Source organism: Vulpes lagopus, chromosome 21, assembly GCF_018345385.1.
Source record: "Vulpes lagopus strain Blue_001 chromosome 21, ASM1834538v1, whole genome shotgun sequence".
Lineage (NCBI taxonomy): Eukaryota > Metazoa > Chordata > Mammalia > Carnivora > Canidae > Vulpes > Vulpes lagopus.
Window position 1 is genome coordinate 10510528 of NC_054844.1, and position 72089 is coordinate 10582616.

At 39.4% G+C, this 72089-nt stretch overlaps 1 pseudogene; it reads right to left on the reverse strand.

The window, feature by feature from the left end:
• Positions 1-16082: 16082 nt before the first annotated feature.
• Positions 16083-17533, reverse strand: LOC121480119 (annotated as a pseudogene).
• Positions 17534-72089: the final 54556 nt, after the last annotated feature.

Sequence of the window (72089 nt, forward strand, 5' to 3'; positions counted from 1 at the left end):
ACTGTGTCAGCTCTGGGGAAATTCATTTTGGCACTCTGCTGAATCTTTCAGAATTAAGAGAGCATGGACCTGTATGGATGTGGTGATGCTGCCAGTTGCAGGCTGGAAGGTCCCCTCCGTGTGGCTCACCTCTGTGGTTTCCACACTCAAGTGTACTCGTGTGGCTCTCTGGGTAGATCTGTCCTCAGGCTGCCCTCCTCAGAGGGACTCAGCTCTGCTCCATCCTCAGAGGAAGCCCAGCCCCACACAGTGCTGGCGAATCCTACAGATTTCTCTGAAGGATGGAGGAGAGGGTCAGGACAGGCAGGGCCTTGCTGAAATCCCTGCACACAGCCTGTGCACGCAGCACCCCTGTGGGCCTCTCTGGCCACCAGCTGGCCCCTCTTGCCCCCCAAGTCTTCCCCATGTGGTCTCCATCCCCAGCCCCCACGCCTGCCAGTCCTTTCCTGGGAACTTCAAGCTCTTACTCCCTGAAGCAACACACCACCCCACCAGTATAGGGCCCTTCCAGGGCAGACAAACTAGGATGGGCACCGGGTAGAGCTTGTGAAGGGCAGATAAGATTTCCCACTACCAAACCTGTTTTGTAGTACCTCCCTGTCTTTCCCACAGGACAGGAAGCTCTGAGATCCCCGGTCCTGGGACACAACACGCAGAGAATGCATTCATTCATTGTGATTAATTCAGCGAGTATGGATTGAGCACCTGCTGTATGCCAGGTGGTGTTCTAGAACCAGGGACACAGCAGACAGAAATCTCTGTCCCCCTAGCACTCTGTGCTCCTGAGTGAACCATAACTGTACTAAGTTAACGTGACCAGGCTCCTGCACCCATGCTGCTCTTCCCTAGAGTAGGTGATAGTGCTAGGTGGTGGTGAGTGCCATGGAGAACAAAGCAGGAAAAAGGAGTCAGGGTATTGGTTGGGAGGCAGGGTGGAGTCAGGCCCGGGTGGTGGCTATGGAGGTAACACAAATTGGTCTGGTTCTGGATATTTTGAAGATGGAACCAAATCATCCTGCAGCCGGATTTGCTGCAGAAGGCTCTCATCTCAGTGAGTGAAGTGACAAGTGTCAGGTGACAGGAGCAAGGGTGCAGGTGACATGAAAAGTCTGTTGCCTTTGTGCTGTCGGATGAATATTCATGTAAGAGATGCTGTGTTTGTGAGTCTGTAGTCCAGGAGAAACCTCTGGGGCTGGAGATATAAATAGGGGAGTTTCTGGACCCCACCATATATTGATCACCAGGCCAGTGTGCCTAGAGTGGGCTCTGGGCCTCCTCCAGAATACAGACTTCCAGGAGTGAAGAGCAGAGCTGTCTCAGCAGACTGAGAACTGAAGGAAAGTGAGGAGACATGGCCTCCAGCAGGGGAGGCAAGCCCACACTTGGGCCATCTTAGTAGGATCCTAAATTCAGGATGGGTTTTGCACTATAAAAGGCTTCAGGCAAATGAGCAACAACAACAACAACAACAACAACAAAAGCCGAAGAGCATGCAACAGTGACCATGAGGTCCACAAACCCAAAATATTACTATCTGGACCTTCGCAGAAAGTTTGAGACCTCTGATGGAGAGGAATGGGGCATAGAAGAATGTAAGTATCTAAAAACCACAGGTACCTGAAAGCCTCATTTGCTGGGTTTCATCTCTTTCTACTTTGCACAGCAGGGCAGGCAGGCCTCAGTGAGAGGTCTGGGGACTTTCTCCTGAACTCTGAACAGACCCTGAAGATCCTCAAAGGCCTGAGGTGGTATCTGGGCTCTCAGGTGCCCTGAGACTCAGCCAGAGTGGATTCTTCACAGGTGTGTTCTAAGCAACTGCCCTAGAACAGCCCCCCAGATAGATGCTGGGCCTACCCTCAGGTCTGCAGGGGGGAAACTACAACTGAAAGGGGCAGAGCTAGAACTCCACAGTGACCCTGACAGATGTCCATATGGGTGCCCTTTGTTGCAGAAATCCATCTGATGCCAGAGGTATTCATTGTGACTCAAGTGTGCTGGGACTCAGTTCTCATGCTCCCTGCTCCACTGTAATCTGGGCGCCTGGGACCACCAGTGTCCTAGAGTTGGGGTGGATCACAGCGCCACCTGTTGCTGTGCTCACTGCTCCCTCAGTCCGGAAGTTGGGTCCTTGGGCAAGAGTCCAGTGGCTCAGGCTCTGCAAGAAGCCTGCAGAGGAGCTTCCTAGGCTCTGTCTTCACTAGGAAGTCTGCCAGTGTGCACAAGCAGAGCTGATTCTATCTGCAGCTTTCTGGGAGATCACTGATCTGGAACCCTGACCTTAGGAGTTCAGGGAGGTTGTGCAGGCTCATGGAGAAGCTGCTTTCTCTGTGGGTACAGAAAGGCCTGCAACGTGGCTGCTGCTCCAGCAGCAGAGAGGCTGGTTTCCTCCTGCAGCCTCCCAGCAGGAGGCCCTCTGTCCTCTGTCTGCAGCTGGTCTGGTGGGGGCTCCCTGCTGTCTGTGGGGCCTACCCTGCACCCTCCACATAATGAGGCTGGCACTGTTCTCCCTTCCTCAAAGAACCTTCCTGAGGATGTCTTGGAATGTTAGCCTCCTGAAGGCACCTTCTGTCAGCCCTGTCCATCTGCAAACAACTGGAGTTCAACCCCATTGTGGAAGGGTGTCTTCAGCAGGTGCAGGAGGCCAGGGTACTCATTTGCTCTTGTTGTGCCCAAGATTGCGAATCCGAGAAACCACCAAGGAGCTGACACTGATGCAAACATGTGAGGGTTTATTTACAAGCTCGAGCTTGGGTCCAAGTATACCCGACCCAGCGGAGCAGGGACTTGGACCCCGAGGTGGGTTTCAGCTTAGTTTTCAGGGCTGGTCTAGGGGACCTCCAGAAGGGCTGGAGCAATTTCTCAAGTTCTGTTTACATTCTGATATGGGGCTTTCAAGGGCATTGAGCCCTGTTCTTATTCTAATATGGGGCTTTCTAGGATGTTAAGCTGTAAGCTGTTTTTTTTTTTCCTGTAAGTGAAGTAAGGTAAAGTTCAGCTCCTATTCACTGGGGCCTGGGATGGCTGGACGTGTGCTAACGCTGAACTTAATGTGGAATGGCCTTATTTTTCCTGGCCTCCACACTCTCAGACTCACAGGTGATGTGCCACCGGCGCTGGTGTGCAGGGTTGGTGGCTCAGCACCCCTGGGAATGTTCCTATCTATATGCCTCTTCCCTGAGGCTGCTTTCAAGACTTTTCCCTGTTACTGGTTGGGAGCAATTTGAGCATGATGTGCCTCGCTGTGGTTTCTCTCTCCGAATGCTGCTGGAGGTTCATTGAGCTTCATCAAAATATTTAGCCTTTAGTTCCTCAAAAATTGTTTACTCCCCCATCTCTGTCCTCTCCTCCGGGGACTTCAGCCAAGCATACGTGTGTTACAGGCATACCACGCTGGCGGGAGCCCAGTGCTCATGTCCACACCCTTTGCCTTGAATCTTACAAGACTAGCCCCGTCAGTGAGGTGGCTTCACAGGTTTGTAATACAGTGAGAGCCTTGCCACAGTTGGCATTCCTTCCTGGGATCCCCAACATTCTGAGATATGTATTCATCTTTAACTTGCATACATTAAAGCTCTATAGGTTTTGACAAATGCACAGTGCCACATATCTGCAAGGAAAATGTATACAGAACTGTCTCACTGCCCTGATAATCCCCTCTACCTGTTCACACCTGCCCTCTCCCCGACCTCTGGCTGCTGCTGCTCTGTTGCTTGGTCTTTTCACCTGGTAATGTGCTCGTAGGTCCCCCCAGTTTCTGTGTGGCTTTAGAGCTCATTCGTTTTACCACCGAATAGCTTTCTGTTGTTTGGATGCACTGTAGCTTGTTTATCCATTCACCTATTGAAAATACCTGCATTACTTCCAGTTCTTGGCAGTTGTGAGTAAGCTGTTCACATTCAGTGCAGGTTTTGTATGGACATTAAGGTTTCAAATCAATCAGGTAAATGGCTAGGAGCATGATTGCTGGATTATAAGAGGATGTATCATTCTGGAAGAACCTGCCAAACTGAATTCCAGAGTGGCTGCACCACTTTGTGTGCCCAGCAGCAGTGAGTCCCTGTCGCTCCACCTCCCTACCAGCAACCGATGTGGTCGTGCTTTCCCAGTCCCAGCCATTCTGACAGACAGCTGTGTAGAGGCATTGCTCATCGACCCCGGGCGCTGAACAGCTCTTCGCCTGCTTGCCTTCATCCCTACAGCCTCCAGGGGAGAGGTTTGTTCAGATCTTTGCCTGGAAGTCAACTGGGTAGTTTGTTTTCTCATACTTGAGTTTTAAGGGATATTTGTATATTTTTCTGATACATGACTAGCGTATAGGTTTTATATTGTGGCTTTCCGTTCTTTCAATTTTGTCTTTCCCAGAACAATGGTGTTTAATTTTAATGGAATCTGACTTGTAAGTATTTTCTTTCAGGGATTGTGCTTTTGGTGTTGGATCTATACCCAGGGTCACTTTTTACTGTAGAAGTTTTATAGTTTTATACCTATAGTTTTATAGGTAAATTCAAAGTATGTTTTGCATATTACATTTAGGTCTATAATTCATTTTGAATTAAATCTTGTGTAAGGTGTAGGGGCTACATCTATGTTCATTTCTGTACATATGGGGGCTCAGTTGTTCCACAGCTAGATATGTTTGTATCTCCAGAATTTCCCTTCCCTACAATGGGGAGCAATCTAATTTGCTACATTCAATATAGAGAAGATTTCTGGAGATGATATAGGTTTCACTCTCAGTAGAAGTCATTTTGCTTTCTTTTAATAGCATTGCTGTTTATTGAAGAACTCTGTGTCATCCTAAAGAATTAGAAACAGTATTTATTTCCATCAATTAATGAATACTTGATATATAAATTATGGCATATTTGTAGAATATAATTCACTTGTGAAAAATTATTAGTGTATATATTAACATTTCAAATGTTTGATGTTGAGTGAAAAGCACATGCAAAATGATGGGTTTGGTGTGTATGTTCTTATTGAGACAGAATAAACATATAATAGTAGTTCCAGGTATGTGTCCTAACAATTCCATGTTCACATAAGTGATGAAAGGGTCCCCTCAGCAAATCTGTTGAGAACAGACAGTATTCCCAGCATGTTGGGAGGTTTTCCTGGGGACTGTATCCTCTGGTTCTTTTAGATGGTTCTCTCTCCCTCTCTCTCTCTCGGGTAGTTTCTGCACATGTGTGTGCTCACTAGTACTCTACTGGACACTCAAGAGTACCCTTATGGGCTTGGAGTCCTTACTGTGTGCAGACACTTCCTGTCTGGTACTGTACAGATTCTAGCCTCCTTGGCTTCCTAGATGAAGACTATTAAGAGCTATAAACTTCTAGTTATAAAATTAAAAAAAAAGTAATGGAAATTTAAAAAGTACAACATAGGGAATACAGTCAATAATATTGAAATAACTTTGTACAAGGACAGATGGTAACTACACTTCTCATGGGGAGCGCTGAGGAATGCACAAAATTGCCAAATCACTAAGTTGTACTCCTGAAACTGATGTGACATTGTGTGTCAGTTCTACTTCAATATATAGTAAAGAATAAGGGTTTCTAATAGAAATCACCAGGGATCCAGGAAAGGCATTTATACAGCCATTACAAATAACAAAGACACCTCTGCAGAAACGATAAAGATTTTGCAAATGTTCTTAAATGTAATTTTTTTTAAGATATATTATTTGAGACAGAGTGCACATGAGTCAAAGAAGGGGCAGAGGGAGGAGTAGAGGGAGAATCTCAAGCAGGCTCCCTGACTATCACAGAGACTCACCTGGGGCTAAATCTCACAATCCATGAGATCATGACCTAAGCTGAAATCCAGGGTCAAATGGTCAACAGACTGAGCCACCCAGGCTCCCCTCAAATGTTTTTAAGTGCAAAAAGCAAGCTGTAAACCCTTGTGAGTGGAAGGACATCTGTGACACACAGTCTACCGAGAAGGGCAGGAGGCCTAGAGGGCCTGAGCTAAGGATGGTGGGAGGATGCCAATCCTCCCCATCCCACCCTGCATAGTGACAGGACCATCCTCTGGGATGTTTGACCTTCAGGGTGAAGAGCTAAGTGCTGACTGGACCCTGTTGACCTGTGCTGATGACGAGGGACCCCATTGTGGGTGGAACTGTGGCAACCCAGAGTTCCACCACTTCCTGGAGCTCACTCTGCTCTGTGTCTGCAGGCAGTTGGAGGCTCTCATGCTCTCTGTGACTGGCTCTGCCACACTCGCATTGCCCCGCTTGCCCTACAACCCACATGTAAACAGGAGGTACAACTCACACAATAGGTCACAGGGGAGTATGAGCTGCTCCCTGCTCCCTCTGGCCACTCTGGGAAGTGAACAGAGAACACATACTTTTTCCCTTTTGTCGCTAGTGCTGTGGCATCTAAGAGAAAACTTTGACCCCCCCTCAAGCCTGCAGGAACACTTGCTGGCCAGCAGTTCCACTCATCCTCTCAGGGCTAGCACCAGGCTGGCAGGTGCCATATAGAGCATCAGATCAGCAGTTCACAGGAGGCTCCTGGGTCCCCCATGTGCTCCTGGCAACAGCGCAAAGAGAGCTGTCTTCTCACTATGCCAACGTGTCCTGGGAAAGTGGCTGGGAAGGTAGTCTGTAGGTGGGAGTGCTACACAGTGTCAGTGGCCCATGTGATCCGCCAACCCAGCATGTCACCCAGGTTGCTATAGGTTTTCTGCACCCTCTGGTCAGACAGACTAGGGATCTGCCAACAGGAAGCAGATGTATTTGTTCTCTGAAGCTTTTCATGCAGTGTAATATTTGGATGTTTTTGTTTGCAGCACCATGAAAGAGGGTCTGGAGACCCTACTGGCCTTGGAACAGGCAGAAATAGTAGCCAAGTATAATCAAGTGAGGCCCAGAGATAGACCTTAGACACTGGGATCACATACTTCAAAGGTAGAGACCATGACCTGCAGGAGCAAGTGAGGCCCAAGTCGGAGGTCAGAGCCAGGTTTGAGCCAGTTTAGCCCAGACAAGAACCATAGGCATCAGAAACAAGTGAGATCCAGGTGAAGGTCAGAGGCATCAGTACCAAGCAAGGGTCAATCAGTGATCATAGTCATCAAAAGCAAATAAGGCCAGGAATAAGCAGCTATGCCCCGAAGGGAATCATAACCAGCAAGAGCAATCATGTACCAGGTAGGGGGGATCAGAGCCGGAGGCAAGCAGATGAGACCCAAGGGGGTATTACTGCCAGAAGGAGCAGGTGAAGCCAGGGCGGTGGGGAGGGGAAATCATAATCTGCAGGAGCTCTTGATGTCCAGGTGGGTTTTTACCCAGTAGGTATAGAGGAGACCCAATCAGGGATCATAATCTAAGATAAGCAGGTAAGGACCAGGCAGGAATTAAAACAACTGGAGCAGGAGCCTAGGCAGACAGGCATCAGAAGTAAGTGAGACCCAGGTGTGGATCCTGGGTATCAGAACCAGCTGAGGCCCAGGTGGGGATCACACAGCAGGAGCAGGTATGTGCCTGGTAGGATCATGGCCAGGGTGGAGCAGAAAAGGCCCAAGCATTATCGTCATTAGTAAAATCAGGTATATTCCAGGTGAGGGGATCACAACCAAGGAGAAGCACGTGAGCTCAGGCAGGAATCATAGTCCTCAAAGCCAGGTGAGGTGCAGGTGGGGCTGTTAGTCACCAGAACCAGGTGAGGCCCAGGCAGGGCTCGTGGCCAGTAGAAGCACGTGAGGCTGTCAGGCACTCCCACTGGGCAGATAGGTCCTGTGCTCTCATGCTATACCATTTTCAGAGGGTCCTGGGCTCCCTCAGGATTCAGGGGAGCAAGGAGCCATTCTGCTCCCTCTTTTAACCTATGTCCTTGGCTCTGAGGTATCCCTGCTGTGGGGGCCCCCTCTGTTTCAGGCACACCAAGCAGGGTCTCCAGTGGAACCTCAGGAAGATGCTGACCTCTCGCTGTGCAGGGTCACTGACCATCATGGTTTTCTGCAGTGAGTCATCTAGACACCCCTTCATCACATCTCAGGGGGGTGGTCTCCACTTACAGGAATGCCTCTCTGGAGGCAGGACCCATCTCCCCAGGTCAGGCCCTCATCCCCTGGAGCCCGCTGAGGGCCAGAGTCTGTGCTAGCCTAGGGCTGCGAGACCCAGGAGGCAAACCCAGGAGGCAAACCCAGAAGTGGGCAGGAATAGAGCTGGGCCTTGGGCCGGGCACCTCTGCACTCAGAGGTGTGGCCTCAAGGCCTGCTTCAGGGAGGGCCATATGTGTGCCTTCTGTACTCAGAGGGTGGATCCAGTCAGTTCAGCAGGCTCCAGAGGGTGAGGGGCTCTGGGACATGACGTCCTTTCTGTAGGAGGACAGTCTGGTCCGGGGCAAGATGGGACTGATGCTCCCCACTGACACCCTCAAGGCAAGGGCCTCCATAGCTCCAAAGGCTTCTGTGGGACTGCAGGAAGTTGTCAGCTATAAGACAAGGTCAGGGAGGGAGGGTGCAGAGCAGAGGGAAGGGCCAACCAGCATGGACAGGAGGAGGGAAGAAGAGGAGGAGTCTGCCCTGGGGAGGGCACGTGGGAAGGTGGACAGAACAGTGGGAGGGAGGGAAGGTGGCTGCTGGGCTGATGCAACCACAAGAACCTCACAGAGGCTGGAGACTTGATGGAGGCCAACTGGGCTGCTCCCAGAATCCTTGGTCACTGCTCACCACCCAGGGACAAGTGTCCATTTGGATGGGCCAGGGGTGTGTCATGCTCAAGAGTTCTGACAAGACAAGGGGTAACAGAGATGTCCTGACATAAAACAAGGGTGAAGTCAGGACACAGCAGGGATGATGGCAGGTTGCAGGGAGAGGCAGGCTGGACACTAGACACTGAGGCCCTGTGAAGATGTGGGGACATCAGCTGGACGATCATAGGGTGCAACCAGTCTATACTGGCAGCTCTCAGGCTGGCGCACTCTAGGACAGTGACAGGTCACCTCCTGGGGATGGCTGTGGGGGCGCCTCCTACCCCACTTGCCAGCAACAAACTTTCTCAGACTCCCACACAGAATGCTGCCCCTGGATGACCCACAGGCACCTGGAAGCCCCTGCCCTCCCTGGGGTCAGCCCTCTTCTCCCACTTGTCCTGGGCTGACTTGTGGGCCAGGGGGTCAGGGACCTAGTCCTCAGGGCTCTGCTTCTCTTGCCTTCCAGGGAAAGGGAGCTGCCTGGCCCCAGCCCCCATGAGGCAAAGGTAATAGTCTGATCTGCTACAGGGCTGGATGTGGTCGCTGGACATGGGGCTAGGTTTCTGCAGACCCAGTGCCCAAAGCTGTCCCAAGGGGGATTTCACCAAACCCCCCTGTCCCAGGGCTACATGTGCTGCCAGGAACACACCTCGAGACGGGGAGCCAGGGCCAGTGTGAGGTGCTGTGCCTTCCTGGCTCTTCTGAGTTTGTTCACATTAAGGGCCCAAAGGGTGGCTGGACACTACATGGAGCAGCAATCTGAAACAGCTGGCAGCTAATCTACTGCCTCTACTTCTCATTTTGCAGCAAAAAATGGGGTGGTCTCCACTCCAAATCTTGGGGTGGTCTCCACTCCAAATCTTGCCGGGAGACCTGGAGAGCAGACAAGCAGGTGAAGATGCTGTGCAAATGGGACACATACCAGCACAGCAAGAAGGTGGGGCTCTGGGTGCCCACGGAGGGAGGATACTCGGTCCCATTGGGGAGGTGGGGAGGGCAGCCCATAGCTGTCCAACACACCCTCCCTCCACCCCCAGAAGTATCCCCTTGCCTGGGGAGTCTGATGCCAGAGCCAAAGCCACCCCCAGGCCCAAGGGGCACCCCCAGGTCCCCCAGGTCCAGAGGTAGCATCAGGTAAGAGCCACAGTCCCCTCCTCCTTGTGGGAGACAAGGCCCAGTACTAGGTAGACCAGCCTCTCCAGTGATACCATGGAACAGAAGGCCAGAAGTTTCTAGATGCCTCATGCTCCATCGGCTCTCTGGTACCACACTGGGCCTGTCTCACCAGCACTGCCTACTTTCCTATAGATGCATGGAAGCATCTACAAAGGGGTCCCTCTGCAGGTGCGAGGTCAGGTTAAGTCCTGCCTGCTGGACACTGAGAAGGTGAAGTCAGAGAACAAAGGAAAGGAAATATGAGGTAGGGCCCTTCCATGTGTGGGAGAGGCATGACCCTCAGATGAGGCCTTTTCAGGAGCTTAGGGGGAACCCATGAAAGGGGGGTGAAGTCAGGTGCCTCAGAGACCTGGAGGGCCCCAGACCTCTCCTGGTGCCTCTCAGCCCTGACAGCCCCACCCATCTCCCTGCCACACTCCACCTTGGGGGGCTGTAGGACTCAGGTGGGTGTCAGGAACAGAGAACCTAAGAGTTCTCCTCTCCCAGTGCCCTGAGGTGGACCATTGCCCTGAGGACAGATTCCAGGGAGCAGCCTCCCCGAGGGCAAGCTCAGGGAACAGGCTGGTGCCCCGGTCCTAGACAGACCCCTGTGGTGGGGAGAGGCGCTCCTGGCATCACTTTGTGAGCCGAACCACAAAGGGTTATGTAGATCTGGCCACGTGAAGAGCAGAGGGTGGGGGCCATGGGTAGGGGACACTAATGGGAGATGGGGGCCAGGCAACACAGACGAGGCTGGACAAGGATACACATGGACCAAATGAGGGTCAGAAGGGTCAGAATAAGTAACATTCACTCTTGGTGTTTTTATATATATATATCTGATATTTTTTCCATTTTATTTTGGACAGTTTCCATCATTGGTAAAGAGAAATAGTATGATGAACGCCCCAATGCCGTCACCAGGTCCAGCCCAGGGTTCTGTGCTCATCCCATGCTTCCCCAGCCTCAAGGGTGTCACAGCAAACCAGGGACCTCGGGTCTACTTTATCTGTGGACATCTCCATATGCATTTTAGAGAATAGCGATTCCATGTAGGGGCACCTACACTCCAATGTTTATACCAACAATGTCCACTATAGCCAAACCATGAAAAGATCCCATATGTCCATTGATAAATGAAAGGATAAAGAAGATATGATGTGTGTGTGTATATATATATGTGTGTGTGTCTGTGTATGAAAGAAATCTTGCCATTTGCAACAACATGGATGGAACTAAAGTATTATGCTAAGGGATATAAGTCAATCAGAAGGCAATTACCATATAAGTCCACTCATATGTGGCATTTAAGAAACAAAACAGATGAGCAGAGGGGAAGGGAGGTAAAAATAAAACAAGACAGAATCAGAGAGGGATTTAAACCATAAGAGACTCTTAACTATAGGGACCAAGCTGAGGGTTGCTCAAGGGCAAGGGGATGGGGGATGGGATAACTGGGTGATGAGCATTGAAGAGAGCATGTGATGACATGAGCACTGGGTGTTATATATGATGAATCACCGAATTCTACTTCTGAAACTATAATGTACTGTATGTTCATTAATTTAAATTTTAAAAGGGTAAAAAATGGGTATCCCCTTGGTATGCATGCCCATGACATGATCACCACCCTGCAAGGATTTAGTGCACATGCTTAGTTTGCAGCCAGTGATGGCACCTCCTGGAGGCTCTCTAGACAATCTTTTAACATCAGAAACTCAGGTTTCATGTTGAGTCCCCAGGTGCCAGTGGAGACCTTGATGATGCTGGGGCAGAGCGGGAGGGAAAGGAATGCAGTGTGTGTCCAGACAGGTTGGGGTGCAGGTGGACGGACGCAGGGGATGGAACTCTGTGCGGGGTCTGTCACTAGCACATTACCAGCCCACACCTGTCAGAAAGGCTGACGGGCGGCACCTGGTGTTGGCATGCCCGTGGGGCAGCAGGACCTGGGGCTGCAGCGTCATGCAGCCATGCTGGAAGGCAATCTGGTGGCTTCTTGCAAAGCTGAACGGAGCCTCGTGATAGGCCCCAGTAGTGCTCATAGATATTGCCCCAAATGATTTGAAAACATTTATCTGTATAAAACCTGCATGGATGTTCCCTGCTTTATTCACAACGGCTCAAATCTGGAGACAATCAAGATGCTCTTAGATGAACAAACACTGGTAATCCATAAAACAGAATACAATTCAGGAATGAGCTATCCATGCGCTCGATGCCATGGGTGTGATGTGCTTGGTGAAGGAAGCCAGACTCGTGTATGGTTGCGTTCACAGGACATCTGGAACATCTGGACATCTGGAACAAGCCAGATCATGAGGAGGAGAAGCATCAGGGGCTACCAGAAGCGGGTGCAGGCGGGAATGCCTAGCTACAAAGGGGAGGTTCAGGGTGGAGCAGCTGCTGGGGGGCTGGATGGGTAAAAATCCAGGAGCTGCACATCCCACAGTGTGAGCTTTAATGGAGACAAATAGAAAAAAAAAAGAATAAAAATAAACACCCATCACACTGAGTATCTGCATCTCATTGTGTGTAGACCTAATCCCCCCCCAAAAAAAACATTGCACAGTGAGGTGCTCTGAACACTGCAGGCCCTGTGTGGCTGGTTTCTTGGCCTCACTGGCCTCATGATGTCTGGGTTGGCCAAACAAGAGCAAAATCACCTTCCTGTCCCCTTTCCTAGGCAGCAAACCCTGTTCCATGTTCTCTCGGTCTATTCCATGTACAACACTGTGAGTATCCCTGTCACCGGGCAGGTTACCCCTTGGGTATCATTGTCTTGAGCATTTATGACCAAACATGATGTACTAGTTAAGGACACCAGCTCCCAATGTCTCAGAGAGACAAGAGAAGGGCTCTCTAAGACTGAGGAGGAGGGGCTGGGGTGCAGACCTCACTGCTGGGGAGGGACAGCCCCTGAGTCCTTGAGGCCTGAGGCTGCAAGGTGCTCTAGCGTGCATCGCTGTTGTCGTAAAACTTGGGTCTGGATCCTGAAGGACCCTACTACTAATTAGTAACTGGGCAGAGAGGAAAGTTCCCACTACTCCAAACTCCACGACCTTAGATGGCCACCTTCCACGTAAGTGTGGCTCTTGCAGGAGGTGGGCTACTGCCAGGGCATGAACCATAGTGGCCATCCTGCTGATGTTCTTGAGTGAGGAGGATGCCTTCTGGATGTTGGCTCAGCTGATAACCAACGAGAGGCATGCCATGTATGGTAGGGGGCCAGCCAGGCCACTGGACTGGACTGGGAGCTCAGGAGAGTCACCCTGCAAAGCTGCTCCAGGCAGGCAGGGACCCCCACCCAGTCCATCTCTGAACTGGCAAAAGACACTTCCTCCCCAGGTTGCCTTCAAGTTCCTGTACCCATGGCCAACAGTCCCACCATTTGTGGACCATTCTTGTATCCCAGGTGGTCCTTCAGTCTCCTGTCTGGCTGACTGTATGCCCACCCAGGCATTCTGCAAGCTCACAGCCAGACGACGTCCTGGTGGCAGCTCTGGTCTCCCACTCCTGTGTGCCCACAGCCTAACTCCATGCACAGGAGATGGTTGAGCACACATCGGCTGCCCTGCTCTGGAGGCTGTCCCTCAGTGCTGGGGACCCCTTGCTCCCACCACAGCCACTGCAGAAAAGAGGGTGCTGGGTCAGACAGGTCTTGTCCTCAGCACAGGGCACAACCCATCTGGGTCTCTGTGAGGTGGGTCCTCTGCCCCTGCCTCCTCAGGCCTAGAAGAGAGTCCTGCTCTCTGAGGGGGAACATTTCTAGCCCGGGCTCAGGAGGGCATGGGCACACACTTAAGTCAGAGCATGGGAGAGGAGGCAACTGCCAGGATTCACCCCCTACCTAGTGGGGGAGAAGACTGATTGTTGGGGGGCCTGGGCCTTCTCAGGCTTCTTCATTACAGGGTTCCCCAAACTGCTGAGGTTCCAGGCCTATCATAGCCACATTCAAGGCAAAGCACTCCCAAAGCTTAAGAAGCACATGGTAAGTAGAAGCACCCCAGAGGCACTGTTCCCATGGCCCGGGGCAGGGGTAGGAGGTGTGCAGAGCCTTCTGCAGCTGGCAAGAGTCTGTTTTGTTATTTCTTCTGCTGGCCCCAGGGGCACCATCGAAGCAGGGCCATGGGAAGTGTATCCTCTTGGGTCCATGTGGTCCTGGCACACAGAGGTTTTTGGTCACTGGATGGGTCCTCGACACCTCCTCCCATTTGATCAGGATGAGAAACAGATGTGCACTGGCATTTACACTGCCAAGTGGTTCTTTCAGTGTTTCATTGACTGGGTAAGGCCATCCAAGGAGACCTGGTCCCTGACCCACTCCCTGCCTCCTGGAAACAGAGCTTAGTGCCACCCTCCAGAGTCAGGCCAGGCCCTGGACCTCTAAGGCTGAGGCTTGCAGCTGAGACCCATCCTGGTGAAGCTCAGAAGCCTCTTTGAGGGGGTCCTGGGGCCCCTCTGTCTCAGCGTCAGTTCCCCCAGCTTGGCCTAGGGTGTGGACAAGCCCTTGGCCCATTCTGCAACCAGCCTGGGGTCCTCTCAGGGCATGTTACCACTGATTGTGGGGAGAGTCTGATGCAGCCAGGGAGGGTGCCAGGGCCTATGGGCAGATGGGAGTCTTTAGCCTATGCTGAGACCCCATGGGCCCTGCTTAGGGTTCTTCTTCACAGAGCCCAAGGCTGCATACCTGTGTCCGAAAGCCCCAGCGGCTCAGTTTCTGGCCTGTCTGCCATCAACCCAGGACCCCTCACCGGCCTGGCTGCCTCCACAGTGATGGAATTCCCTCCCCACCCTCCCAGTGAACCAGGAGGATACATGTAGGTTGAAGCCAGAATGTTGGGTCCCTTTCCCTTCAGCACCACCTTGGGCCACCCCAGGGTACACACAACAGACCTGGCCCAGGGACTTCCAGGAGGAGCTCCACCCCGCCCACTAAAGATGGAGCTGTAGGGCCCAGGACACCTCTCCTGCCCTGTGGTCACTGCAGCTCATGCCCCTCTCATGAAGCACCCCCCACATAAGCCACAAGTGCTTGAGCCAGAAAGGCCTGGCGTGGCCCCAGGCTCTGCAGGGGCAGAGATGACAGGAGTCCCCTCCCCCCCCAACAAGCAGAATGAAGACTGACTGTTGGGACCGAGCCCCCATGGCCCTTGTGAGTCCTGGATTCTGGCCCAAGCCTGGATGTGCACTCTGAGCATGCCCCACACATCCATGTCTTTGACTTGGATCAACCCTGCCCTAAGCAATTTGACTGGGGGCAATAGATCATACCAAAGAAGGGGTAACATGAACAGGCGGGTGACCCCACCCTCACCCACACAAGGGGCCAGTTCCTTCAGATGCCGGGTTATCTTACAGTCAGTCACCTGGCACCAATGGAACACATTTAGAGGCCTGCTCAGGAACCTAAAAGTTGCAGCCCCAGGTCAGGCCTAAAGTTGCTGGGAGGTGTGGACCTGGCAGCCTGGGACCATCACTCTGCCATCCTTAGCAACAGCTTCTCAGGGATCCCAAACTCAGGAAATGTGATGCCAACCAGAGTCAGCCAAAGATTCCAAGATGGGGGACTCTAGCACCCAGGCCCCCATGTGATTTCAATGTCCCCTCAAGGAGAAGAAGGTTTCCCTCCCAAGCGGAACACACACATCCTTGGCTCAGAGCCTCTTTTTTCTGTTGAAAGTTCAATAAAGTGTTTCTGTGCCAAAATGAGAAACCAGCCTGTTCCTGCAATGCCCAGAGCTCTGTGCAGGAAGCCCTGGACAGATACCCAGAAAGGAAGAGGGTGGCACGGTCCAGGCTGCATGACCAGCCCCTCCCAGGTGCCCCTGCAGAAGAGCCTTCAGGCAGACTAAGCTGAGGGTCCCCTGTGCCTTCCAATCTTGGCCAAATTCCAGGACAAGACTGTCAATTTACTATCACTCAGCCAGTGCCCAGTGGGCCAGGATGGGGCTGGAAGGAGAGTGACAGCCAGGGTGCCAGTGGTGTCACTTCACGACAGTCTGTGCAAAGCATCCTGGGAGGTCTGTGGTCACTGTCCAGGGAGCCTGGGCTGGCTGGCCTCCAAAGGTGCTTGCTTCCTCCTCCCCCTCCTCCTCTCTCGGGTCATGCCTCCTCCCAGCATGTGCCCTCCATGCCCTGTGCCTGTGCTCCTAGGGCCCAGAGGGCAAGCAAGGCATGTCACAGTGTCCGCAGTTGTCAAGAGAGCAGGCCTGAAGCTCATGCAGCCTGCCCATCCTCATCAGGTGAGCTCAACTTTCACACCTCATGCCGCCAGATCTTTTGCACCACTGTGTAGAAGGCAGCCTCCAGGCCCAACAAGAAGGGGCTGGCTGGCAGTGGGACACTGCCTGAGAGCCTGGCAGGGGTGGGGACCCAGGGAACCCTGCCTCAAGCTCATGAAGAATCCCAGCCTCTCCCCGACCCTGACTCCCACACGGGTAGCTACCCTTTGCTCATCCTGCAGCCCCAGGGCTACCCCCATCAGGCAGCTTGCTCCTCAGGAAGTCCCCGAAGGGTGAACCCTAAGTCTGACTCCCAGGCTGAACATCTTTTGTCCCCCTCCTATCTGACCTAACCCCCTTGTCCCCAACAGCATATTAAGAGGGCAGTACCAGCAAGGACCCATGGAGCTCTCTGTGGGCAGAGAGGCCACAACCCCAGGGTCACCTTTGGACTTAGGGCAGCCCTTTCACGAACCTCAGCCTATTCCTGGAGCTGTGTCAGCCCAGACCTTTCCTGCCTTGCCATCTGTGGACACTTACAGAGCTAAGGGCTGCTGGGTCACGGGGATCCCATAGAGTCCCAGAAGGTCCTGGAAGTGGAGCCAGGGCATGCCTGCCTGTGTCAGGGGAGAGGGGGCAATAAGCACTGTTTCCTAGCAGGAGTAGGTCCTTGGCTAGCTGTGGGGTGGGGAGCCCATTCACCTGGTACATCTCGACAGAGGTCTCAATGTAGAGGATGCCATAGCTGTGGAGAGGCCCTAGGCCTGCCAGGACCCCGTGGTGCACACAGTCAGGTCACACTTGTTCCCTACCAGTACCATGGGTACATCATTGGAGTTCTTCACTTGCTTGATCTGCACCCTGCGAGGAAGAAGGTCAGAGCCAGTCAGTGGGCTGCAAGCATGGCTGCATCCAGGACCCTGACAGAGAGACACAGAAACACAGAGGGGCAGGGAAGCCCCCAAGATCCCAGAAGCAGCTCACCCATACTGGTGGATGTTCTCAAAGAGCTTGGTGTTTTTGATGTAAACACAGAAGAAACCTTCTCCAGTGCACATATACTTGTCCCACATGGAACTATACTCCTCCTGGCCCACCATTTCCAAAGGCCCAGTAGGCACGTCTCACCAGTGATGACCACTTGCTTCCAATAGGAATCCTGCAAGAGAACAGTGCTAAGGAACTACCCCCATCTCTCTAGGATAGCACAGTCAAACCACCAGCCCGTCCCAGGCAACTTTCCTGCCCATCCCAGGTCCCACAAGGAGGGGACACCCTCCTACGAAGCATACAGAAGACAAACCCATATCAGGATTCAGGGCTAGGGACAGGAGCAGCACAGCTCACCTCGATGGTGGGGTCATATTTATCCACCAAGAGGTTCCGGATGAGAGAGATGGTCAGGGCACTCTTCCCCACCCCTCCAGCACAGACCCTCAAGTCCATTCTTATGTCAATCCCTAGGACTCTGGAGAAAGTTCTGGTCAGCCTCTTGGCTGTTGTCCTCTGAATTAGCAGATTTATCTCTTGGGCTGAGCCTTCTTGTGAGTCTTACCCTCATGGTTCCTCACTGTCTTGGTAGCAATTTAACAGGTATGTGTATATTGTTTTTACCCTGTGCTAGCTTTGATTCTCAACAAGGTATTGACTTGAGCCTCTCTTCACCATCTCAAGATATGGGACCACCTTTTTCTTTTCAAGATTACATAATGCACCCTGTACTTGGGATTATACTCCGAGCCCTTGGGAGGCCCAGAAGTAAGCATTTCTGAGACATAGATATGAATCACATTATCTTTGCCTTTAGAAGATATTGATTTAGGGTTAGCAACTCACAGTAGCCACCTGGTATCCAGGCTGAAGTTGGCACTAGCCTACTGTCTTGGGAAGAAGGCCAGAAGAGGCAATAAATTTTCTGTTCAGGACACAAGGATTTACTGGAGGCATTCATGACACCAATATGTAAGAAACATTATACTGATTTATAGGTCCAACCAAACTCAGATCTACTCTGAGCTGCCCTTGCCTGGGTTTTCATCCCACAGGTAAACCACTCCAATTGTAAGTGCAGAATTGCTGTGATGAAGGGCACCTCATGGTGCCATGTGGGGATCATAGCAGTCCCCTCACTTAGGATGGGAAGGAAGTGGGGATGGAGGCAGAGCCAAGGGTGGCATCCTGGTTGGGGGCCTGATTGAGTTGGATCCTATAGCACCCTCCACAGGCTTCCTCTTGGTACCCTTGTAGCCTTCTGAGGCATAGCCCTACCCTCTTGGAGCCCCCCGCTATCTCTTTAAATCTCCTCATTTCCCTGAACCACCCCTCACCCCCTGGGAGCCATCCTACTGCCTAGATCCATGCTTGTTCCCCAGGGGGGTCTTCCTCCCTCTAGAAGCAACCTGACATTTCCTGGGAGATACCCCCTGAACCTCCATTATCCCTCTAGGAGCACCCTGTCCTTTTGGAGCACCACCTCATCTCTCAGAAGTCCCCACATCCCCCTAAGTTCCCCCTGTCAGTCTGGAGGCCCTCTATCCCTTGGGAAGCCCTCCCATCAAAGTCCCCCCAAAGTCTCCTATGCCCCTGAGAGACCCCAAAGTCCAGCAAGGATAGAAGTCAGGCAGTCAGGCCTGCAAGTTGTGTGGATCATTTGTCAGCCCTGACATAGCTCCAGTTGTATCTGAAAGCACAGGGATCCCTCAGAAGTGAAGGTCATGGCAGTTTGGCTCAGGATGTCCAAGGGTATTCTGGAGGAGCAAGTGAGTGACAGTGGTGATGGGTTGTCTCTCAGGGCAAGAGGAAGGAACACTCTAGGGTGTCAGCTCTAGTAGCTGAGGACATTGCTGGGGTGTTCTTCAAGTGGAAGGACCGAGCAAAACCACTTTGAGGTAGGGTTGTCTTACTTTAGGGAATTTGGGGATGCCCATGAGACACCCAGGGATTTAGCTATGGGCTGAATAGAGAGGGATGGCAACCTGGTAACTATGTACTACTGTGGAGAGGGGGCCCAGTGTCAACCCCTAGGCACACCTGGCATCACTCTCAACCAGGGAAGGGAAATCTCATCCTGGGACCAGGACCAGTGGCTAGGGGCCCAAGGGAGGCTGGCACAGGGGTGTAAGTTGCCATGAAGTCAGTGTGACTCAATATCCCTCACCTACTCAGGCTTCTCCAGGACCAGGACAGACCCTAGCAATGGGTTCCATTGTCAAGTTGTAAATTTGTCAAATGAAAGCAACTGAATTGGCATCTTTCCACTCCAGCATCTCCTCTCTTATGTTCCCCCTCTGGTCCCAGAGGCCCATGGCCATGGCTCCAAGAAGCCTGCTGCTAGGACTGGCTGTACTGGTCAGGGGAAAGATGGGAAAGGGTCACAGAGCCATCTCTGAGGGCAGCTTGGTTGTACTTGGGTTGTGTGGCTATTTAACAATGACATACTTACCAGCATTTTTTAAAAATATAAAAACTGGGGCACCTGGGTGCCTCCATGGTAGAGTGTCTGCCTTTGGCTCAGGTTGTGATCCTGGGATCCTGCCATTGAGTCCCCCATGGGGCTCCCAATATCACTTGCCAATAATGAACACCACAGGGCTGTCTTTAGACACCTGTCTGCACTAGAGCCCCTGTATGTGAGTTGTCTGATTTCTTTTTAAGTAGTATTGTTTTTACAGTCAGAAAACAAGCTATTGATGTTTTTGCCAAACAATTTGCTGCCTGTCACTGAGAATGCCCCTGCTATCCTCTAGGGCTTTCATTTCCTTTTTCTGGAGAGTGAGGAGCTTCCCACGGATGTGTGATTTTTCTTTCTGTCTGTATACCTATCATTCTCTTATTTAGTTTCAGGAGCACAACAATGCATTTCAACAATTCTGTACATTATTCACCACTCCCCATGAGAAGCGTTGCCATCTCTTCCTCATACAAGGTTCTTAAAGTATCACAACTGTATCCCCTGTGGTGTACTTTTCACCCTCAGGACTTCTTTACTTCATAACTGGAAATTTGCAGCTCCTAATCCCCATCCCCTATTTGCCCATTCCCTCATGACCTTCTCTCAGCGCCACGACATTTGTTCTCTGTAATTAAGAATCTGTTTGCACAGCAATGGACAGATCACCTAAACAGAAGATCAAAACAGATCAAACAGAAGATCAAAAAGGAAACAAGGACTTTGAAAGACACACTGCACCAGTTGGACTTCACAGATATATTCAGAGCATTTCATCCTAAACCAACAGAATACACATTGTTCTTGGGTGCACAGGGAACTTTCTCTAGACTAGTTCACATACAGGGTCACAAATCAAGTCTCCACTGATACCAAAAGATTGGTATCATTCTCTGCATCTTTTCAGAATACAATGCTTTAAAACTTGAACATAAAAGAAAATTTGAAAGGACCACATATACATGGAAGTTAAAGAGCAATCTTACTAAAGAATGAATGGGTCGGGGAACCCTGGGTGGCTCAGCGGTTTGGCGCCTGCCTTTGGCCCAGGGCATGATCCGGGAGTCCCGGGATCGAGTCCTACGTCTGGCTCCGGGCATGGAGCCTGCTTCTCCCTCCTCTGCCTCTTTCTCTCTATCATAAATAAATAAATAAATAAATAAATAAATAAATAAATCTTTTTTTAAGAAAAAAAAGAATGAATGAATGGGTCAACCAGGAAATTAAAGAAGAATTTAAACAATTCATGGAAATAAATGAAAATTAAAACATAACTCTTCCAAGTCTTTGGGATGCACAAAGGGGGTCCTAAGATGGAAGTATATAGCAATACAAGACTTTCTCAAGAAACAAGAAAAGTGTCAAATATACAACCTAACTTTACACCTAAAGGAACTGGACAAAGAACAGCAAATAAAGTCTAGATCCAGCAGGAACAGAAAAATAACAAAAATTAGAGCAGAAATGAATGATACAGAAACCACAAGGACAGAACAGATCAATGAAACCAGGTGTTAGTCCCTTAAAGCATTAACAAGATTGATAAACCCCTAGCCAGAAGTATCGAAAAGAAAATAGAATGGACCCAAATAAATAAAATGATAAATGAAAGAGGAAAGATCACAATCAACAATGAATAAATCCAAATAATTATATAAATATATTTTGAGCAACTATATGGCAACAAATTATGCAATCTAAAAGAAATGGATGTATTTTTAGAAAGATATAAACTACCAAAACTAAAACAGGAAGAAATAGAAAACCTAAATAGAGGGACACTTGGGTGGTTCAGCAGTTGAGCGTCTACCTTTGGCTCAGGGCATGATCCCAGAGTCCCATGATCCAGTACTACATCAGGCTTTCTGCATGGAGCCTGCTTCTCCCTCTGCCTGTGTCTCTGCCTCTCTCTCTCTCTCTCTCTCTCTCTCGGTCTTTCATGAATAAATAAATAAAACCTTTAAAAAATAAACAGATCCATAATCAGAGAAGAAACTGAAGCAGTAATCAAAAATCTCCCAACAAGGAATGCCTGGGTGGCTCAGTAGTTGAGCATCTGCCTTTGGCTCAGGGCATGATCCTGGGGTCCTGGGGTCCTGGGATCAAGTCCTGCATCAGGAATCCCCACAGAGAGCCTGCTTCTCCCTCTGCCTATGTCTCTGCCCCTTTCTGTGTGTCTCTCATGACTAAATAAATAAAATCTTTTTTTAAAGTCTCCCAACAAACAAGAGTCCAGGACTAGAAGACCTCCCAGTGGAATTCTACCAAACATTAAAAGAATTAATACCTATTCTTCTGAAACTATTTCAAAAAATAGAAATGGAAAGGAAACTTCCAAACTCATTCTTCGAGGCAAGCATAACCTTGAGCCTAAAACCAGACAAACACCCCACCAAAAAGGAGAGGAGAATTACAGAAAAATATCCCTGATCAACATGGATGCAAAAATTCTCACCAAGATATTAGCCAACAGGATCCAATAGTACATTAAAAGGATCATTTACCATGACCAAGTGGGATTTATTCCTGGGCTTCAAGGGTGGTTCGACATCCACAAATCAATCAATGTGATACATCACATTAATGAAATAAAGACAAGAACCATATGATCCTCTCAATAGATGCAGAAAAAGCATTTGACAAAACACAGCATTCTTGCTTGATTAAAATTCTCCACAATGTAGAGATAGAGGGAACATATTTCAATATCATAAAAGACATACAAAAAGCCCACAGTGAGTATTATTCTCAATGGGGAAAAACTGAGAGCTTTTCCTGTAAGGTCAGGAACAGGGATGTCCCCTCTCACCACTGTTCAACATAGTATTAGAAGTCCCAACCTCAGCAATTAGATAACAAAAAGAAACAAAAGGTATTAAAATTAACAAAGAAGTCAAATTCTCACTCCTCACAAAGTATACTTTACATGGAAAACCCAAAAAACTCCACCCCAAAATTGCTAGAAGTCATACAAGAATTCCCCAAAGTGGCAGGATATAAAATCAATGCACAGAAATCAGTTGCATTTCTATACAATAACAATGAGACAGAAGAAATAGAAATTAAGAAATTAATCCTATTTACAATTATACCAAATTCCTAAGATACTTATTAATAAGCCTAACCAAAGAGTTAAAGGATCTATACTCTAAAAAATATAGAATACTCATGAAATAAATTGAGGAATACACAAAGAAATGGAAAAATATTCCATTTTCATGGATTGGAAGAACAAATATTGTTAAAATGTTTATGCTACCCAGAGCAATTTACTCGTTCAATGCAATCCCTATCAAACTACCATCAACATTTTTCACAGAGCTGGAACAAATAATCCTAAAATTTGTATGGAATCAGAAGACTCAGAATAGTCAAAGGAATGTTGAAAAAGAAAACCAAAGCTGGAGGCATCATGATTCTGGACTTTAAGTTGTACTACTGAATTAATATAGCTGTACTAATCAAGACAGTATGGTACTGGCAACAAAAACAGACACATAGATCAATGGAACAGAATAGAGAACCCAGAAATGGTCCATCAACTCTATGGCCAACTAATTTTTCACAAAGGAGGAAAGAATTTCCGATGGGAAAAATGACAGTCTCTTCAACAAATGGTGTTGGGAAAATTGGACAGCCACATTGCAAAATAATGAAACTGGACCATTCTCTTACACCACCACAAAAACAATTACACAATGACTGGAATACTTAAATATGAGACACGAATCCATCAAAATCCTAGAGGAAATCATAGGCAGCAACTTCTTAGATTGCAGCCACAGCGACTTCTTGCTAGACACATCTTCAAAAACATAGAAAACAAAAGTGAAAAAGACTATTGGGGCTTCATCACAACAAAAAGCTTTTGCACAGCAGAGGAAACAGTTGCTAAAACCAAAAGACAACCTACAGACTGGGAGAAGATATTTGCAAATGTCTTATCAGATAAAGGGCTAGTAACTGAAATCTATAAGAATTTATCAAACTCAACATCCAAAGAACAGATACTTCAGTCAAGAAATGGGCAGAAGACCTGAACAGACATTTCTCCAAAGAAGACACACAAATGGCCAATGGACACAAGCAAAAATTCTCAATACCACTCAGCATCAGGGATATATGAATCAAAACCATAATGAGATACCACTTCCCACCAGTTAAAATAACTAAAATAACAACACAGGAAACAACATGTTGGCAAGGATGCAGGGAAAGGAGAACCTTCTTACGCTGCTGGGGAAATGCAAGGAGGTATAGCCACTCTGGAAAAAGTATGAAGGTTCCTCAAAAAGTTAAAAATAGAGCTACCCTATGACCCAGTAATTGCACTACTAGGTATTTACCCCAAAGAAACAAAATGTAGTGATCCAAAGGAGCACCTACTCCCCAATGTTTCTAGCAGTAATGTCCACAATAGCCAAATATAGAGAGACTCCATGTGTTCATTGGCAGATTAATGAATAAAAATGTGAGAGATAGATAGATGATAGATGATGATAGATAGATAGATGATAGATAGATAGATAGATAGATGATAGATAGATAGATAGGTATGATAGATAGATGATAGATAGATAGATAGATGATAGATAGATAATAGATAGATAGATAGATAGATAGATAGATAGATAGATAGATAATAGATAGATAGATAGATAGATAGATAGATAGATAGATAGATAGATAGATAGGTATGATAGATAGATGATAGATAGATAGATGATAGATAGATAATAGATAGATAGATAGATAGATAGATAGATAGATAGATAGATGATAGATAGATAGATGATGATAGATAGATAGATGATAGATAGATAGATAGATAGATAGATAGATAGATAGATAGATAATAGATAGATAGATAGATAGATAGATAGATAGATAGATAGATGATAGATAGATAGATAGATAGATAGGTATGATAGATAGATGATAGATAGATAGATAGATGATAGATAGATAATAGATAGATAGATAGATAGATAGATAGATAGATAGATAGATAGATAGATAGATAGATAGATAGATAGATAGATGATAGCCACCTCCCTTTAGCCCTTGGCAACCACTGATCCACTTTTTTGTTTCCATGGGTTTATCTGTTCCTGATATTTCATATACAGACTCATTGAACATGGGATCTTGGAGAAAGTTTGAATGCTACAGTACGATGTAGAACAAAAATTCTGGATGGGAAAGGAACCCTGCTCAGCAGTAAGTCTGCTTCTCCTTCTGCCACTCCCCTCGCTCATGTTTTCTCTCCCCCTCTTTTCAAATAAAATCATAGAAATAAAAAGAAAATCATAAGAAAGAGGGTCACCTGAGTAGCTTAGTTAAGTGTCCACCTCTTGATTTTGGCTTAGGTCATGATCCCAGTGTTGTGAGATCAAAACCCACATTAGGTTCTGTATTGAGCATGGAGCCTGCTTAAGACTCTCGGTCCTCCACAATCTCTCTCTCTCTCTCTAAAAAAAAAAAAAAGAAAGAAAGAAAGAAAGAAGAAAGAAAGAAAGAAAGAAAGAAAGAAAGAAAGAAAGAAAGAAAAAGAAAGAAGAAGAAGAAGACGAAGATGAAGACGAAGAAGAAGGAGAAATATAAGGAAGAAAAAATACATTTACAGTGCTATTCTGTAAAAAAAAAAAAAAAAAGAATTCATATGTAAGTGGACCGACCTGGTTCAAATTCTTGTTGTTCAAGGGTCAACTATATATTCAATTAATGGGCTCTCAGTCAAAGAGATCTGGAATTAATCTGGCATTAAAGCTTATAATGTGTGACCTTTGAAAAGTTATTTAGTATCTAGTGTTCTGGTTTACTAATCTAAAATGGAAATAAGAATATAGTACTTCAATGTTTGTAACATTTAGCCTCAACCTGGCACTTCTAAGCTCTCAAGAAATATTAGTTATTTTAATTGTTCTTTTAATTGCAATTTCCATGTTATTATTTCAGATTCATATCAGACTCTGCAAAGTAATTTATTAAGTAGATTCTTTTTAATCAGTATGACACACATTTTTTGCAATGTTTGTTTAATTTTTTTTAAAGTCCTTTGTCGGGATCCCTGGGTGGCCAGCGGTTTGGCACCTGCCTTTGGCCCAGGGCGCGATCCTGGAGACCTGGGATCGAATCCCACGTCGGGCTCCCGGTGCATGGAGCCTGCTTCTCCCTCTGCCTGTGTCTCTGCCTCTCTCTCTCTCTCTGTGACTATCATAAAAAAAAAGTCCTTTGTCTAGGGGCACCTGGATGGCTCAGGTTAAACAACTGACTCTTGATTTCAGCTCAGGTCATAATCTCAAATCTCTGAGATTGAGCCCTACATTGGGCTCTTCACTGCTTGAGATTGTCCCTCTCCTCTGCCCCTCTCCGGCTTTCTCTCTCTCCCTCTCTCTCTCTCTCTCAAATATTTTTTTTAATGATAAATATCCTTTGCCTATAAGTAAGTTTAACTTAGCATTTTAGAGAAGCTACCACATCCTGATTTTTATTGAAAATCACGCTGCTTTTATTCAATTCAAGTAAGTATATAAGGCATTATGTTTGGTCTTTATCATGCAACAAATTTCTTTTAAAGAATTTATTTATAAAGGATAAGCAAATACAACAACATACTAGTGTCTAAAAAACACCTTGTACTTATTGTAAAATCCAAGATTAAATGTTCCCTGTCATGATCTTTTGTAGTTTTCACTTTAAATTATATTGATTTACAAACCCAAACATGAATGTATGTATGCACTTAGCTAATTTCCTACAGACAATAATTTGAATACTTTAAGAAATCTTCCAACATATTTTATATTTTATGTATATTTTTACCCTGAATATTCAAATAAAAACACCAATGTTCTCTGTGATTTGATTGTATAGTAGTTGCATCTTGGGTGCATCCCATCCAGCATTTCAAATCCCCGATTAAATGAGGTGGCTAGTAGAAAGAAAGGAGAGTAGCAGAAGGTTGTGCATCTTTCTTGGGGCAGGCTAGGTTATTCCCATATAGGCCAGCTAGAGCTAGGGTATAAAAGAGAAACTTGACAACCTAAGTCCAGAACAAGAATACACATTATCTCTAACCATCACAGATTGCCCTGTGAAAACCTAGAGTGAAGCAAATGTGGAAAAAGTAGATTTCTCATCAATGTGTCAATTAAGATTTGAACAGGACATTCTTACACCTGGAATATTTGAAGCAATTTCAGAATGCAGGGAACTTTGAGCTCTCATTGAAAGGGTAAATGGACTTCTTGGTATGTCATTCAGATTCTCCTTTTTCAAATGCTTCTGATAAATTGTTTTCATACTATTCAAGATTTGGGTTGTACAAGATGGAGGCTTGACCACTCCTATGGTTAACTTGTTTCCATCTTAATCACAAACACTACAAGCTTAGAGTTTTCAAGTTTTGCTTTGGGAACTAGGTTGCTGAATCTTGGCATTACTATATTTTTTCATCATATCCCCATTATTACATTTCCAACATCATAGAAAAAATTCTATGTTCTAAATATCATAATCATTATCAACAGGTGTTTAATGATATTTGCTACTAATTATTCCAAGGAATTACTACATTCCCAACAATATTACACCTGACACAAAATCTAGCATTCCCAAAATAACATCTCTATTCATCTGCTCCAATTCTTACATTCAATTTTATTTTTTAAATAAATAATTTAATCTACAGTTTTCCTCTGATAAAAATAAATGTCCCTTAGAAGGGCATAATATAAATAATGTTGAACTGTATCACCATGCAAAGATTGAAATATTTAATAATGGCCCATTATATTATTCATTATTTTATCTATTAGTTATGACTAACAACTTACAATTTATACCAAACTTCTTCTCCAGACCTATAAAAGGTATGAGAGGTAAAAATACTCAGACTTAATTAAATGTAGGTAGTTTAATATGCATTAATTAATTCATTGAACTAATAATCATTAAGGTTTTATAAGGTAGCCAGTTCTCTGTTACACACTGAATAGAGACAATCACTGTAATACAATGGTTTAGTCTACTTGAGGAAAATATAGAAATAATTACAAATAATTGTGTAAGGGCAGTGATAGGTATGTGTACCTTGAAAAAGAACCACAAAATCTAATTCTGGCATGGGTTGACATAGGGCAAAGGTTAGGAACAGTTTTGTTTTAAGAAATAGTATCTGATTTGAGTCCTAAAGAATTGTTAAGGGTTAATGACATAACTTAGGAGAGAAGCAGATAAAACAAACAACAAACAAAAAAACATTAAATCATGGACAAAACAAATGGTCCTTTTGACAATATTCAATACTAGGAAGACAGTGAGAGGAAATGAAGACAGAAATATGGTGGGATAAAGAATAATCCTGTATCCTTTTTTTAAAAAAAATTTATTTCTGTATTTTAAAGGGAGAGAGAGAGAGCACTCAAGCAGGGGGAGGGGCAGAGGCAGAGGGAGAGGGAAAGAGAGAGAATCCTTAAGCCACCTCCCTGCTCAGCACAGAGCCAGATGCAGGGCTGTATCTTATAACCCTGAGATCATGACCTGAGTGAAAATCAAGAGTCAGATACTCAACTGGCTGACACCCCCAATCCTGTGTCTCTTTAGGCAGCTTTATTATTATCCATAGGCAACGGAAGCTTACTGGGTTGCATAAATCACCTTATATTGACTAATGTGAATTTTAAATATACAACTGGTTGTTGTAGAGAAGTGATATTGACCTTCAAGAAAAGCTAGGAAAATATCAAACAGTTACAAGGCGCGAGAGGCAACTTAAGAAAGCATGATAAGAGTGTTAATGAGAAATACCCATGATGGTAATATAAAACATAATAATTATTATAATTAATAATAATAAGCAATCGATTTAGGAGTGATGCTACCAAGGCTTAATAAATGACTGAGCTTTAGGAGGTAAAAAGGAGAGGACACAGAAAATGAAGAAAAATATTGCCATTTCTTTGGAGCCTATTTGCTACTGGTGGTAGAGATTATTTAATATTTGCATATGTTTAACACGAGGTGCCCATCTTCAGTGTTCAGAAATTCATCCTACACAAACCTGGAGTTAATAGATTAACAGGTTAAACATTAAAAGGCAGCTTTCAAATGACTAGAGTGGACCCATTCTGCTGCATAGAAAACAAGTTGTCTTGAGTTCCTGACAAAGATGTTGAATTAAACTTTCTTGGGGTGCCTGGGTGGCTCAGTTGATTGAGCCTATCTGCCTTCAGCACAGGTCATGATCCTGGGATCAAGGCCTGTATCAGGCTCCCTGCTCAGCTGTGAGTCTGCTTCTCCCTCTCCCTCTGCCTCTCCACCTGCTAGTTTTCTCTCTCTCTCTCCCTCTCTCTCTCTCTCTCTCTCTCTCAAGCAAATACATAAAATCTTTTTTAAAAAAAAAAGATTTATTGCTGCTATAAACAATGGGGTTCAGGTGTCTTTGGCGTTTCACTGCTTCTGTATCTTTGGTGTAAATCCCAGCAGTGTAATTGCTGGGTCATAGGGCAGATCTATTTTTCACGCTTTGAGGAACCTCCACACAGTTTTCCAGAGTGGCTACATCAGTTCACATTCCCACCAACAGTGCAAGAGGGTTCCTCTTTCTCCACATCCTCTCCAACATATGTTGTTTCCTGCCTTTTTAATTTTCGCCATTCTCACTGGTGTGAGGTGGTATCTCATTGTGGTTTTGATTTGTATTTCCCTGATGGCCAGTGATGCAGAGCATTTTCTCATGTGCTTGTTGGCCATGTCCATGTCTTCCTCTGAGAAATTTCTGTTCATGTCTTTTGCCCATTTCATGATTGGATTGTTTGTTTCTTTGCTGTTGAGTTTAATAAGTTCTTTATAGATCTTGGAAAAAAGCCCTTTATCTGATATGTCATTTGCAAATATCTTCTCCCATTCTGTAGGTTGTCTTTTAGTTTTGTTGACTGTTTCTTTTACAGTGCAGAAACTTTTTATCTTGATTAAGTCCCAATAATTCATTTATGCTTTTGTTTCTGTTGCCTTCATGGATGTATCTTGCAAGAAGTTACTGTGGCAAAGTTCAAAAAGGGTGTTTCTTGTGTTCTCCTTTAGGATTTATATGGATTCTTGTCTCACATTTATTTTTTTTAATAAATTTATTTTTTATTGGTGTTCAATTTACCAACATACAGAATAACACCCAGTGCTCATCCCGTCAAGTGCCACCCTCAGTGCCCGTCACCCATTCACCCCCACCCCACCCCGCCCTCCTCCCCTTTCACCACCCCTAGTTCGTTTCCCAGAGTTAGGGGTCTTTATGTTCTGTCTCCCTTTCTGATATTTCCCACACACTTCTTCTCCTTTCCCTTATATTCCCTTTAATATTATTTATATTCCCCAAATGAATGAGACCATATAATGTTTGTCCTTCTCCGATCGACTTACTTCACTCAGCATAATACCCTCTAGTTCCATCCACGTCGAAGCAAATGGTGGGTATTTCTCATTTCTAATGGCTGAATAATATTCCATTGTATACATAAACCACATCTTCTCAATCCACTCATCTTTTGATAGACAGCGAAGTTCCTTCCACCGTTTGGCTATTGTGGATATTGCTGCTAGAAACATCGGGGTGCAGGCGTCCTGGCGTTTCATTGCATCTGTATCTTTGGGGTAAATCCCAACAGTGCAATTGCTGGGTCGTAGGGCAGGTCTGTTTTTAACTCTTTGAGGAAACTCCACACAGTTTTCCAGAGTGGCTGCACCAGTTCACATTCCCACCAACAGTGTAAGAAGGTTCCCTTTTCTCCGCATCCTCTCCAACATTTGTGGTTTCCTGCCTTGTTAATTTTCACCATTCTCACTGGTGTGAGGTGGTATCTCATTGTGGTTTTGATTTGTATTTCCCTGATGGCAAGTGATGCAGAGCATTTTCTCATGTGCGTGTTGGCCATGTCCATGTCTTCCTCTGTGAGATTTCTCTTCATGTCTTTTGCCCATTTCATGATTGGATTGTTTGTTTCTTTGGTGTTGAGTTTAATAAGTTCTTTATAGATCTTGGAAACTAGCCCTTTATCTGATATGTCATTTGCAAATATCTTCTCCCATTCTGTAGGTTGTCTTTGAGTTTTGTTGACTGTATCCTTTGCTGTGCAAAAGCTTCTTATCTTGATGAAGTCCCAATAGTTCATTTTTGTTTTTGTTTCTTTGCCTTCGTGGGTGTATCTTGCAAGAAGTTACTGTGGCTGAGTTCAAAAAGGGTGTTGCTGGTGTTCTCCTCTAGGATTTTGGTGAAATCTTATCTCACATTTAGATCTTTCATCCATTTTGAGTTTATCTTTGTGTATGGTGAAAGAGAATGGTCTAGTTTCATTCTTCTGCATGTGGATGTCCAATTTTCCCAGCACCATTTATTGAAGAGACTGTCTTTCTTCCAGTGCATAGTCTTTCCTCCTTTATCAAATATTAGTTGACCATAAAGTTGAGGGTCCACTTCTGGGTTCTCTATTCTGTTCCATTGATCTATGTGTCTGTTTTTGTGCCAGTACCACACTGTCTTGATGACCACAGCTTTGTAGTACAACCTGAAATATGGCATTGTGATGCCCCCAGCTATGGTTTTCTTTTTTAATATCCCCCTAGCTATTTGGGGCCTTTTCTGATTCCACACAAATCTTAAGATGATTTGCTCCAACTCTCTGCAGAAAGTCCATGGTATTTTGATAGGGATTGCATTAAATGTGTAGATTGCCCTGGGTAACATTGACATTTTCACAATGTTAATTCTGCCACTCCATGAGCATGGAATATTTTTCCATCTCTTTGTGTCTTCCTCAATTTGTTTCAGAAGTGTTCTGTAGTTTTTAGGATATAGATCCTTTACCTCTTTGGTTAGGTTTATTCCTAGGTATCTTATGCTTTTGGGTGCACTTGTAAATGGGATTGACTCTTTCATCTCTCTTTCTTCAGTCTCATTGTTAGTGTATAGAAATGCCACTGACCTCTGGGCATTGATTTTGTATCCTGCCACACTGCTGAATTGCTGTATGAGTTCTAGCAATCTTGGGGTGGAGTCTATTGGGTTTTCTATGTAGAGTATCATGTCATCTGCAAAGAGGGAGAGTTTGACTTCTTCTTTGTCAATTTGAATGCCTTTTATTTCTTGTTGTTGCCTGATTGCTGAGGCTAGGACTTCTAGTAGTATGTTGAATAACAGTGGTGAGAGTGGACATCCCTGTCGTGTTTCTGATCTTAGGGGAAAGGCTCGCAGTGTTTCCCCATTGAGAATGATATTTGCTGTGGGCTTTTCATAGATGGCTTTTAAGATGCTGAAGAATGTTCTGTCTATCCCTACACTCTGAAGAGTTTTGATCAGGAACAGATGCTGTATTTTGTCAAATGCTTTCTCTGCATCTATTGAAAAACCTTTCTCAATCCCAAGGCAAGATGCTGATTTGGGTGAGGGCTGCTGTCTTTGTAAGCAGTTTAGAGTTAACACTGTATCACAGCAAGGGCCCTGGACCCCACTCAAAGAAAAATAAAGATGTATATTCTCTGGCCCTTAATTAAAAGTTGATGTACAGAATTTAGAGGAAGGGCAGCTAAAGCTTCTCTTTCCCTTTTTAAATTGTCATTTAAAAAATAAATAAAAATAAATAAATAAACTTATTGAAATCTGTAGATAACTATTTCAAAGTCTTGACTCCAGCTAGAATCTCTCTGTTCAGAAGGCACATGAGAAAATGCTCTACATCACTGGCCATCAGGGAAATACAAATCAAAACCACAATGAGATACCACCTCACACCAGTGAGAATGGTGAAAATTAACAAGGCAGGAAATAACAAATGTTGGAGAGGATGCGGAGAAAAGGGAACCCTCTTGCACTGTTGGTGGGAATGGGAACTGATGCAGCCACTCTGGAAAACTGTGTGGAGGTCCCTCAAAGAGTGAAAAATAGACCTGCCCTACGACCCAGCAATTACACTGCTGGGATTTACACCAAAGATATAGATGCAATGAAACACCGGGACACCTGCACCTCGATGTTAATAGCAGCAATGTCCACAAGAGCCAAACTGTGGAAGGAGCCTCGGTGTCCATCGAAAGATGAATGGATAAAGAAGATGTGGTCGGGAGAAGATATTTGCAAATGACATATCAGATAAAGGGCTAGTTTCCAAAATCTATAAAGAACTTATTAAACTCAACACCAAAGAAACAAACAATCCAATCATGAAATGGGCAAAAGACATGAAGAGAAATCTCACAGAGGAAGACATGGACATGGCCAACATGCACATGAGAAAATGCTCTGCATCACTTGCCATCAGGGAAATACAAATCAAAACCACAATGATATACCACCTCACACCAGTGAGAATGGGGAAAATTAACAAGGCAGGAAACAACAAATGTTGGAGAGGATGCGGAGAAAAGGGAACCCTCTTACACTGTTGGTGGGAATGTGAACTGGTGCAGCCACTCTGGAAAACTGTGTGGAAGTTCCTCAAAGAGTTAAAAATAGACCTGCCCTATGACCCAGCAATTGCACTGTTGGGGATCTACCCCAAAGATTCAGATGCAATGAAACGTCGGGACACCTGCACCCCGATGTTTCTATCAGCAATGGCCACAATAGCCAAACTGTGGAAGGAGCCTCGGTGTCCATCGAAAGATGAATGGATAAAGAAGATGTGGTTTATGTATACAATGGAATATTACTCAGCAATTAGAAACGACAAATACCCACCATTTGCTTCAACGTGGATGGAACTGGAGGGTATTATGCTGAGTGAAGTAAGTCAATCGGAGAAGGACAAACAGTGTATGTTCTCATTCATTTGGGGAATATAAATAATAGTGAAAGGGAATATAAAGGAAGGGAAAAGAAATGTTGGGAAATATCAGGAAGGGAGACAGAACATAAAGACTCCTAACTCTGGGAAACGAACTAGGGGTGGTGGAAGGGGAGGAGGGCGGGTGTTGGTGGGGAATGGGTGACGGGCACTGAGGTGGACACTTGATGGGATGAGCACTGGGTGTTTTTCTGTATGTTGGTAAATTGAACACCAATAAAAATTAATTTAAAAAAAAAGATAAGAAAAAATAATGATCGATGTTGGACAATATACACAACTAAATTTCTTAGCTGAGTAATACTATTAAGGGAACACCACCATGTTTCCCATATTTTACTACTTAAAATTCAATAAGTATACATGGAAGTAAATATATAGGCTGACTTGGTATTCTAAGAAGCCACATTTTGAGTCAGAGTTTTGCAGAACAATTATTTTGGTGGATTTCTGTTATTTCAGAATTGAATAGATTTCCTGCTGTCAAAGTTGAAAATCCCTGCAGATGCAGGTCATTTCTTTATTTCTGATCAGAAATATCTTTAGCAACTCATCCCAGTTGGGTTCCAGAGTTGTGAATTGGTATTGTCCTTTCTTTTCTAACCACTTCACACTCTACCACAGGGATAGGCAATATAGAGGAAAAAGGTCAGAGCTTATACAGAGAGAAAGTCATTGAGTGTATAGGTATATTTCGTGTAAGGAATGTTTGATTCTGGACTCCCATTTGAAATTAATAGTTGCATCATTTTGTAGAAATTCTGAGCTTCTACATTTTTATTTCATATTAGCAAGAGGTACACATTTTTAAAAATTCATTATATTTTCTAATCATGAATCAAATAATTCATATGTATAAAAATTAGATGAATTATAGTTTTATGAAATTATGTCCTCGGTGGAAGAAATCTTTTGTATAGCTTATTAGAAAATATTTTCAAGATGCCTTTACAATATTAATTTGATATAAATATAAGTATAAATAAATAAATAATAAAATAAGTAAAATAGTGTCCTTTTTGGCCAAAATGGTATTATGGCCAAATTAATTATTAAAATACAATTATGTTACATATTTATTTGTTACATTTACTTATGCATGTGCAAAGAACGTATCTGCCTCAAAAAGTTTTGAATTGCATCTTTTCATCATTAAGTTTCATTGCCTCAGCTTCCAAAAAGTTTGCATCTGGAAATTAAAGAGGTTTAACAATAAAAGAAATGCAAGAAAATACTTGAAGTTAATAGAAACCTATCCTTCTTTTTTTTTTTTAATTTTTATTTATTTATGATAGTCACAGAGAGAGAGAGAGAGGCAGAGACACAGGCAGAGGGAGAAGCAGGCTCCATGCACCGGGAGCCCGATGTGGGATTCGATCCCGGGTCTCCAGGATCGCGCCCTGGGCCAAAGGCAGGCGCCAAACCACTGCGCCACCCAGGGATCCCCTATCCTTCTTTTTTTAAGAGAGAAATCTACAAACCAAAGTAGTTAAATAATGAATATTATGGGGCATCCTTTCTCTCTTGAACTTTTAAAATTAAGATGTACCTCCTGTTGTTATTGATTAGAATCCCATGATGCATATGGAGTATCCATGCTTTCTATGACTCATAATCTTGATTTGGAAATTGGTGTACTGGGTTGCTAGGCCTTTCCAATTGTACTACATGTAGCAGAACCTCCAGAGATTTCCTAGAGAATGTTATTTTTCATTATCACTCCTGTTACCTCTCGAGGCTTATTGACAATCATCCTTAAACTACTCAGGTTCTCTTCCCCCACACTGGCAAAGCACACAATGAAAAAGCCAAATATAAAATGAAATATTGTCACAATAATGTATGTAAGTTATGGTATATTTTGTCTTTGATGTATGGTGTAGAAAATGGTTCTTCCATACTTTTTCCCCCCTCAAGCTAGCAACAAAATTACCCTGTAATGAGGATCCTTTCTAAGAAACTTGTTTGGTTCATGCACATTTTTTTCATGGATGCCAACTGTAACTTAGCAGACACAACTGTAAAAATCATATGACTCCAACACAATTCTCACATTTTAAATGGATCATATTTGAGAAAATGCTTTTGTATTGACCCAATCACTGTATTTTTATATATGGATATATTTCGCACTAGTCAAAATACCTTTTCCCAGCAGAAGTCACCTTGCATAAACCAATTTTCACCTGTTTAATTATTACCTTAAGCTGATTTTATCAGCTGGACCTTGTCTGGCCTTCAATCATCATTGTTTCTTCTTCATCATAAGTACTAATGTAAAATTAGAGAGCTTACTGCACAGAAGTAGATTTTACCAGAGTTGACACAGAATAAGAAATTTATGTTTTAGTTGAATGTGAAATGTGATTTTTCTCTTCATTTGTTCATTTAACAAATACTTATTAAATACTGGCTCTATTCATAAAAAAAAAAAAAAAGAAGATGTGGTCTATGTATGCAACGGAATATTACTCAGCCATTAGAAACGACAAATACCCACCATTTGCTTCGACGTGGATGGAACTGGAGGGTATTATGCTGAGTGAAGTAAGTCAATCGGAGAAGGACAAACATTAAATGGTGTCATTCATTTGGGGAATATAAAATATAGTGAAAGGGAATAAAGAGGAAAGGAGAAAAAATGAGTGGGAAATATCAGAAAGGGAGACAGAACATGAAAGACTCCTAACTCTGGAAACAAACAAGGGGTGGTGGAAATGGGCAGGGGGTGGGCAGGGGGTGAGGATGCCTGGATGATGGGCACTGAGGGGGGCACATGATGGGATGAGTGCTGGGTGATATGCTATATGTTGGCAAATTGAACACCATTAAAAAAATAAAATAAATTAAAAAATTAAAAAAAGAAGGCCTGCTTTTAAAGAAAAAAGACACACCTGTAACGTTTCTTGTTTCCTAAGCCTATCTTACAACAGAAATAAAGGCTCAAAGTTAACAATCCTTGTTAAATACATCAGTATTAGTTTAATTAAATACATCAATTTTCACATGATCTTAATTTAAACTCTATTTTAAACTCTGCTCTAAGTTCCCTGGAATATTTTATAAGGAAAAATGACCAACAGAAAATTCCACAAAAACTCTTTGAAATCTGAGCATTCAATAAATATAAATATGTAGTTAGGTCTGTAAATTCTAAGCCATCTTATAAAATGTATTTCAATAATTACAATTTTCTTTTTCAAATAAGCATCAGGAAATACATTTCCCTATAAGACTATATTCAATGGAAATATCAGTAAAGCTTAAATTTAATTGTATATCATGAATTAAATTTCTCACTCTACTAGATCCCAACACAATCATTCAAAGGTAAGCAAAAATTTACCCTTTGTTACAAGAGAATAGAGTGCTTTGCCATTACGGAGTGCCAGTTTATAATGGCACATACCACTCCTTTATGTGTCTCATCCTTTATTTGTCCTTTAAAGTAGCAAAGACTTTCCCCAACTTCCCAAGTTTACACACAGCTCAGAATTGAAATGCCAATTTTTATAATCCTGAGTCAGAATTTTCCAGAATTAACTAGATTATAAACTCCATATTCAAGAAAACTTTGCCAGTGAGAGCTTTTCAGACCTTAGTCTTGTTTCTCCCCTTCCTTTCTCAGTGAATCTGTAGTTGATCTTGTATCTGGTACACCAAAGACTTTCATTTCTGGTAGGCTAGAGGATTTTGATAAATCTATTTTCCAAAAATGAAAAGTAAAGAACAAAGAACTCAACATTAAACACGGTAATAAATACAAAAATTTAGTAAAGTAAATAGCTATTATATATTAACCCCTCATATATTTTATCTTTGTATAGAAAGTTTCAGGTTGTAAGGCCTATATATCTTTATTTTAGTATTTTCAAAACCAGTATTAAAACATAAAATCTTACACATACAGGAAAACCTACAATGTATGTACACATAGACTTCATATGTATAATTAAATAATTTAAAAAATTCCTCAGAAGAATAAGATATTCAATGTTTTCAATAGATTTTTAGTCACCTTTTGTCACTGACTCACATAGTATATTTAAATTTCTTTATGCCAATCCATTTTATAACTCCAAATTTCATATTTATTTTATTGTCCTTATAAATGCAATCATAATTCATTAATTCATGGATGTTAATATTATTTATAATAAAAGGTGATTGGATTTTGACACAAGCCATATCAGCACAATCCTAGGCTTCCAAATCCTCTCCACCTATGTATGCATGGTTAAATTTTGTATGCTCATAAGTATGGAATATTAGTCTTCCTTTTTCTAATATGTTTGTGAATATCTTTAAATCAATCTCATTCTCTCTGCTTGTGTCTTATTTACTTTATTGCCTGAAATTGTCCTCATTTTATTCTTTATAGTATTTCTGTTGTCAAGAAATATATTTACAAAAATAGCTTCATTTGAAACCTTTCCATTAAGCAATTCACACATAATTCAGGTCATTATTTCAGCCACATAGTCAGTAAACATCACCTCTGACAATGTTGACCTCATAGTCTGAGCTACACAACCCCTGAAAGCCACAGAGGTCCCACTGCAGCTTTGGCAGTGCTAGTGCTTGCTCTATATCTATAAGCATGAGCAGAGATGCCGTGGCACACACTCACCAGCTCACACTCATAGTGTTTGTTCTACTTACTCTTCTGTTATACATATATTCAGTTTCTGTCCACATTCAATTTTGTTGGCTATATTGCACTTCTAAGTGCTTCCTGAGTAGAAGCATTACACTTCTTTTCAATTTCTTATATCCCCTGAGAATCAACGAATATTTTATCTTTTTGTTGTTACTGCATGATAGAGCATATGAAAAACATTGAGACAGAAAGGTGTTACCTTTGAGCATACTGTGTCTTGTCTGAAATATCCTTTACTCCCTTGCATTTGGCTAAATCTCAAATATCACAGAAAACTAGTGTAGGATATTTTCCACAGCCTACATTTGTGTGAGACCCACTTTACATACTGCTAACACAGCCTAGGCTCACTTTAATCACTTATTGTTTTACACTATGATGTCTGTGTCTTAATCTCCTATAGACCACAAGTATCTTGACGGACTATGTTTGCTGATCTTTGCAATGTAGGACTATCACCGTAACAGGACGCATATGTTAATTCAATACATGTGAGTTCAGTAATAAATAAGTGGGGTGGAATTTATGCTATGCCCTAGAATTTCTGTTCATTCCGTATCACATGTAGAAAACACAAAATAATGTTTAGGATATAACTCAGGTAAGTATCTGTCTTTTTTTGTCTTTCTTTCTTTCTTTTTTCTTTTACTTTTCTGACAGTCATAATGTTTAAAGTGAATAAAGAAAGATAGCACTGGATGAAGTACAGAAGTGTTGAGTCACTAGATTGTATACCTGAAACTAATATTACACTGTATGTTAGCTAACTGGAATTTAAATAAAAATTTTAGAAAGAGAGAGAAATGTTTGTGAAAGACATAAAATATAAACAATTAGAATCCAATATTTTTAAAATAAAACTATTGGAAAAATTTAAGTGGTTGAATGTCCACCTTTTCTATTTTATAGGCAGCTCCCCTCAACACTAGACTCAACCACCTGCAATTCAAACAAAAAACTGCTTATTTTAAATTACAGTCCAATTAGTGAATTCAGTTAAGAAGTACTAAAATTGCAAGTGTGACTTAAAAGTAAAGAGTCTGCAAAAATGATCCATTTGTTTCTGTTTAATTTTTTGTTCCTTTATTTCTGTTTTTAATTAGCAAATGTTTGATAAAATTTTGGCATATTATTAATACACTTTACAATAAAATTAATAAATTTTACAAAATTTGCTTTCACTATAGACATAGCTCTACAATTATATATACTATCAGAACAAGGACGGACTATTATAACAGATAAAGAAGAACAATCTAAAATGATAAAAGTGTCAAGCATTCAAAAACACAAAAATCCTTAGTGTAAATGCACCTAATGATAGAGTATAAAATACATGAGACAAAACTGATAGAACTATATGAAGAAATAAACAAGTTAACTATTTTAGGTGGAGACTTCAATACATCTCTATCAGTAACTGACAGATCCAGCAAGCAGAAAATCAGTAAAGATATACATGACCTGGCAACATTATCAATCAACTTGGCGTGGTTGACATTTACAGAATGATTTATCCAACAACGGTAGAATGCATGCTCTTCTCAAACTTCATGGAACATTCCCCAAGATCAACTATATGAAACATAACTTAGCAAGTTTAAAAGAATAGAAATTATACAAAGTATCTTCACAAGACCACCACTGCATTAATATAGAAATTAATAATAAAAGATAAAGGAAACATTCAAACAATTGGAGCTTAAACAACATCCTTATAAAAAACAAAAAACTGCTTATTTAAAATTACAGTCAGATTAGTGAATTGAGTTAAGAGGTACTAAAATGGCAAAAGAAGAAGTCTGAAGGGAAATTAGAGTATAATTTTAAATTAAATGAAAATACAACCTACCAAAATTTGTGAGATACAGTAAAAAAAAAAATGCTTACAGGGGAAACTTCTAGCATTAAATACATAGAATAGAAAATTTTTTTAAAAAAATGCTTCTATCTTAAGAAACTAAAGAAAGAAGAGTAATCTAAGCTTAAAGATAAGAGAAGAAAGAAAGTCATAAAAATTAGAGCAAAAAATCAATGAAATTGAAAACAGAAAGCAAAGGGGAAAAGTCAATGAAACCAAAGCTGATTCTTTAAAACTATCAACAAGACTGATAAAATTCTAGTCAGGCTAACCAAAAAAAAAAAAAAAAGAGAGAGAGAGAGAGAGAGAAGATACAAATTATTAACGTTAAAAACAGAAGAGGTGTCATTGCAGACTGCATTAAAACAATGCAGTATTAACATAAGGGTAGTTGTAAGAGATAAATAAAACAGGTTAGAGTGGAGGAAAAAACACAAGATTTAGGATTGTTTATTTTGACAGATGTTATTTTGTTTTAACCTCTGTAGTGTCTGTAGCCATGTCTTCTCTCTCATTTCTGACTTTTCTTTTTTCCCTTTTGATCAATCTACCTATAGATTTATCAGTCATTAATTTTTTTAAATCCTGCTTTTGGTTTACCGAGTATATTTCTGATTTATTTTCTATTCCTTCTCTCATCTTAATTATTTTCATTTTACATTGTTTTGTGTTTAATATTTAATTCCTTATTATACTTACTTAGTTGGAAGCTTAGTTAACTGATATGAGACCTAATAATTTAGGTGATAACATTCCCTATAATAAATGAGGAAGAAAGAAGAATTGTACTTTTTTTCTACTTTAGTTTGCTCCTTACCTTATAAGTTTTTGGTCAAGTGTCCAATTTTTGGTTTTAGATATTTAAATCCATTTAGAGTGTTATAGTATGGTTCTCATGTTTCATGTTTGGTTTTTATGGGAGAATTTTCATCAGCTGAAATGTGATCATCATTTTCTATGTTCTTCCTGTAATAGCTTAAAATATGTGAAATATCATTTTTATGGAGTTGGTGTGGTAAAGTGGGTGCTTTATTAGATTTGCTTAGGTCAAGAGTGGCCTCTTCTGTCATGAGAATGCAATGCAGCACCTTCAATGAATGGATTTTGGAGAGAGAAGAGGTGTCGTTTTTTTCTTAATGTCATTTTGTCTAACATATCCTAACACTCTCCCCACTTGACAAGCATATTTCTGCTTCTTTTTTTGACTAAGCTTACTTGGATTATGAAATGTATTTTTATTACCAATAACCATGGATGATTTCTCTCTTTACCCAAAAAAGCATGCAAATTCAATGTTTTTATGTATAAAGTCAGTTCATTTTCTGTCACTACAAGGGGCATTGATTCTAGGAGATAATAAAGAATTCATTTTACTTTTATACATTTGCTGGAATCACATCTTATCTGAACTCAAATACCCTGATTAAAACACGTATTATTCCTCCACTGTTGCCAACTGAAAGAAAAATAAATCTAAAAACTTCTGTCCAGCATTTATTTTAGCTACAGAATAGCAAAAACACCTTCAGTATTACCAAGCAGAGGGTTTTAATTAAATGTACACATTAATTGCCTTCTCCCTCTCTCTCTTTTTTTTTTTTTAACTTCTTCAGTCTTGACCAGAAAGTATCATTCTGGTAATAGGTATCCTATCCAATATTTAGCTCTCCATTATTTCTCTATATCTATTGTTATGTAGTCCTTTTAAATGTTTAAAGAAAGGTTAAAAACTACACTATTGTGAGATTCTTATCAAGATTCTTATCATTGTTAGAATATCATCCTATGCCACTGTCTGTTCCTTCAGAGTATTTCTCCAATGCCTCACAAAGTGTATACAGTAGTCCCCCCACCATATGTGGTTTTAATTACCTAGGTTTCAACTGTAGTCTGGAAGCTGATGATCCTCAGAAGGACAATGTCAGAAGGTCGATAGTAGCCTAAAACTAAGTCACAGTGCCTACAACAATCCCCTCACTTCATCTCAACATTTTCCATCTCAAATTAGCACAAGAAGGACGAGTACAATACATTTTGAGACACATTCACACAGCTTTTATTATTGCATATTACTATAATTTTTTCTATTTTATTATTATTGCTATTAATCTCTTACTGTGCCTAATTTATAAATTGAACTTAATTACAGGTACTATATACAAGAAAAGCAGTATATATAGGATTTGATACTTATCCTCCCTGCAGATAAGGGGGAACTATACATGACTAAGATATTCATTATTTTTTTTACAGATATACAAGACATATTTAGATGTTAAGAATATTAACTCATTTCTATCATGCAGCTTATAAATAAATTTTTCAGTTTATTGTTATATTCCTTTTTTAAAAATTAACTTTCACCAGTTTAATTATAAACCATCACAAATTTCCTGGAAAATCTTCTGTAATTTTTGCTTTAAAAAGGACTTCCCATTCTGATTAGTTACTACATTTTCACTATTTTTTTCACTTTATATATCTCATTCTACTTTCAACTTTTGAGTATATTTTGGTATACAGTATGGAGAGAATACGTGAGATCTATAATTTTCAAATTATATATCTGTTATGAAATAAACTATCATTTCTTAAATTATTTGAAATGCCACTTGATTGCAAATAATCATATTCGTCTTTTTATAAATCTGTTTCATTTTTAAATATGACAGTAGAAGATCTTAACTTTATCAGACAAATTTCAATTATTATAATTTTATTTTTACTTATTTCAGTTTCATCCAGATGGACTCTAAACCAAACTCCTAACTGATTTATACTAATTTGTTCAATTTGCCCAAAACAAAGAGGAAATAATCTAGGTGCAAATACATTTTTTGTCATTATATGGAGTTATAAAGTATAGTTGTTATGCTTACCTTACAATAAGTATTAAATAGAAGGAATATAGTAGGGAAAGCATAATAATATAGGAGGTAATAAATTTAATTTCAGCCACCATTTACTTAGCATTTAATGTCAGACAGGTTTTGAGCCCTTAGATGATGATAATGCTGGATACGTGATATATGATAGATAAGTAGGTGATAGGTAGGTAAGTAGTTAGATAGATGATAGATAGATAGATAGATAGATAGATAGATAGATAGATGATAGATGATAGATTGAATGGTATGAGTTTTCCTTGTAAAATGATATGCTGAAATACTGAGACTTTTACTCTTCCACAGAGCCCACTGCTACCATTTTAACTTCAATTTCACACTGACATTGACCATTTTTGAAGAATCTTCTATGTCCATAAAAGTTTTTTGTTTTGGGTTTTTTTTTTAATTTCAAGTATGTATACTCCTCACAGCACTAGGCTTTTCTCTACTCCCTTCTTCCTGACTGAGATCCCTCAATCCATATTTTTAGAGGAAGTAACTGAGAAGATCTCTGAAGTTTTCTTACTTGAGTGATAATCCACTAGTTCAGTCTGATAGTTTCAATTTCTGGACACATCCTCCATATTTCCTTATAAAATAAACGTAAGCAAGATGGAGGCTGAGAGGATTCACTTACTGACTCAGTCCTTCATTTTGAAATTAAAATTTTCTAGTTTCCATTAATTTACCTTCTATATAACTAAAATACATAGAGAAGAGAAAACTTACTATTCACATATATTTTTTTCATAGATTATTAAAAGCAGAAGCCAAACATATAACTTGAGTTATAAAATTCTTTCTGTAGTTTATCTGCATATAACCAGGACAATATAAAAAATCCTTGGGCAATTTGACTATGTCTTAGTTTCATGCCACTTATGCATTTAAATAATTTTTGGCTTTCCCTCTTTCATACACAAAAGAAATAATTTTACTGTGTGAATTGCAGCTATGATCTTTGCTGTAAGAGAAAAATGAGAAGCAGTAATGGGAACTATATATTTAGCTTAATAACATAGGAGTAAATAAGATGGTTTGTGTCATCTACAAGATACAATTACAGGCACTGAGTTAAACCAAAGTCTCAAACATATTCTTTTAATATTTCTTCAATTAAACAAAAGCAAACACAAGTCCAGAATTTTTTATTAAAGTGACCATTCTGTTACAACTATTTCTTTCTCTAAATTCCCAGGGGGAAACAAACTATTAAATGTTGCAGACGGTTTTCAGTTAAAATATTTACTCATCCATATTGGCATGCAAACTGCAATTTCCATTTAAAATAGCCACTATTGTTCATGTACTTCACCACGTCAGTATTACCTCTTTACTAAAGCATTAAAACTAAGTCCTGAACCATCTCACAATAGAAAAATAAAGACCACTGTGACCATACTGGTTTAGAAGTTCTGCTGACTAGAGAGGATGTTGGGTAACCAATATATCAACCTTCCCCCAACCCATCACCTTCTCCAGTTATTGCCCAATCTCCTTAAGTTATACATCTTGAAAAGAAAATCTAAACTTCCTTTCTCCATCTCATAAGCCACTGCAACCTAACTTTTATTCTTCTAAAAGCAATTTTTTGAGTATAGTTGACACACAAGGCTACATTCATTGCAGGTGTAAAAAAAAGTCATTCCACAAGTCTATACGGTATGCTATGCTCACAAGTGTAGCCACCATCTGTCACCATATGATACTATTATCCCTGGGTGGCACAGCGGTTTGGCGCCTGCCTTTGGCCCGGGGCGTGATCCTGGAGACCCGGGATCAAATCCCACGTCGGGCTCCCTGCGTGGAGCCTGCTTCTCCCTCTGCCTGTGTCTCTGCCTCTCTGTCTCTCTCTGTGTGACTATCATGAATAAATAAATAAAATCTTTATAAAAAAAAAACAATTGACTATATTCCCTATGCTGTGCCTCTCATCTCTGTGACTTATTCATTCCATAACTGGAGGCGTGTGTCTTCCCCTCCCTTTCCCCCTTTTTGCTTATCCCTCCATCTCCCTCTCCTCTGTCAACCATCAGTTTGTTCTCTGTATTTACGGATCTTTTTCTGCTTTTTATTTCTTTTTTTTTCTTTGCTTTGTGTGTGTTTAGATTCTAAATATGAATGAAATTATAAGGTACTCATTTTCCTCAGTCTGATTTGCATTCTTTAGAAGGCATTACAAAAAATGAGATTATGCCATTTGTGACAAATGAGTGAATCTAACTTTTGTCCTTCTATCCCATTAAAGCTGTTACAAGATCTCAAATGATATAATCTCTATAGCTAAACCTAATGGATATTCTTTAGTATTCACCATGTTTATCACTCATTCTTGAAATATTATAGTCCAGAAGTTTCTAAGATACTAATTTTCGACATTCTTTTCTTTTACAAGACTATGTAACAATGCATCCTCCTGTGGTTCCATTTACCCCTATGCATCATTTCAATATTGATGCTGCTCAGATATGGTGCTAGATCTCCTTCTCCAGCATGGTCCTACTTTAATAATCTTTATTAATAAAAGATGACTGGCAGTTATATTTTGCTGACTTTGTATTTTTGTGTTGCATATAAATTGTATTATACCTCCACAACATGTCAGCAAAATAGCTATGCTACTTGCAAACACAGCTGGGTATGAACTTGACATCTTGTCACAGAGAAATGAAAGGGATAGAGTGTAGTTATAGTGGCTTTTATATTAGTGTCCAACTGATGAAAACATGGTTGTTTTTCACTCCTTTCCAAACATGCAAACTATGTAAATACAGTCAAAGGTGATGTTTCTATGCCCACAAAATGTTCGAGCCTGCCCTCTTCCACTTGTTGCTGTTTCCTGTCTTTAGTAAAGCATTGTTGAATGCAGTTCTTTTACTGTGGTAAAAGGAATAGATTACAGTTTTCTCTTTCTTTAAAGATTTTTTTATTTATTTATTTTAGAGGGGGGAGGGGGCAGAAGGAGAGGCAGAGAGAATCCCAAGCAGAGTCTGCACTGAGTGTAGAGCCCAACACAAGGTAAATCACATGACCCTGAATCATAACCTGAGCTGAAACCAAGAGTCACACGCTCAGCTGACTGCACCAACCAGACATCCCTAGATTGCAATTTTCTTTACCAAAAAGTTTAATATAACTCTTGCTGGCACTGGAGAAATGAAATGTGGAAGAGAAAATGTCTTTTGATTTACTGCTAACAATGTGTGAGTCTGTGTAAGTCCCTCACAAGCCCCCAACTTCCTTCTATATATTCTGCAGACATTTCTGGAACAGTGAGACTACCTGCCAGAGCATAGGAAGAACTGCACCATCATGTGTTCTCTTACTTCCACTCTATAGGTTACGCATGTGTTTATTTACTTTCGCTGTGGTCCATTCACAGGCTGAGAGGCGTTAAGGACAAGGTGATTCATGAATTTGCATGAGAGGACTTTTCAAAAGTGCTTTATTTCTCATTTGCCTCTATTTCATTTGGAAATATTTTTTAAAAACTATTTTTATTTCTAAAAATGGAGTTTAAATGCAGAACTAATTGAATGAGAATTTTTGTTTTAGCTACACTTGTTCCATTGTTGATTGTGTATATATGAGTTAAAAAGAGAAGTTTATAAAGCAGGAGGGTTTCTTTTTTTTTTTTTTTTTTTTTGAGGGTTTCTATTCTCATTAAAACAACAGGGCTCTGTTTTGAGGAGCATGTAATCAGCTGGATATTTCACAGATATACCAAATTTATTACAACTGAAACTTACAATTCTGGACTTCCAGAAGTCTTTTCTTTATTCTGTGTTCTCCACTGAGTGGAGCCATCAGCTAACCAAATATCCAATGATATCACTGGATTTAATCCATGATTCCAAGTATCTGATTCAAATGGGTAAAAAAAAAAAAAAAAGAGCTCCTTTTTATTCCATCTCCTTTCAATTAGAGGTCGAGTGGTCACTAAGTAAAACTTTCTCTGTGCTATTTTCTCTATAGAAAACTTCTTATGCATAACATTGACTTTTGACTAATTCTGACTCAGTCCTTTAGGTTTGAGTTCTTTATCCCATAGTGAATGCCGTGCTGTGCCCTGTTTCCCCCTTCAGAATAGTAATTTCCACAGATGCCAGGGACACTGAGGCATGACACCTCTGAGATCTCAGCCCAGAGGTTTTGCCATCAGCTAAAGTCATCTGCCTCACTTTCCTACTGGACACCTACATCCATGTCTGAGTGATACGAGAGAGATAACGACCTGGCCCTCACTTCAATTTCGGACCTTCCCAGCTTCAGAGATTCCCATTCAGTTGGCTGAAGCTCTAAGTTGGTTGTCAGTTCATTGCAGTTCATTCTGTCCAATACTGTCCTTTCTCACAAAGTGCTGGTCACAAGAGCATTTTTGATACAATAACCTATCTCAGATACTGTTTCCCTTGGAAACTGACTTACAACATATTCAAAAAGCAATTTGAGACTTCTGCTACATATCAAGATATAGTTCTAGAAATCTACTAAGATGCCTCTTCCGATTCACCCTTAAATCTGAGTTGTGTCTCTCACATATACTCTCCAAAGAATATGCTCTTTAACTGTCACTCCAATTCTACTGCAAAACTGAAAAGCCTATAAAGTCTTCTGAATTCCCCACTATTTTGTATTTAATATGGAGTCATTAAATTTTTTATTCACTATTTTCCCACGTTTCTAATATAATCTTATCTGCCATTAAGTGGTATAGTATGTTTATGTTAGACGCCTCTTTGAATAGGTATATGAGAAGATGTATATGCTAGCGTGTTTCAGGGCACAAACTTTTACATTAAGATATCAGAGTTCAAATTCCAGCTCTGCCACTAACAAGTTCTATAACCTTAGAAAGTTTAAATTAGCCACTTCTTTTTTCTATAAAATATTGCAATCTACTTTATTTGAGGATAAATTTGATTTACATATATAAATCACTTGTAATAGCACTTGACACAGAGTAAAATTTAAATATATGCTTGCTATTATTTTATTTTATTTTTCTTAAAATATCTAGACTTTCCTGAGGAATATATTTGATTTGTAGGAACTTTTATTTACACAGGAAAAATCAGTGTATGATTGTAGGGAAATTCATGCTATTGTTAGTCAGACTATAGGCTTTTTTCTGAGAACTTCTCCCCCTTCCATACATATGCCTATAGCTGAGGTGGCCATATTTTGATGGCTTAGCCCTCCCTTAACATGGTAAATATTTTTTTCTAGTAAAATTAAACAGGAAACTCTCTCATAAGAAAAGATATAACATGAATGTCTGAAAGTAGTTATTGTCTATGTTTTCAATTACAAGAAAGGAATGTGTCTTCATGAAAAAATAAATAAATAAAACCCACATGGAAAGAGAAAGGCAGAGAAAATCAGCACAGGTGGCTGGTAGACTTAAGATTCCTAGCTCATTTTCCTGTGGCCAAGCTGTTTTGCTACCTTTCCTTTGGTTTGTTCACTCAAACTTTTTTTTCCTCAATTATACATAGTAACCAAGTATATTTCCAAAGCTAGATTGAATTCTGTTACCTGTAATTAATAAAGTCAACATGACTTGTAGAACAGGTAAAAGGAAAAGAAGATAGGAAAAAAAAAAAGAAAGAAACACCTGTGCAGACTATTGAATGAAAAAGAAAGGGAATAGGAAGGAATGAAAGAAAATGGAAGGTAGATTAAGGAGGTAAAAAGATTAGTCTCATATGTATGAAGAGTATTTAATCACCAAAATTTCTTTTTTTTTTAATCACCAAAATTTCTAACAAGAAAACTTTTAAGTCATATTATGTTCCACAGTGTACAAGGAGCATAAAAATTTTCTTCTCATCTAAAACAATAGCTAACCCCAAACACTTCCTCTAATCTAATCATTCTTCTAAATGCTTCAAACAATGATGCTCTTTAATCCTCAAACAGCTAGGAGGTATAGCTATTATCATCCCAATCTTGTGACCTAGGAAATTGAGAGTCATAGGTGAATAATGTGCCAGATGGCAAATTTATAAGTATTGTAATAGAAAATATTTGAGTCCAGGCCTGAAATTTCTTACAGCAAAGGTTTCTTTACCACACCTGTCAATAAATCAAATATCATCCTTAAGAAATGAATGTTCCCTAATGAAAACTTCAAGTTAAAAAACATTAGGGAGCAATTAGAGAAAGACCTATTAAGGAAACTATAAGTATAGGACCAGAGTGTAAGGAAGAAAACCAAGAAGGGGCAGAACTGTTCAAAGTAAAATAATACTATATCCAAAGATGATGATGATGACAAAGTGTCAAGAAGAATGAAATAAGTAATCCAGTAAAATTCTGTAAGTAAATAGTATGAGCATTGAAATAAATTGGATTTGTGAATTAAACACACTGCCTAAACCAGAAAGACAAATAAAAAAATTTGAAATGAATGAATGACTAACAAATAGACCATTAGCATTTTAAACAAAAGCAGTCTCAATAAAGAGGAGAAAAAGAAAAGACAAATAACGATGTTCTGGGTAATTATCGGAAAGTGAGAAAGTATATAATCTGGGTGGATTCTTCCTTTGAGTGCATTTACTTTGAAAAGAAGCCTACATAAGAGGCAAATTGAAGGGGATATGTGTAGAACCGGATGGGTACAGATGCATGGGTATGTTCTTGGAAGTAATGTACTTTAAATGGAAGTGGTTGCATGTATGTGATGGGAAAATTAATGACATAAAGCTTGAAACAGTGTGGGGAGATAATTGAGAGTTGATCCAAGTCTATTTAAAAGTAGCCTTTGACAGGAAATATATTTTTTCCACTACCTAAAAGGGGAAGTAAGGAATTGAAGATAAAAGTGAAACATATATTTAAAATATGCTAGGGGGATCCCTGGGTGGCGCAGCGGTTTAGCGCCTGCCTTTGGCCCAGGGCGCGATCCTGGAGCCCCGGGATCGAATCCCACGTCAGGTTCCCGGTGCATGGAGCCTGCTTCTCCCTCTGCCTGTGTCTCTGCCTCTCTCTCTCTCTCTCTCTCTCTGTGTGACTATCATAAAAAAAAAAATAAATAAAATAAAATATGCTAGGAAGACTTCGGCAAGCAATTTTGAAAATAGATGACTTCAGAAATTTGTTTTATTTTTTTAATGTTATGCTTTTTGTTGCTGTGATATTCTGTATTTTTTACATCCTTTGTATGTGTTAAATCGTTTATTGCTTATATTTCCCATTATATTTCTTCTGAAGGTTTGTTTCCATAGGATCATAACTATAAATGAATAAATAGACTTTGAAATATAAAACAGATCCAAAAAGACTAAGTGGTCACAATAAATGACATGTTTATTAGTTCATTTATATAACTCTCACAAAATCAAACAGGTTCTGAATTTCTAACTTTTCTGGGTTACTGTGGTATTCCTGCTACAACTTTAGACGTTGCCTTCTTCTATCATAAAGTCATTATCAGTTTCTGCCATGAAAAAAAGTTACAAATAATATGAAAAAAAAAGGCAAGTCCAGAAAAATATCCATGTCTTAGAAACTTAATATATAAGAAACCATTCCAAAAAAATTAAAAATAAATAGGATAAAAAGGTCAAAAGTATTATTAATTTATAGGAAAAAAGTCTCACTAAACATTAGACAAACATAACCTAAAAGGACAAAATAAAAATAATCCACTATCAAAATTATCAAAATAAACAAAATCTAAGTTTGTCACATAGTGATGAAACAGATTTATATATATATACATATATATATAAATATATAAACAGATATATGTATATATATATTTTGCCTAGTTGTCTAATGCAGTGTTTCTGGATCACAATTAACCAATATGTGCTTGAAACCATAAAAAGGACCCAAATTCCTTGGCCAAGGAGTGACAATTTTATACTTCTTCCCCTAAGAACAACAGAGATGTCCCAAACTTTATATAATAATATTCTTCTCCACATTACATTCCTTATCCAAAATTGTAATTAATCAGATCATCTAATCATAGAGGCATAGTTACACTAATTATGAAATATCTAAATGACTTGTCTCAATTCTGTCCCTGGTAATCTCTATTTCCTCAAGTTCTTTAAGCAAAAGACATTAAGAAAGGAATTAGGAGTTGGGTTATATATTGGAAACTTACAGCCGAGGAGAAGGAGAGGAGCCATCCTCCCACTTCCATTCATTGTCCTCCTTCTTGTAAGACAGGCCAAGCCAAGTACGATTTACTGCAATTAATTTCATGATAGTCTGCATGGAACCAACAAGTACAAAAGTATTAATACTAAAAGCACATTAGAGATGAAAAATATGGAATTTGTGTCAGGTGAGAAGTAAAAGAAACAAAAATAAAAATACTGCAGTATATATATATGTCCACTGATAAAGGAAATATCAAAAAAAATTCAGTTCTGTAGCATCTGTGCTTTTCTCAAACTAGGAATTAATTGCAAAGAAAAAAAGAAAAGATAGCCAACATAAAATTACATATTCAGGAGGACACTGCACACTAAAAATGAATTACCTTGCTTAACTCATTTTATCACTTATTCAATGCTGTGCTTAGTCTTCTAGATCAAACTATACAACTGAACAAAAAGGAGGAAAACCCCAGCTTGGGGGTATTGAGTCCAGATAGAAGTAAACATCATATATACAAATGATATGTAAGAAGATGACAAATCCTATAAAAGAAATTAAAGCAATGAACCACAATGAGATATCATCTCACACCTGTCATAATGGCTAATGTCAACAACAAAGAAACAACACTTGTTGGCCAGGATGTGGAAAAAAAGGAAAAGGAATCCTCATGCACTGTTGGTGGGAATGCAACTGGCACAGCCAATGTGGAACATAGTATGGAGGTTCTGCAAAATCTTAAAAGAGCTACCCAATCATCCAGTAACTGCACTAAGGGATATTTACCCAAAGAATACTAAACGTTAATTTGAAAAGATATATGTATACCTATTTTTATTGCAGCATTATTAACAACAGTCAAGAAATGGAAACAGCTCAAGGACTCATCAAGAGATGAATAAATAAAGAAGATGTTGTGTATATATATATATATATATACACACACACACATATATACATATATGATGGAATATTACCCGGCCTTAAAAAGAAGAAAGTCTTGACATTTGCAACATGGGTGGATCTAAAGGGTATAATGCCATTCAAAATAAGCTAGTCAGAGAAAGACAAATACCATATGATTTCACATATATGTGGAATTTAAGAAACAAAACAAAAGAACAAAGAGATAAATCAAAACCAGACTCTTGACTAGAGAGAACAAATTGATGGTTACCAGAGAGGAGGGGAGGGATGGGTGAATTAGGTTATGGGGATTAGAGTACACTTAACAAAAAATAAAGAATAATTTCATTATCTTGGAATTAAATAGAATGAGTTAATTTTTTTAAAAAGAGTACACATCATGATAAGCACTGAATAACATATAGAATTATTGAATCACTATGTTGTATACTCGAAACTACTATAACACTGTATGTTAACCATACTGCAATTAAAATAATAAAATAAGGAAAGGAAAGGAAAGGAAAGGAAAGGAAAGGAAAGGAAAGGAAAGGAAAGGAAAGGAAAGGAAAGGAAAGGAAAGGGAAAGGGAAAGGGAAAGGGAAAGGGAAAGGAAAGGAAAGGAAAGGAAAAATAGAAAGGAAAAGAAAAAAAATTAGAGCAGGGCCAGAAGGACTAGGAGTACAGAGGAGGGCAACTGCGGATGATGGAAGGTGGGCAATGATGCACACGTTGCAAAGTAAAATGGGTTCCCAGGGCAGGCTCATTGAGAAGGTGATAACTGAATGAATGCATACTTGAAGTGGTTAGTCATGGCTATATGAGAGAAGAATATTGCATGCGGTGGGAGCAGCAAATGCAATGTTTTTACAGGGAAGTTATGCCTGGTGTGTTGGGTTTTCAGCACACCAAGAAAAGATGAGTGAAAAATGAAGCAAGAGAGTATTCCTTTCTCTGCTCTTACAGCCACAGTGAACACTACTTCCTTTGAGTGGTCCTGTTACATATTCATATCCCAGAAGCAAAGAATAAAATACAATCTCACCTTCAATACACTCCTTTCCGTCTTTAAAAATGTAGCATTCAAAGAGATACAAAGATCAGAACAGTTTAACCAAGAAACCATTTCCATAGTTTGATGGTAGCAGTAGTCTTTGTATTGAACCCAGTGATTCAGAGGAGGTCCACACCTGTCTCCTAGGAAGAAAAAGATATTTATAGCTTGGAGCCCATAGATCCTCAGAGCCCACAAACAAGGCCTATTGCTTCATATGTTTCCCTTTTAAGATAAATATGACTGATATTAAGACTTATTATTTTTAAAAAATAATTATCATCAACTCGGAATTTTCTCAATTTCTTTCACATTACCTTGTTTCTCCTTTAGTTCTTGTAAAGCCTCAATGAGATACTCCTTCTGGCTTTGGACCCACTCTAGTGTTTCTACGTAGGACAATAGGACTTAATAGATGAGAATACACATTACATTGGATTATTTTTTGCGATTTTAAGAGTCATAATAATGAAATTATCAAGTGGCAAATATACAGATATTTTTGGTTCAATTCCCTTCTCTTCTGAATTAGTTTCATCTCTAGCTGAAACAATCAATTGCTTAGAAACCAGCCTTTTAAAATGCACACATCGTGGTCATAGTCAGCAATACTGTATTATAAATTCAAACTTCCTAAGAGACTAGATTTTAATCGCTCTCATACAAAATTTAAATGATAATTATGTGACATGATACACTACTCCAGTAATCATTGCAATATGTAAATGAATTAAACCAACATGTCATACACCCCAAACTTACACAATGTTATATGTTAAGCATATATCAATTAAAAAAGAAAAAGAAAAAGAGGGCAGCCCAGGTGGCTCAGCGGTTTAGTGCCGCCTTAGGCCCAGGGCATGATCCTGGAGACCCGGGATCGAGTCCCATGTTGGCCTCCCTGCATGGACCCTGCTTCACCCTCTGCCTGTGTCTCTGCCTCTGTCTCTCTCATGATAAATAAATAAAATCTTAAAAAAAAAAAAAAAAGAAAAAGAAAGAAACCTGTCTTTTAACACAACATATCACTAAAGGACTCTCAGATGGGTTGATTTAATTATTCGATATAAATTTGATACTTCACAGGAAATAATATTGTAATGCAAGGCCTTTGTAAAAAAATATCTCTTTATCATAAACAGACTATTTTATATTATAATTATTTAGCATAAAATAAGCTTTATGATGACTCTAGTATTTTAAACTTCTCTCCTTAGGAGGCGTTTAGCAACTATGAAAACACTATGATTTTTCATATATTTAAATTCTCCCATTTCCATGCTCCCTAAATATCTTGCACATATCTCTACTACACATCTGGACACTTTGATTTTTTTTTTTTTTTGGTTTATATGCCTTCTCCTTAACTTCCTAAAAGTGATGTTCATACTGATCACCAGCCTAATGGCTATCATTTAGTGTGCACAGAACAAATATGAATGAATAAATGAGGGAATGAGATAGTTAATGTAGGAGGCTGTGTCTCATAAATGTTTGACTCACTCAGTTTCAGAAGATGATGGGGAGAAGGGGCAAGAAGCCATCAAAACCACCATGCTGCTGTGTCAGAGAGCAACCAACCATTTACATTATGCAACCAACCATTTTAGGGCTGCAAAAAGAAACTAGCATTCTGTATAGAGAGTTTGTTCTGACTCTCATATTACCTTTATTTTGGGCAAGAACTTTTTGGATCTTTAGACATTTTTCGGTTCTGTTTTGGAAAAGCTCCATCCATTCGTGAAGGCTCTTCATATTGGTTGTTGTTACCTCAACAGTTTGAAAGTCTAAGAACAAGAATTCCCGATACATATAAAACACATGCTTAATTACAAAACAGCAGTGTATTCAATTATAAAGTATATTTTTTTTTATTTTTCTCCTTACGAAAGTTCTCCATAAATGTTTTCAAAAGCTGTGAAAAGGTAGTTGGCCAAATACTCTTTCATTTATCCACTATTACTTCTGAAGTCTATGCTTAAATCTAAAATATCAACATAATTTCCTTATAAATTTGAATGCATGTTTCTACTAATATAAAAATGGTCCAACCCAATAAAACAAACAGCAAAAACAACAGTGTCTTGAATAAATATTTTAGCATCATAACTGGTTGATTTAATGTTTAGAATTTCACCTCTGGATCAAAATTATAGAATTTTGAGTATCAAACTAGTGATATCAAAGAAGAACATTTACTTTTAAATCACCAGTTGGAAATAACTTTAGTAATAATAAAAACATTCTATTGATCTAATTTAGGATGCTAGAGACATTGAAAATTTAAACAAATCATAAAAGAAGTTATTTTCTGATTTCTAAGTACTGTTGTAAATTCATTGAGCTTATGTCTTAGGAAATTATAATTTTCAAATAATAATAATCATTACTATCAATATCTCTACAGTAATTGCAATAAAATTGCCTTCCTGGAAAAATATTGCAGTTATTGAGAGTTCACAAGGTTAAATTCATTCATGTAGTAAAAAGCTGTGATAATTTCGTGTCATTTTTTGCCTGTTCTTTTTTCACTGTGGTAACCAAATGTTTACCTAAAACTATTATCTGAAAACGGTTTAAAGAAATATGAGAAAAAATTTCCCCTAATTAATCAGACTTACATTGATAACCAAAGAATCCACAAAATATCAAGAGCAGCAGGCTGAAGATTCCCAGGATCACAGGAGTGATTCCTTACAGAGAAAAGGAAAAGAAGAAGCTGAGAAACAGAGTGAGGGATAATTAGAGATACTGTGAGCTTCTGTCATTTGAAAGATTAATACCATTATTTTCCATTTGTTACTGCTCTAAAATGTCTCAAATTTTCTGATATTATCCAACATGTGAATTACTGTGAACTTTTAGGCTGACTGAGAAGGAAGAAAAAAAAAACCTACTTAACAGGATGTGCAGAAATGGTTAGCATAGCAGACCTGATTACCATTATTTGAAAGGTCTGCTTGTAAGGTTGGCCTTGGCTGGCATCTGGAAACCTAGATATCAGGAGGATTCCCACCACAGTTATTGATAAGAGGGGTCTTTATTCCTGAACTGTTTGTGCACACCACATAATATATGATGAAGACCTATTTTCCTTCTGGAATTCTGTCTGGAATTTTGTTACATGCCAGCCACAGATTGCCTCTATAATCAGCTCCAATAAAGATCCTAAACACCAATCCTCTAATGAGTTTCCTGGGAGGGCACATTGTCACAACTTACTGAAGGAATTTGTGTGGCCCATGTGACTGTACTGGGAAAAGACACTTGGAAGCTTGAGCCTCCTCTCCACTATTCTTCACTCCCTGTACTTTTTCCCTGTGCTGCCTGTGTTTGGTATCCTTGCATTGTCATAAACCTTAGCTGTAAGTACATGTATCCACATGAATTCTCCTAGCCAATCATCAAACCTGAGCAGGGTCTTGGGGATTTCCACCACAGATGAAAATTTTACATACAGGTATTAAATATCCTTAAATGCCAACTATAATATTTCAGTTCAGATTATCTTATCCTCACTAATATAATCAGATGGGGGAAGTGTTTAATTATTTTATTTTATTTTTAAGATTTTATTTATTCATTCATGAGAGACACACACAGAGAGAGAGAGAGAGAGAGAGAGGCAGAGACACAGGCAGAGGGAGAAGCAGGCTCCATGCATGGATCCCGATGCGGGACTCAATTCCGGGTCTCCAGGATCACGCCCTGGGCCAAAGGCAGGCGCTAAACCGCTGAGCCACCCAGGCATCCCTGTTTATTTTAAACCTCTGTTATTGTTAAGATAGAATTCTTTATTTGAATTTGCTGATTAGTGGTATATCCTTCCACTAAAGAATTACTATAAATATTATGGAATATTTAACTGGGTGATAATTGGTTTCAGGCCAAACATCATCTATAATTTCCTCAGTTTCACTACAATAATATGTTACATTGTCATTCTAGAAAACAAACTTTCAGTCATCATTGTTTATACCCTTTCCTTGATTTCCTTCTGAAATGAACTTATAGACTCTAGTGTAAAAAAAAGTCTTTATGGGATCCCTGGGTGGCGCAGTGGTTTGGCGCCTGCCTTTGGCCCAGGGCGCGATCCTGGAGACCCGGGATCGAATCCCACATCGGGCTCCCGGTGCATGGAGCCTGCTTCTTCCTCCGCCTGTATCTCTGCCTCTCTCTCTCTCTCTGTGACTATCATAAATAAATAAAAATTTAAAAAAAAAGTCTTTATACTTCTGAAGAATTACACTTCCGAAATAAGGTGAAATGTCGCCATCATATAGAATGGTTATAATATTAATAAGTAATGTCCAAATAATTTCCTCAACTTTCTGAATAATGTAATGGTGGTTATCAACCAGAGGCAATTTTGTCCCCAAGGGGCATTCTTAAGTGTGTAGAGACATTCTTGGTGTAATAGTTGAGGGGTAAGTGCTACTGGTGTCTAGTGAGTAGTAGCCACAGATGCTGCTAAATGTCCTATAGTCATTGGACCATCCCCCACAACAGTTATCTAGCCCAAAATGTCAGTGGTGCTGAAGTTGAGAAATTCTGCTCTACTAAATGTTTCATTATGATCAAAAGGAGGAAATCATACAGTTGGGTTCTACCTTTCTTTTTTTTTTTTTTTTACAAGTTTGCTGAAACTTAATGGCTGAGTAATATTCCATTGTATACATATACCACATCTTCTTTATCCATTCATCTTTCGATGGACACCGAGGCTCCTTCCACCGTTTGGCTATTGTGGACATTGCAGCTATAAACATTGGAGTGCAGATTTAAATCATGATCATATTTTAAATTTTGAATTTTGATCATGTTTAAGTCTCTCAATTTCACATCAGGAAACATTTCTAAATTTGGACAAATGGCTTCTTTTACCTTTGAGTATTTTCTTTAGTGTATGTCTTTGTTAGACAATGTGTTTTTGTTTTACTTCTATATACATTTTGAAAATTTTTTAATCTCTATATTTTCTCTAAATTGTAAAATTCCCAAATAGTAACAGCTAGAGAAAAGTAAAATCAGGTAAAGTACCTTAAGATAACAAAGAGAGAACATAAATGCATAAAATCTGGTGTATATATACTGTACCATTCATCCTAGTGGGCTCAGAGATTGTTCTCCATTCACCTTCTGGAGGAGGAGGAGGAGGAGGAGAAGGAGGAGGTGAAGGAAGGGGAGGAGGAAGGCCAAGTGGTGGTTCCAAGTCTACAATAGGAATTGTCTCTGTCTCCTCTGTGATTTCTTTTAGCATAAATAAAATGCACAATTAATTTATAATCTTGTAAAGCAAATGATATTAGAACTTAATTTAAAAGATTCATTACTATTTTCAAAAATTGCTAGACAATATTATAGTAGTAGTGAAATCAAAGACATTCAAATCACATTTCCATCCAACAGCCCACTCAGCTAAAACTATTTAAATGATTGATTACACTTTGGGTTCAGCCAGGAAACAGATTATTATTTCTGTTAATTTTATTTAAAAGTATCCTATCAGTATATCTGAAAAATATTAAAGAAATTAAAGGCTTTTATGTCTCTGTTATAATCATAACCAGCAGTTATGATAGACAAAGAATTAAAATTTTATTTTCATTAAAATGATATAGGATTTTGAATTAAAAAAAATACCTGGAGGCTGCTCAGAGTTTTCAGCATTGGACATTGTGAAGCCTTCTAGATGATTTCTTTCCTCAATGGTGAAGAAGAGCCCACAAAGATGTTGGCAGGTGACTGAAAAGATTTGTTCTGCTACTATCCTCCTAGAGTTGGTGAAAAGTCCAGACCTAGCCTAAGTGGGTCAGCTACTTACAGTTGTATGAGACTAACTTTGGTAAGAAACCACAGAGGAAATGTGAAAGCAGCTGGATATATTTCTAATAGTTTTTCAAAACTAAAATTATTCCTATTTAATTAAATTATGTAAAACAAGCCTTTTAATAGCATCTGGCTTATGTAAATCATAATCTGGAAATAAATTAGGAAAAGCCACTCTCATAAAACAATTGTAATTAATAGTCCATAATGAAAATTTTCGTGAGAATTGGATATGTACTGAAGGAAGATGTAGGTACATGGAACCTAGTCTAGACAACCAGAGGAATAAGAAAAGGAGCAATACTGGAAATAACAGATACCTGTTAAAGGTAGATTTAAATGACAGCCTATAACAAATGGCTATTGAAGATATAAACCACATAATAAAATCTATAGATCTAGATATTGACAGTTTGGCTTAAGCTTTTTTGGTACCATCCCCCCTCCACCAACTTTTTTTTCAAGTAAATACAAGTTCTATTTAAATAAATAAAATTGGGTAGCCACCAACAATCTACCATTTACTATTTATTGGTCTCCCATGGCTCAATATTTGTAGTGAGTAAAAATAGATATTGTATATAAACAAAAATAGATATGACTCTCATCATTGGGGTTATAACCTCATAGAAATGAATGTATATTTAGGCCAGTCTGGTTGAAACCACACAAGATACTTTAGACAGGCAGTTGTCATGTTTTCCACTCTTCTGTATCCAGTTCAGATCAATCTTACAAATAATCCTAAATATATATTGCATTTTATCTTTTCATATATGAAATACAAGGTTGGTTGGCTAAAAAGAATAATAACACTACTGTTCACTTAAAAATCTCAGTAAATTTAAGGATGGAGAGAACTGAGACTTAAAAAAATATCATACGTTGACTTTTTGCCTATATTGTAATTCATTTTTATTTTATTTGCTTTCGGAATCTAAATTTAAAAATCTGATTGTATTGCATTGGGTAAGAATTCAGATAGGTATAAGTGACAAAAAGAAAAAAATATTGATATCTAATGTTTGAATATAACTTATAATAAACAAATATGAAAAATATACATATGGACATATATGGTATTTCATTCATGGATCCATTCATTCTATTAGAATGAAATAAACTTGCTGTAGTGTACCCTTTTGATATGATTAATCACCTCTACACCTGAGTAATTATATATCCATGCATTTTAAAAAGAAAACACTTTAACGAATAAGCCACATACATGCACACAGAAATATTACTCTTGACATGAGAAAGAAAGAAATCCTGCCATTTGCCACAACATGATGGACCTTGAGAACATTACGCTAAGTGAAATAAGCTAAACAGAGAACAACAAATAGAATCTGGAAAAGAAAATCAAACTCATGGATACAGAAGATTGATTGTCAAGGGTTGGGGAGTGGAGGAAACAGGGAGAGGTTGGTAAAAGGATATAAACTTTTAGTAAAATGAATATGATAACACCATATTATATAATTGAAATTTGCTAAAGGAGTAGAATTTCAATGCTTTCACCACAAAGACTATGTTTCATTAAAGCTGAAAAAAAAGATACGAAACCTAAAATCATACAAGAATAGAAAGGGAATGGAAGTATATCTGAGGTTTTTGCTTTTTTTTTCAGCTTTATCAAGGTATAATTGACATATATATCATAGTGTGAGTTTAAGGTGAACAACATGTTAATTTGATATGTTTATATATTGCAAGATGATTCCCACTATGAAGTTAGTTAATACTTCATCCCATCATATCATTACCACATCTATTTTGGTAAGAACATTTAAGATCTACTATCATAGCAACTTTTAAGTATATAATAATTGTATTACACTATAGTAGTATTAACTGTAATCACCATGCTATTCCATTAGCTTTATAGAATTTATTTCTTAAAACTGGAAGTTTGTGCCCTTTGACTAACATCTATCCATCTACTCCATCCCATAGCCCCTGGTAGCCACCATTCTCCTTACCATTTCAATTAGTTCGGCTTTTTTTTTCTGGAACACTTGTAACTGTTTTATTTATTTCTTCTTCCAAGTGGTTATTTAAATTCAAGTTAATTAATTTAGTGTGGCATTAGTTTCAGGAGTAGAAAGTAGTGATTCACCACTTATATACAGTGCTCATCACAATAAGTGCCCTTCTTAAGCCCAGCACCTGTTTAGCCAATTTCCCCATCTACCTCCTTTCCAGCAACCCTCAGTTTATTCTCTATAATTAAGAGTCTCACATGATTTGCCTCCCCATATGGTTTTATCTTATCTTACTTTTCCTTACCTTCTCCTATGTTCATCTGTTTTGTTTCTTAAACTTCATATGAGTGAAATCTTGTATTTTCCTTTCTCTAACTGACTTAATCCACTTAGCATAATACTTAATCCACTTAATCCACTTAGCATAATACTTTCTAGCTTTATCCACATTGCTGCAAATGGCAAGATTTCATTCTTTTTCTTTTTTGGCTGAATAGTATTCCATTGTATGGAGATATATATATATATATATATCACTTCTTCCTTATCCATTGATCAATTAATGGACATTGGCTCTTTCTATAGTTTGGCTACTGTTGGTGGTGCTGCTATAAACATTGGGGTGCATATGCCCCTTCAAGTATTTTTATATCCTTTGGGTAAATACTTTATAGCACAATTGCTGGATTCTCTTTTTGAGGAACTTCTTTAGGAACCTCTATACTGTTTCCCGAGTGGCTGCACTAGTTTGGATTCCTATCAATGGTATAAGAGGGTTTCCCTTTCTCCTAACAATATTTGTTCTTCAATCCATGAGCCTGGAATGTTTTTCTGTTTCTTTGTGTCTTCCTCAATTTCTTTCATAAGTGTTCTATAGTTTTCAGAGTACAGATCTTTTAGCTCTTCAGTTAGGTTTATTCCTAGGTATCTTATGGGTTTGGGTGCAATTCTAAATGGCATAGATTCCTTGATTTCTCTTTCTGCTGCTTCATTAGTGGCATATAGAAGTGCAACAGATTTTTGTATGTTGATTTTTACATCCCGTGGCTTTGCTGAATTCATGTATCAGTTCTAGCAATTTTTTGGTAGAGTCTTCAGGTTTTCCATGATAGAATATCATGTCATCTGGAAAGACTTCTTCTTTGCCAATCTAGATACCTTCTATTTCTTTTTGTTGTCTGATTACTGAGGCTAGGACTTCTAGTACTATGTTCAATAACAGTGGTGAGAGTGGACATCCCTATAATGTTCCTGATCTTAGGAGAAAAGCTCTCAGTTTTTTCCCCACTGAGGATGATATTAGCTGTAGGTCTTTCATATATGACATTCATTATGTTGAGGTATATTCCCTTTATCCCTACATGGTGGAGAATTTTTATCAAGAAAGGATGCTGTATTTTGTCAAATGTTTTTCTTCATCTATTTAGAGGATTATATAGTTCTTATTGCTTCTTTTATTAATGTGATGTATCACATTGGTTGATTTGCAAATATTGAACCACTCCAGCAGCCCAAAAATAAATCCCACTTGACCACAGTGAATAATTTTAATGTTATGTTGGATTTAATTTTCCCTGTATTTTATTGATAATTTTTGCATCCATTTTCTTCTGGGATAATAGTCTATAATTCTCCTTTTCTTAGTGGGGTGTCTGTCTGGTTTTGGAATCAAGGTAATTCTGGCTTCATAGAATGAGTCTGGAAGTTTTCCTTCTGTTCCTAGTTCTTTTTGGAACAGTTCCATAATAGGCATTAATTGTCCTTTAAATGTTCAGTAAAATTCCCCTGGGATGGCACCTGGGCTTGGACTCTTATTTTTTGGAGAATTTTAATTACTGATTCAATTTCCTTGTTGGTCATGGGTCTGCCCAAATTTTCTTTTTCTTCCTGCTTCAGTTTTGGTAGTTTATATGTTCCTAGAAATTTATCCATTTCTTCTAGATTGTCAAATTTGTTGGCATATAATTGATCATAACAGTTTCTTATAATTGTAGTTCTTCTGTGTTGGTTTTGATCTCTCCTCTTTCATTTGATTCCATTTATTAGGTCCTTTCTTTTTTCTTTCTGATAAATCTAGCTAGAAGTTTATCAGTTTAGTTAATTCTTTCAAAGAATCAGCTCTTAGTTTCATTGATCTGTTCTACTGGTTCCTTTTTATTTTTATATCATTGACTTCTGCTCTAATCTTAACTATTTCCCTTCCTCTCTTGGCTGTCAGCTTTATTTTGCTGTTCTTTTTCCAGCTCCTTTATGTGTAAGGTTAGGTTGTATACTTGAGACTTTTCTTGCTTTTCTAGAAAGACCTGTGTTGCTATATACCTCCCTCTTATGTCTGCCTTTGCTGCATCCAAATATTTTGGACTATGATATTTTCACTTTCATTTGCTTCCATGTAATTTTTTTATTTCTTCTTTAATTTCATGGTTAACTCATTCATTTCCTAGTAGGATATTCTTTAACCTCCATACATCTGTGTATTTCCAAAATTTTTCTTGCGGTTGAGCTCTAGTTTCATAGCACTGTGGTCTGAAAATAGGTATGATATGATCTCAGTCTTTTGGTATTTGCTGAGGGCTGATTTGTGACCCAGTATATATTCTATTTTGGAGAATATTCCATGTGCATTCAAAAAGAATGTGTATTCTGCTGCTTTAGAATGAAATGTTATGAATATATCTGTTAAGTCCATCTGGTCCGGTGTGTTATTCAAAGCCATTGTTTCCTTGTTGATCTTCTGCTTAGATAATCTATCCATTGCTGTAAGTGGGGTGTTAAAGTCCTCCTGTATTTTTGTATTATTATCAATAAGTTTCTTTAAGTTTGTCATTGTTTTATATATTTGGGTGCTTGCAAGCTGGAGACATAAATATTTACAACTTTAGATTTTCTTGTGGGATAGACTATTTTATTATCATATAGTGTCCTTCTTCAATTCTTATAGTCTTTGGCTTAAAATCTAGTTTGATATATGTATGGCTATTCTGGTTTTCTTTTGATGTCCTTTAGCATGATAAATGGTTTTCCATCCCCTCACTTTCAATCCAGAGGTGTCTTTGGGTCTAAAATGAGTCTCTTCTAAGAAATATATTGATGGGTCTTTTTATTTCCAATCCATTCTGATACTCTATGTCATTTGTTTGGAGCATTTAGTCCATTTTCATTCAGAGTAATTATTGAAGGATATGAATTTAGTGCCATTTTATTACCAGTAAAGTCACTGTCTCTGTTCCTTACTAGTCTTTGTTGCTTTTGGTCTCTTTCCCGCTCAACGGTCCACTTTAATTTTTCTTACAGAGGTGGTTTAGTGTTTATGAACTCCTTTAGTTTTTTGCTTGTCTTGGAAACTCTATCTCAACTCTTTATCTTCTGAAGGACAACCTTGCTGGATAAAGTATTCTTGGATGCATATTTTTTTCCATATAGCACACTGAATATATCAAGTCACTCTCTTCTAGCCTGCCAAATTTCTCTGGACAAGTCTGTGCTAATCTTATGCATCTACCCTTGTAGATTGACAGTTTGTCCCTAGATGCTTTCAGAATTATTTTTATCTTTGTATGTTTCAAGTTGTTATACTACGATATGTCATGATTTTGACCTATCTTTGTTGATTTTTTTGGGAGTTCTCTGTGTCTCCTGAACTTGAATGCCTATTTCCTTCCCCAATTACAGAAGTTCTCAGCTATAATTTGTTCAAATAAATCTTCTCCCATTTTTCTCACTCTTTCTCTTTCTGGGACTCCTGTGATTTGGTTTTATTGCATTTCATGGAATCACTAATTTCCTTAAGTCTATATTCATGATCTAACAGTCTTCTTTCCCTCTTCTTTTTGGTTTCTCTATTTTCCGTAGTTTTATCTTTCTATATAACCTATTCATTCTATTCATTCCTCTGCTTGTTCCATCCTTGCTGTGATTATATCCAGGCAATTTTGCATCTCTGTTATGAAATTTCTTATTTCGGCCTGACTAGTTTTTAGGTCTTTTATCTCTGCAGCAAGGGATCTTTCTTGTGTTTTCAATGTTTCTTTCAAGCCCAGCTAGGATTCTTAAAGACTGTTGTTCTAAATTCTTGTTCACATTTATTGTTTATATTTGTTTTGAGCAAATCCCTGGTTGTGATTTCTTCTTGATATTTCTTTTGGGGAGAATGCCTCCATCTTGTCATTTTGTCTAGGTTTTTGTCTTTTGCATGTTACGAAAGCTTATAATGCTATGTTTTCTGCTCCTGAGAGTAATGTTACATTAAGAAGGTGTCATGCACTGTCCAGGGTCTGGTGCTTCAGGAAGTGTTTCTGGTATATTCTGTGTATACTCTGCTGTTGTGTTTTGGCTGCTCTTTCTCACAGATCAGTCCTCATACAGTTCTTCCTTGCTTGTAGTGGGGAGTGTTTGCACCTTTACAGGTGTGCTTTGATTTGTTTATTAAACCATGTGTGCTTTGATTTGTTTATTAAAATAACCCCAACCAGGTGTGCTTTGTTTTATTTATTAAAATAACCCCAACCAAAACAAAACAAAACAAATTAAAAAAAAAAAAACCCTGATCCAAAGAAAGAGAAAATGAAAGTTTTCACAAAGCAAACAAACAGACAAACAAATAATTATAAGCCTGATTCCAAAAGAGGGAAAAAGAGAGAGAGAAAGCCTGGTTCTAGTTCCACCAGGAAACTGATGCTTTGGAACATTCTATGATCAGTACACTTGGTGCGTGTGAGGGGCCTATGCTGTCTTCTGGGAGAGAGGATCACTACACTGGTTCACAGTCAGATCTGCCCTAGTAAAGATGTGCCTGCCCTAATGTTTATAGCAGCAATGTCCACAATAGACAAATTGTGGAAGAAGCCATGATGTCTTTTGACAGATTAATGGATAAAGAAGATGTGATATAGATAAATATATCTATATATAGATACAGATATATGTGATATATATATGATATATATGTGATATATATGTGGTATATATGTGATATATATATATGATGATATATATATGTGATATATATACACACACACACACACAATGGAATATTACTCAGCCATCAGAAAGGATGAATACCCACCATTTGCTTTGATGTGGGTAAAACTGGAGGGTATTATGCTGAGTGAAGTAAGTCAATCAGAGAAGGACCATCATCATATAGTTTCACTCATACATGGCATATAAAAAATAATGAAAGGGACCATAAGGGAAAGGAGGGAAATTGATTTGGGAAAAATTAGAGAGGAAGACAAACCATGAGAGACTCCTAACTCTGGGAAACAAACAAAGGGTTGCAGAAGGGGAGGAGAGTGGGAGGTTAGTGTAACTGGGGGAGGGCACCAAGGAGGGCCAGTGGTAAGATGAGCACTGGGTGTTATGCTATTTATTGGCAAATTGAATTTAAATACAATATTTTAAAAAAATAAACATACTCATGCAAAACAAACAATAAATAGATAAGTATTTTTAAAAAAAGATGTGCCTGCAGAGTACAGGATGTTGGGGTTTGGTGTAAGCATCTCCAGCCTCTACTAGGGGTCCTGTGTTGCTAACTGAAGCCATGGGCTGGAGAGGAAGGCAGAGGGGAGGAGCATGGCATCACCCTGCTCTCTCATCCCCAGAGAAGGGAACTAAGGCCCACTATCATTTAGGAAGCTCTCACAGAAAAACAAACAGTCTTCCCTCTTGTGTCTCAGGCTTTCATCAGATCCCTATCCTCACTTTGTCTGTGCCCAGGCCTTGGGCATGCCCCACACCACAGGTCTGTATTTAATCCCAGGGTGCAGCTGGGATTCAAAATCTTAAAGGATCGAGAACAGCAAAAATTTGCTCCCATCCTCTAGAGGAGAGCCTCCCCATGCTGTGACTGGTGCCTTATTGTTCCAGAAAAATCTACTATATTATCTATTAGTGATACCTAAAATTCTACTGGGTCAGAAATTTTATATTTGTCTAACTGTCTCCTAATTTATATTTTCTTTCTATCATGCTCAATAAAATACAACAAAGGCTTCATATATAGCTAAGGAATGTATAAATAACCAAGAATAGATTGGAAACAAAGAAAATGAAGAAATTAAGCACAGGACGAATTTTGAAATACTTTCTTTAACAGAATCTGTTGCTTCTGAACACATACAATTAAATGATTTATGCTTTACAAAAGATGTCATTTTGGAATACATATTAAGCTGTTTCTCTTGCCTACTTCCTAATCTCCACCCTCTCTTACCACTGAAACCTACCCATAGGGTTAATGAGGTTAAAAGCATCACCAGCAAGATGCTCACTAACCCCTTTTCTTCACAAGACTCAACCTTATCTTTTAGAGACAAACAACAAGAAGAGCTCTAGCTGGCTTAAACCAGTTTGAGCTTGACCACTAACTTACAGCTACGTAGATAGACCATTAGTGTCAACAATTACTTTTACCTCATTATGTTAGAAGTTCTACCCAAAGAAGAGCACAAGCTTCATTAACACAATATAGGATGCATGTGTAGGCATGTTTTCTACGTACACCTGGGCAACCCTATGCCAGTCTTAATATGCAATGACAAAACTCCCTTCCCTCAATATTCATCCTAACTCTTTATTTTAAAAGTAACCCACTCACTCACACTTGGGGAGTCACAGTTTTGGAAGGTTTTCCCTGTGATCTTATTTGCTGCAAATAGATTCCTTTGTGAGCCACTCCCACCTGGATTAGTCTATACTTAAGACTCACCAAGGAGCAAACTCATTCACTTCAGTTACACCATCATGATTTCTCTGTCTAAAATTGGAAACCCAGGGAAGATTCTGTGCATATTTTTCTCAAAATTCACTTAATAAAAATGCCGAGCACAAGAATTTCCAGCTATTTCATGTGGCAATCCAATCCCTATGATAATGATCTATAGAAGATGAAATCTAGAAGGAAATTCAGAGCACATTAAATTAATGTAAGCATTTATGGGAAAGTACTGCATCTATATGACGTGGATAAATATAGATAATGAAACTCATTACATTACCTATGATTATCTGATTTCTAATTGGTTTTTTCTCCCAGATTTTCAGATTCTTGGGGAAACAGCTTTTTTCACTTTAAACATTTAACCATAAAATTTAGCAAAAGGTTGACCTTTTGCTAAGGTCACAGAAGGAATAGGCTTGCTGTCTGCCATAGATTTTTGTACTGCACCATCTGGCTCTGTTCTCCCTTTCAGGACTGGAGATTATTCAAGAAGCTGCAAAGTAATCTGAAAGGTGGATGCACATGGTGTCACTCTTTCAGGAAATGGCCACCTCTGAAAAGTACCTCGCCCAAGGTCAAGCTCCCTTCCTGGCAACAATTCTGATGCCAATGTTCTATTACTATTTTTGTACCTGACCATTATCTTTTAATCACTTATTCATGGTTTTTTTAAAGATTTTATTTGTTTATTCATGAGAGACAGAGAGAGAGAGAGAGGCAAAGACACAGACAGAGGGAGAAGCAAGCTCCATGTAGGGAGCCTGATGTGTGACTTGATTCCGGGACTCCAGGATCATGCCCTGGGCCAAAGGCAGGCACTAAACCACTGAGCCACCCAGAGATCCCCTGACTTATTCATGTTTTGCCACAGAGAACTTTAGTCTATGAAACATAACTGGGGTTAATTCCAAAACAGAGAGTTTGCATTCAAGGAAGAAAAATACATAGGAAAGAGATAAAAGCATATTCAATGTTTCACATCACACTTTATTAGATATTTTACATACTGACATAATAAAAGGACATTTGGCCTATAGGTTTTATTTAATGTCATTATTAAGAAAATAAGATATAATTTTCCATTGTCCATAAAGTGACCTAGGAAGCTAGTCAAATTCTCCTATGAATATACCAGAGAAGGTTTTTTTTTTCCCAAGGGTTTTAATACTAAAAGTTAATATCTAAGGATAGTTTAACAGAAATTATTTCAAATAAATTACTAATAAATATCAAATAAATGTTACTTTTTTCTTTTGGATATATAGAATAATTTTTTCTTCTTGTAATCTTTTATTACTACATTATCCTAGATTTTAAACAAATTACTATTTAATTTTAGATTTTATTGAGAAGCTAACATCACACAATTCTATAACCTTCACCACTTTACAAAGTAAACAAAGAGGAAAATGGCTTCAAACTTGCTTTGTCTTAGATGTTACCATAGCTAAGAGTAGTTCTATATTAACACCCTCCTGTGATCAACCAATGTGTCTCACTTAGATTGCCATCTACATCTTGATTGTACCATGAAAAAAGGACCCTGTTTTGTAAATTAGTTAACTGGCAGGCATATTTTACAGAGGTCTAAAAAACACAAACAAAAGGAAGAGGGATGAATTATAGACCAATTCATAGAACATATCCTTGGAGATGGAAAATCAAGAGGAGTGATGGACTTAGAGAAAAAAGAAATGAAATCACAATAACCAGATTCTCAAACCACCAATACAGAGATAATTCAATTGCATTCAAATGATTACTAGCTCCCATGTAGAACAAAACAAATTTTCAAGATAGAAAAGGAGTTATCAGAAGAAATGATTCCTCAGTTAAATAGCCACTTTTATACAGTATTAAAGTCAATTCAACTTAATCTCCTTCACCCATTTAAAACTTTGAAGTTGAATGCATTTCAAGACAATGCTCCATTTCAAATCTACTTTAATAAATTACAAATGCACTCTTAGTTTGCATGTGCATGCTCTCTCTTTTTGAAGCACTTAATACATATTTAATAACAGTAAGTATAAAAAATATGTGAAATTAATATGCTTAGGCCATTTTCACTGACTTTTTTGTAGAATGACCAGAAAAAGGCAGCTCAATCCTTTAACTTTGAATGAGTTAGATAAAAACATGTCAAGGCTATGTTTGAAATTATTGTACTATAAAAATAACTAAAATGTTTGAGCATCTAAGGCTATTTTTTTCTTTGCTTTATCAGCAAAATAAACATCTAATTAGATATTTTTACTATTATATTTTTGGTTTGCTTCTATTGGGTTAACGTATGAGACAAACAATTCAGCTTTCCAAAATTAAAAGATTTTACCCGATAAAAAGATTTTACCTATTTTTGCCAGTGAAACCATAAGAAGACAGTGCCTTTAATAAAGTAGTGCATCAATGCTTTGAAGAGAAAAATAGTAGAACATAAAGTCATTTTGGTAAAGAGATATACATGAGCTTTCAACTTCAGAATTATATTTCTGGTGAAAACAAATTCAAAGCAATTTGTGGATTCCTCTTTCTGGAGAGAAGAAACTAAATTACTTTGGTAAATCATTCTCTGAAATACCCTGCAAAGTTTAATTCACAAAATATACAAAATAAGATGCTAACTAGGTATGAGTATATTAAAATATATAATTCTGATTTTTTTTATTTCTACAAAACATTATAATGTATTAGATAAATATAATATAATACAAATTACAAAGTGTCTATGGATTTGTTCCACTTATTATTTAAATTTTAACAGTAAATTTAATCTTAAAATTATATAGATATAACATATCCTTTTTTGTTGGTTTCATTAAAACTTAAAAAGTATGATTTGTTAAACAAATACTACAAAGAAATAAGTATCATTGAGGTTACATGTAACACACTAGAGTTGCTATTCCTCCTATTCATATTACACATACATATCAAAACTACTTTGAACATATTTTTGATATTACTATTAGTCAAGTTTCACTGCTTAGAACATTATTCTCAAATATCTAATTAATAGGCTACATTTCCCAGCTATTGTTCTTCTCTCATTTTGTATTCTTAAAGGATTTATACATACAAATCTCCAGATATATAATTTATTATTAAGATGCAGACTGGTGAAATTCTGACTCAAAAGGCAAACTGCAACTAACTCTGGAGAATACAACTTTTAAAAATATTTTTTCCCTTGTAATGCCTACAAAACAAGCATCTGTGCAATGTGTATTAACTAGACCTAAAACCTGATATGCAATACAAAATTTGTATGTGCTACATATTTTCAACTAAATGTAGTGGTTGGGATTCTAGAATGTGCCACTGAGTGGATTTTCTCCATCTGTGACCTGAAAGTATGAGATGGATCTGGAAAGGAAGAGAATTAGAAAAGATAAGGGAAAATTTTACTTTGAATCACAACTGTGTAATTTATTACAATTACACTATACCTGATCTCTACTATGCATTTTAAGAAATGAGAAAGAAACTGAAGAGATATACACTGTTCAAATGCAATTTTAAGAGAGTGATGATGAATTAAAAGACTCAAGATAGTAAAATGTCAATTTTCTCCAATTTAATCTAAACTCCACACAATCCTAGTAAAAATACTAGCAACATTTTTTGTAGAAGTTGACAAACTGATTCTAAAGTTCACATGGAAATGAAAAGGAAATAAAATAGCCAAATTAATTTTGGAAGAAAAAGAATAATGTTGGGAAGTACACATTACCTAATTTCAGATTTATTATATAAGCTATATTCAAGAGAATGTGGAATTGACACCAGATTAAGTTTCAACAAATATGTAAATGGCGTCTGGTAGAAAACAAATTCCACACTTTCAGAGGCACACTTACAGATAAGCAGTAAGGGAAGGTGAAAGTGAATCCTAGCCATGAGAGCAGAGTCACAGACATCAGTGTGTGCTCATGTTTAGCTTAGTATATATACAGATAGTTCGATACATAAACAAATATTCTTATGTGCATATACCTGAATTAGCATATCATGGAGCTCTGTCCACTTAAGAACCTACAAACAATGGAACAGCCCCGGTGGCTCAGCGATTTAGCGTTGCCTTCAGCCCAGGGTGTGATCCTAGAGACTCGGGATGGAGTCCAACGTAGGGTACCCCGCATGGGGCCTGCTTCTCCCTCTGCCTGTGTCTCTGCCTCTCTCTCTCTCTCTGTGTCTCTCATGAATAAATAAATAAAATATTTTTTAAAAAGAAGAACCTACAAACAATGAAATCCCACAAAGAAGGCACAGACCCAGTACCAGATATTGGTTTCTAAATACTATTTATTGGTAAAAGGAGCTACAGATCCTTGGAGAAATGACTGGTTTTAAGGTTGGAACAAAGGGAATACAAGGTAAGCTCAGAGTATCTTACAATGCCAGAAAGTAAGAAAGTGCTAAAAAAAATAAAGATTAGGGCATTTACAGCACCTGCAGCAGCTAACCTGAAAAACCTCCCAATGGCCAAAACATGGAAAAATTTAAGCAACAGTATAAGGTACCATTTGATCATAACTAAAGTATAAAATTAATATTCATGAGTCCATTAAATCATAAATGATTTAATAATTGAGAAAGAAATAAATGGGAAAGCCAAAGACAATTTTTTTTCTTTTTAATATGTTTATTTATTCATAAGAGACACAGGGAGAGAGAAGCACAGACAC